At 39.6% G+C, this 72,089-nt stretch overlaps 2 protein-coding genes across 2 annotated transcripts; one reads left to right on the forward strand and one right to left on the reverse strand.

The window, feature by feature from the left end:
• Window positions 1-9,291: 9,291 nt before the first annotated feature.
• On the forward strand, window positions 9,292-22,494 carry hs3st3l (heparan sulfate (glucosamine) 3-O-sulfotransferase 3-like). The gene is made up of 3 exons (XM_053341994.1): window positions 9,292-9,764; window positions 21,024-21,253; window positions 21,994-22,494. Exons 1-3 carry the CDS (start codon window positions 9,292-9,294, stop codon window positions 22,380-22,382), a joined length of 1,092 nt encoding a protein of 363 aa, XP_053197969.1. The 3' UTR covers window positions 22,383-22,494.
• A 4,360-nt stretch (window positions 22,495-26,854) lies between these two features.
• On the reverse strand, window positions 26,855-44,420 carry gsg1l2b (gsg1-like 2b). The gene is made up of 5 exons (XM_053341995.1): window positions 44,120-44,420; window positions 42,971-43,018; window positions 39,003-39,155; window positions 28,877-28,988; window positions 26,855-27,155 (listed from the first exon to the last, which is right to left on the reverse strand). Exons 1-5 carry the CDS (start codon window positions 44,418-44,420, stop codon window positions 26,855-26,857), a joined length of 915 nt encoding a protein of 304 aa, XP_053197970.1.
• Between the last annotated feature and the right edge of the window lie 27,669 nt (window positions 44,421-72,089).

Genomic DNA, 72,089 nt, shown 5'->3' on the forward strand with positions numbered 1-72,089 from the left:
GAAAATGATCCGGATTTGAGCCAAATTTAGGGAACAATCAGAAATCCTGCTTTGCCCTGAAACTAAATTAATATTGTGAAATGAGTGGATTTTAAAGTTTCTGTGAGGAGAAAGACTTCCTCATCAGCACTTGTAGAACTCCTAGTGCCTAAATTTGATGAAAGCTAGGAAAATACATTAGGGATATAATCCTGCATGAGATTAGAGGTCAAAGGGGGCGCTAATCTAGCGGAAGGAGATGCAAGAGGGAAAATTTAATCCCCAGTTCAACCATGCATGATAATTTTTGGTTACACACAGCCCACTTACGTGATCTCACATGTAAATATGAGCTAATATATACAGTATGTTTTGTGTTGTGTTCTATCCTTTTGTTAGAAAAACACTGTCAGATGGGAAGCTAATGGGTCAGTTGAAACAAATGAACGAATGATAATGAGCACAAACAAAAGTCCTATTGTTTAATTCTGAGAAAATCCAAATGGTGTGATTTAAGATTTTGAGTCCAAAATGTTATATCACTTAATTTCTTCATTTAAAAAAAATGTAACCTTTATTTTACTTGGCAAGATAGTTTCTAACCCGAAACCTAACCCTAGCCTAGATTAATCAAACAGAGGTTTATATCTATAAGAAAGTAAATTTTCATTGTAATCAAATGAAGGCCTGCAGTCAGACAGATTGTATAATTACTCCATCATTTGTAACAAAGACTGCTGTGAGAAATACTGGCTGAGAGAACTAAATCAGCTGTGTGTGCTTGCTCTGCTACACCCAATGGGCCCAAAGGAGACAATGGACTTGCCTGGAGCTGTGCTGAAGAGAAAACATCAAAAGTGTTGCGACAGGACACGAAGGGCAAGCGCCAAGGAGTGCAAGCTGGGCTAACTGGTAACCCATACAACAACAATCATGCTGGCTAATGTTCACTTTTTGGACAGCAAAATGGATTAAATATAAGCCCCCCATCAGTGCTGGTCACTCAGTGACATGCAACATTGAACTGAAACATGCACTCTTTCTCTCCCTAGTGCTGCTAACTGTTCAGTCTTTTTTTGTTTATGTGATTTTTATGTTTTTGTCATTTTTGAAGGGACGTTTTAGATAGATATGTTCATCATTTCTGTTGTTGCACTGCTGTGGGCTGGTTTATTGTGTATGCAAACACAAGAAGATGACAATAAACTAAATCTTGAATTTTTCTTTATTGTAAACCGTAGAATGAGAAAACAGGACTTGCTCCTCTGATGCATCCAGGTGTGGAGAATGTCTATTAACCTTTAAATGAGCCTGTAAATTTCACAAACACAGACCCATGGGCATGCTTTCATGTGAGGTTATTATTTTTGTGACAGTGAGGTTTTATAAAAGGTGAAACTGGGTGGGATTATTCCCATATTGCTATACTCTCTCTCTGTCTTTAATCCCCTTGCAGAGAGTATCCCTGTACAGACCCCGGATAACAGATTTATCTGGGATAACGTCCATGTCGTTACATAGTCTCCCCTCCTCTCAGAGGCCAAGGGGAACAATAATCCTCTGCTCTTTACAACGGGGATGTTAAACAATGCTAGCAGATGTGTCTGGAAGCCTGCGGAAATGAGGGCAGGCTTTCCAGCAGGTAGTCTTAATCTCTTTTTTTCCTGATCTGTCTCACTCCTACGCACACACACTCATTCACACACACTTTGTCTTTCTCTGCGCTCACTGCCTCTGAGTGCCGGGACATTAACCTGTTGTCTCTAGCGGTTAGTTCCCGGTGGTGAGCCTCAGTGAGGTTGGTCGCTATCAGCTGTGTGTGCATTGGTTAGTGCTCATGCATGTGCATAGGATCGCCTTCATCTGAGTGTAATAATACGTTTTAATGGCAGAAAATCGTGCAGAAAAATATATCACACCGCTGATTCTTCTTGTAAAAGTCGGATCAATACTGAATGCGAGGTGTTCATGCTTCAGCTGACTTCAGACGGGTCAATACCAAAAATGCATCGAGACCCGGAGAGAGGCTCTTTGCAATTACAATTCATTATTATTCCATTAGGATCCATAGAGAAACAGTTCTGTCGATACAGCGAGTCATGCAGCACCTGCAGGCTCGTTCCTGCAAACTGTAAACATTGTCCGTCTTTTCGTGGAAAAGCCTTATCCTTTCAACGGTGTTAATCTTGTAATTTAAAGGGGTTAAAGGGTGTGGCTCATCTGATTAGCCCGTCTCTGCAGTGCTGCGGAGGGGTAGCCATACTGATAAGGGCGTTGGTACCATCAGCAGGGCATTAGGGCAGATTAGGGTCAACCTAGCAAGTCCATTAAACTCCCTCGCCTTATCTAGAGCTCCATAGCAAGCAGGACAAAGCACAACCAGGTGCCATTGATCAAGGCATTGGAAAGGTGAGGTAAACAAGTCAATCTAAAGGCCTTGGTATGCTACAAATGAAAGGTGATACAGTGTTAGCATCGTTCAGCCAGACTTTCAAGACAAATTGAAAAATACTACTGTAATAGCTTTGTCTTGGGTACATGATCTCGCTCCAAGAACCTGTGTCCTTTGCAAAGCGAGAAGTTGCGTGACCTCTGAACACTTGACCATGTGTATTATTATCCAATAAAGTCAGAAAAGTTGACGGGTGCAGCCTCCTCCGATTCTGCCATCGGAAAGAGGCTTCCAGATGCTGTAAGTTGATCCAACAAACACTTGGCTTGAAGCATAATGAGTCTTTCAGTTTGAAAGGAAAAACTGGGGTGAAAAAATATAGGTCCTGGGTGAGCTGTAAGGACTATAAAGACATTAACAGAAAACTTGACACCTGCTGAACTCTTCTGAGCTTCTGTCAAAGTTGGGGTACAAGTCAGCCAGGGTCCAACCTCCATAAATCCTGGTCTACTGGAATTATGTTCTAATTTATGTTGACTGGAATTCATATTGACCCCAGGAGGTCCCTTATTGGATAGTCAACACAGCCACTGTCAGTATTAGCTGCTGTTCCAAAAGTATTTTTTACTGCAGTAAATTCCAAATTGAATGTTTCTCAATGTTCTTTATCATAGAAAACATCTGCACAGGGTCTGAATTCATCTGAAGGTGTTTTCAGACTGAACACAAAGTGAATTTTTGAGCTGGTGGAACTCCATATGAAGCCAGTGCCGAAATGCAGTCAACATGAAAGGCAATTCTACCTGCAGGATGCAAATTATGCTTTTGAAAATGTATTACCTTGAGCAAAAGACTGAAGAGACAACAAGGAAAAAGGGAAAGAAACTGGCAGATATCAGAAAGAATTGGAGGTCCTGGTGAGTTCTGAAATCAGTCAGAGGTCTGTGCTGTCAACACAAAAATAATCGTCATACTGTACATGGTCAGCAGGTACATTTTAAGCTAGCTTACAACTGACAACTGTACATTGGGTACGTTGGTTGTTTGGGGTGAATTAACTGAAAAAATGTTTCATAATCAATCTGAAAACACCTTAACATTTATTCAGAGTTAAAAAAATATTTAAATTGCTACTTGTATTCATTTTCTACAAACTCTTCTCTTCTCAAATCTTTAGCTTCAGCTGGCTATTAGCAGCACACACAACACAGTTTTAATCCCCTACGCTAGAAGTGTTTGATGTTTCTCACTAAAAGACTCCTTGGGTTACAGTTCTAGAGTTACTGACTTCTTTCTTTGACTTTTTATGTCCACAGGCTTGTATCTTTGACTTTTGTTTAAACCAAAGAATTACATACTTACGGTTGCTGTTCTTTTATACTCACCAGAGTTTCAAGCCTTTTTACGAAGTGCTCAAACTGCCAGTGACTAATATTGTATGTAGAGCAAATGGACAACTGTACTATTATAATCCTACTTGACAACAAAATACTAACGTTTAAATTGATATCAGTTCCTTAGAAATATATGAATTACTCTCTCACTGCCTGACTGCCTTTGATTACAGGATGGCCTTTTTTCTTGATTTACACGTGTCTACTTTTGTAATTGGATGATTAAAGCCCAAATATTGGAAATGGGAATAATGAATAAGAACAGACATGGCTGTTGCCACAGGTACTTTTTGTAGAGATGGACAAAACCAATTGGCTGATGTCTGATGTTTCATAAAAAGGTGAAATTGGACTAATTACCACACTTGCAGCAGATATACTCTCTATATTTTGAGGGATAAAGTCATAATTCACTGTAGGTTGTAAAAACTCACAAATAAAACCTGGCCACAGCCTACAGACTCACTTAATTGAAATGGCTCAGTGGATCAGTAGACCATGACCTGTATTTTACAACTACATAATAACCTCACTGCAGCTACGACATGGAGGGGTCAAAGCAGCACCTTGCTCATTAAAGGCAAAACCATATACACATGAAAAGGCCTGAGGGCTCACACAAAGAGATTGCTCAATCAAACACACACACACACACACACACACACACAGACACGGACACGGACACACAAACACACTCATACACAAAACCCTCCCCAAAGCAGCATAAGTAGAGCTTATCCCTTCTTGGAGTGCTCTGATCTGATCTGGCACCAACCTCTCATCCCTGTTCACCCTATGGGTCAAACGCACACACACACTCAGTCTTCATCAGGGCACTGCGTGGTTTCTTGGCCAGAGTGTGGATCAATGACAGGTGGGGAAGGTGCTGGGGCAGCAGAAGGTGCAGCCCTCTGATCTGGGTGTGGCTCTGGCAAGACTCAGTGACCCTACAGGCCTCCGATCCAGGGACACAAGCAGGACATCAAGGCTCTTCAAGGGAACTACAGATAGTAATTAGGGCAGTGGTACATTACATATCCATTTCAGATCCAGTTAAGCAGAAAGTTAAGTGAAGTTGCACAAAAAAACCCTCACTATCTCTTTAACACCCTTTACTGTGTTAAATAACAACTGTTCAGTGTTATGGTATTAGTGCTAAATGTCATGGAAACCTATCAAAAAGCTGTTGAAATAGTTAACTAAAAAACAAAAAATGTCAACCTCATGGTGGCGCTAGAAGGAAAGTAAAGGGATCACCAAAGTTATAAGGATTCATTCACTGGGGAACACGTACATCTGAACGTGATTCAATTCCAATTCTTCTAATAGCTATTGAAATATTTGCATCTGGACCAAACTAAGGAGTGACAGACTGATGTTTTGCCACTAAAATGGCACAATCGCTAAAATTAAAACATATCGATGTAATTTATCAGAATAAAAGACATGAAACCATTTTAAAAAGTGGAATAAATAGAATATACAATTGTACTTTTTTCATGTATAGTCTTCTTTTTGTTTTATTTTGCTAACTTCTACTCTTGATTTTCACAGAAACACTTGGATCATTTTAAAGTAGCTCATTTCAAGCTGAACTGACATGTGGCACAAGTGGCCAAATTGGTTTTAAAGGGTCAGTTCACCCAAATCACAAAAAACTCACTTTTTTCCTTCTCTCTCTACTTGCATGGCTCGATGCCACATAGATTTAATGGGAAAAGATGTTTTTTCCTAATTTAGTCCAACTGACCCTTCAAGAGCACCACAAAAACCCATTTGGGCATGGCCCGTGGTGCTGAATGAAGTTAATACCGGGTCCTTATTTTGGAAATGGACGATGAGGTCAGTGGTCAGTGAGTGCGGTTCATTAGTTTGCGACTTTGATTGGCTCGCAGGTATAAGGCTCTCCACTGAGTGACTTATGGCTGTAATTTAGCCTTGATTACATACACCATTACTTTAACTCTAATTAGATTGTCACTCAGGGGAGGGATGAAGGATGTAAGGGAATCACATATGCAGGGTTGATGACAAATATGTTGATTTTATGAAATATCAGGAAAATCAGATGAAAATTGAAGACGCAGACTGGAAATGTGAAGGTAAAGACACCTAAATCCTGATCAGAAGTGACAGCAGTTGAATTACACAGTGACTCGTGCACACATTTGATAAATAAAACACTTCTCAAACCTCTTCATTTCATACACTGGGATGCAGAGAGCCGCATTAATCAGGCTGTTCCGTCCCTGCGTCGTATAATGAATCACTGCTCATGCTCCGGCCCTGACCCCGGGGTCACGCTTTTATAGACGACCACTTCATCACGGAACAATCTGCTGGGCGACCGCAGACAAAAGACATACAACCTCACCTGATGACCTTGCCTCATGATCCATGGAGGGAAGGGTGGAGAATAAAATAAACAGGGAATAAGAAATATGAGTTATGAATTTAGTGCCATTCCTAAAGGGTACATTTAGTTCTACCCTTCTTCATAAATGTTGGTCATGTCAAGGTGGAATAAAGGGATAGTTTAGGGTGACTTTGCTAAGTAAGTGTTATTGAATAATTGGGGGCAGATAATGATTTTCTTATTTCAGGGTCAGTTGAGCATTGGATAGCGTTTTTATTGCACTGATGGGTTTTTGGACATTTATCAGTGAGGGGAAATATGATTGTAGGCCAAAAAGTCTTGAAGCTCTTTCACTTAATGTTAATTTTACAAATATATCAGACTTTTGGAACATAATCAGTAACATCTTTCTCTTCTGTAAACTCTCTTAAACTAAATGAATTAAAAAATATATACAATATATGAGCTTTTTGCTGCTGCTACTGTAACTTCATGGAAGGACGCCAATAGAAAGGTCTGGCTCTTGAAGACTGCAGTGTATCCTGGGGACTTTTTGGGCAAAACATACTTTAATTGAGTTTTTTAAATGGTCCAACAATCATGTATTCTGTGTGTGTGTGTGTGTGTGTGTGTGTCTGCATGTGTGGGTAATTGCGATGTATTGCTGTCTTTGAGGGTTTATGGGTATGTATGCATAAATTGTGTGTATATAACTCAACACTCACTCAACACCTATATTACTCTTAATGTACATAATCTTACTATTACTATTATTTTATTGTATTTCTAACTACTATTGTTTTTAATGCTTTTGTACTTATTATTTATTATTCTCTTTTTTCAATTCTTTTTTTATTGATGCTTTTTTATTTTTACTGTCCACTTTGCGGCTGTAATAATGTAAATTTCCCCATCGTGAGACTAATAAAGGACTTATCTTAATTTGGTGGGAGGATAATATAATACCTTTAATGACATCTGTGGAAGTTAGCGGTCGAGCAATTTAAGCAGAAGTCAAAATGTGCTCTACTAAACAGTTGAAAAGGCTGTGATGATGATGATGATGATGATGATGATGTTGGTATATATGCCCGCATTAAACTGTTTATTTACAAAGGATGATAAAATCTGTTACTTTCGCATTTAAATCCTATAAATCCCACAAATGGAAAAAAAAGTAGAAACCACAAAAGAATAGACATGTCACTCAAAAATGAATCAAGTTAATGTGAGTATGAGCAGTTTGACTAATAAAATAAAGTGAAACAGAAACATTTGCCTAATCATCAGTATGTTGATGGATAGTGACTGGATTTGTAAAGGGATGATGGCATGTTCCACAACTTGACAGTAAATACTGTGAAATACATTAAATTGCAGTTATTCTCTGTTATTGGTTGTGAAGAATGAATAGTATACAGTATTTTACTATTATTATGACAGTATACAATATATGTTGTAATATACAGTAAGATACTGATATGAATCCACCGTAACTTTACAACAATTCATTACAGTGTAGTCTGATATCAGCTGGTCAATAAAGTGTTAATGAATATTTTTTAAAGGGACTGCTAGAAGTTCATTTATATCAGACTTTATCTTCCTTTTTATTTAGCCTGTAGAAGTAAAGTACAAAGTAATGGCATGAAACTGAATTTTCTCTGTCATTAAACTGAATTTATTATCTTAATATATCTGCAATGTTATATTTACAGTTATATTCCTAACACATGTGTTGATTGTATTATTTTCTGTCTCTGAGGTGGAAGACAGGACAGTCCAACAACAACAAAGTTTCATCATGTTGAAAATAGATGGTGAATCTTTTCAGTCTGTCACTGCAGGACAATGCAGAGGTTTTATGGCACGGGTCACATCTGCTGCGGGATAATGATGGGGGGTAAGCCAAATGGAACACGAAGTATGTGCGCACTAGTGTTTACCGAGTGTATGTGTGCGTGCGGGCACGTGCGCAGCGCTCGTGCACGTGTGGTTGGAAGGGGGAACTAATGAGTCTCCTATGAGCTATTATCCGTACCTTAGCTCCGCACTCTGCAATAATAAAAGCCAACATTGCAGAGCTCCCTAACCGGCCACTGCAACACAGCACACGCCTCTGCTAATGCAAGTGATAAAACATCCACTTAGGATGCACAAACCTCCACTTGAATGAAACAATAGTAAAAAAAAAAAAGAAGTAATTTGTTTCTCTTTTGTTTAAGAATGGGAAGTTGAACCTAAAACTTTAAGGCATCTCTTGGTTCACACAGACTGTCCTTTGGGGTCAGGAGCAGTGGACTATTGGCAGCTGTACTATATAGTCTAATACTGTCTGACTGTTAAGCCAATTATGTGATCAGTCCTAACGTGCTGAGTGATAAACCTCAGTTCCAAATGGTGCCAATGACCCGCACTTGTTAACTGATGAATCTATTTCTGGATCCATTGATGAGGGGAATCTGTTTGGCTCCATCAGTTTGTTTGTGTGGCTGCTTCTATATTCTCAGATAAACTATTATATAGCAGAAAGTTGGATAAAATACAAAACACCATCAATCAGTCATATTAGATGAGAGAGATAATGGCACATATGAGGTATGGGACATTATCAGCCCCCTGGATCCATCTCATCCCAGGTTCCTATAATAAATAATACTGGAATTAAACGCCTCAGGCCATGACCCTCTAATCAAAGGTATCTAGAGAGAGAGAGATGGAGAGATGGAGGGAGGGGGTGGTTGTAGAGAGAGAGAGGGGGGGGGGGAGAATCCCCGTGAGATGAGCCGTGGTGGAGCGACCAGAGTAATCCCGCGGAGTGTAAAGTGAGGAACATCCACGCAGCCCAGCTCGGATATTAGAGCTGTATTCTTCTCCTCACGGTGCTGGGCGGCTGAGTAAGTGGACACATTTCCTGGATGTCACGCAAAACAGGCAGGTTCCACTGATTTAGTAAAGGATTGACGGGTTGGCTGCTTTTTCTGGGGAGGGGGGGCGAGTCGACTCAACGCGCAACGGACGCGCACCATGAAGGAAGAGGAAAGCAGCGGAGCGCACTGAGAGAGACTCTCCAAGAGTTGAGCGGTGTGTGTGAACAGCGTTGGAGTATGACGGCATGTGAGCTGAACTTGAAGTAGAATGGCCCCTTATCTCACATGGAGATCTGAGGGATGGCAGTTTTTCACCACCACCACCATCATCATCACCATCACCCGAGCTCGGACCTGCGGCGGCTCTTCCACCGGCTCACCATCGCGTCCTCTCTGAGCATCCTCTGCTTCTCCCTGGTCTATCTCCTCACTGGATGCTGCGAGTCGGAGCTGACAGAGAACTCGGAGATCAAGCCGGCCACCCGTGAGTTCCTGGTGTCAGGATGGTCGTCCGAGAGGAACGGTTCCAGCGTCTCCAAAGACGGTGTTACCGGGGATGGCGAAGGCGCTTTCGCCGGTTCTCTGGAGGCGAACAGCTCGGGGAAAGAATGGACAGCCACCCGGAGGTTACCCCAGGCTCTCATCATAGGGGTTAAAAAAGGAGGCACCAGGGCTCTGTTGGAGTTTCTGCGGCTCCACCCGGACATCCGCGCCCTGGGGTCGGAGCCGCACTTCTTTGACCGGCATTACGCACGGGGATTGGACTGGTACAGGTACGCACACATTACGCAGGGAATCCATCTCAGCAAAGTTGTTTCCAACTACTATTGAGTGTTCAAAATCTATACAGTAACTGCACTTTATTCCACACTTTAACTTTATATATTTTACTTTTATTTAGAAAAAAAATCGCACTCAATTTGCAGATGTTTTTACCAAAAGTGAGTAAAACTTAAATGAAGGACTTTCACTTGAGTGTGCTTGTTTGTGCAGGTGAAGAAAGGTTTCATTGTAAACTAAGTTGGGGAGCCAATTAGGAGCCTCCAGCTTCCACTGTAAGAATTGAATGTCTTTGTATTGTTTGCATACCCAAACATATCCACAGCTATTCCACCGAGGTTTAGGTGACAAAGAGATTCTGCCATCTGGCTATGCCAATCTGTGCATGTGTGCGCCTGCCTTGTGTTTGTGCATGTGTGCATATGTGTGTGTCTGTGTGTGTGTGTGTGTGTGTGTGTGTGTGTGTGTGTACAGTAGGGAGAGAGAGAGAGGCCTCGCAGGATGAGTCCTCTCAGAGCTGCAGAGTAATCATCTCTGGAGCCGGAGCCAGATGTTACTGTTGTCATGTGGCTCTGTTCTCAGCCTGTTCCATGAAAACTTGGAAATACTCAGAACACACACACATGAATGAGATTCAAGGGACCAGAGTCATGTCACTCAAAAATTAGTTGAGCTTCTTTTGGTATGGCAAAATATTTTCTCCACTGATGGAATAGTTTTCAGTGGACTCAGGATTTCAGATGACAGGGCTGCATGCTGCTCTTTAAAACTGTGCTTACTGTAAGTGCACCTATAGACCTACCAACATGCTCCAAATATGACAGATTAAAAATGCATCCAAATCTGGACTGTGTGGTGAGACGTTAACCAGCTTACAGTATATTACTGGGGCTCAGTAGTGGCATTGGCTCAGTGCTTGGAGCCTCTTCGCCACATCAGCACACATTTAACCTATAACAGAGATAAAGTGAAGGGATGATTCTCTGCTTCCTGCATGGAGGTTATGTTGACGTGACCATGCACAGAAGCACAGTGTCAGTGCTGTGGGATGTAAATGGAGCTGTAAAACTCTGAAAATCTAGATGTAGCGTGTGTGTGTGTGTGTGTGTGTGTGTGTGTGCATGTGTGTGTGCTTGTGTTCGGCACACCAGGTGATGTAAATGTGACATCACATTGTCACGTCTTCCCCTTGGACCAGATGGGGCCCGCTGCATGTCGAGCCACTTGACATCACTGTCGCCTCTGTCAATTGACCTATGACACCGGGTCACTTTACGCTGGGAGTTAATGATGTGTTCACACCACTTCATAACACACAGCAGCACCCACCCAGAATACACACACACAAAGTAAATGTCTCTTTTTTTGGTTTCCACAAAAAAATACCAACAAATTCTGAATTCTTACTTGTTTTTTAAAGGATGATTCTACTTTATTACAACTTGGGTCTTTTTTATTTTTACATGTCCATCCTTTCTACCAGTTATAATTAATTACTCTCTTTAAAGTTATTGTTGAGATCTGAAAACGGCAAAATCAACAAAGTCAGATGGAGCAAAACATCAGTGATCAACCAGATTAACGTGAGGACACCAAAAATGTTGACGATAATGTCTCATTGGACAGTACGAAAAGTAGAAAAGGTCCAAATTGAATGGCTGTGTGAAGCTATATCACATTATCTTGTACAACACACTTACTGTAAGTGTTGACGTGAATTTTTTTTTACAGTGGGCAGAATTCTGTCGTGTTTTGTTGCATTTGCGGTATTTCTTTTGCAAAATTGTATCTATTGAATCTAAGGGAACATTTCGTGACAGAAATCATAGTCATATCAGAGTAATAAAGAGTAATATCTAGACCTGGTCTATGTTAAAAGTGCTCTGGGAGAACTTCTGTTGGGATTTGGTGCTATATGAATAAAATTGAATCCTTACATGTGTTTAAAAATCTTAGAAGTTACGTTAGCATGAATGTTCACGTGGTCATATTATGGAGGTAGGCTGATTTGTTTTATGTAATGAGCATCTCTTAAACCATTACTCTTGTCTACTGTGAGCAAAGGAGGATTGTAGCAGACAATAACGTTATAATTGCCGATAACGTATTCATTTTGCCCGTTTTTAATGTAGTAAAGTGAATAATGTCATAACATGCCAATAACGTAATAACATTTCTGAATAATAACCGAGTAATACATTTTTACCAATAATGAGAGATGTGTGTAGGGGGTTTTCCTTGCGTGGTCAGGTCTTTAAGCAAATACTTGAAACAGTAAGAGTACAATACTAAGTGCTGTGGAGGCGTGAAACTTCATATCCAATAAATAAAACTTAAACAGAGTGATATTAGTATATTATTATGATATCGACTCCAGTTTTTACATTTGTAAAGGATTTTTTTTAACCTAGCCAATAATGTAATAACCAGCCAATAACGTAATAAGTTTTTACATTATTCACAAAAAGTTATTATGTTATTGGTTCCGAAATTTTATTACGCTCTTGGCAAATTATTGTATTATCAGCTTTATTACATTTAAAATGGGCAAAATGATTACGTTATTGGTTGTTATTATGTTATTGGATACTACTGGGATGTATTGGGATGGTATTGTAGAGAGACAAAGTTCAAAGGGGGAGGAGGTGATGATGGATGGATGGGTTCCTCATGACAGTCACCTCACTGGTTTCTTGTTACCATGAGTATGATCAGTTCCTAACCTTAACCAAGTGTTTATGACTGCCACCATGATGTTGAAGGCAGTAGTAATTTAAAGCCAAACCACAACTTGAACCAAGTATTTAAACATTACACACTAGAGAACATGGACACATATGTATGGTATTCTGTTGTTACATTTCCAGGACTTGCTGAAACTGTGATGAATGTTGCAGCACAGTTTGGGTCACCTTCGTTTTTTCTCCCAGAGGAGTTTAGCTCTTAACTTGGAGGTTTGTTTAATCCCTCCTGTTGTCCTTGGGTCAATTTTGACTTGGGGCGGTCAAAATTGAGATATTGTTTAATTTAAATTACCCCTATTGACCTTAATTTCCAAAAAACCTGTGTTAATAAGTTGGAATTAACTTGTCTAAAAAGGTCTAACAGAATTGGGTGATAATTTATACCTTATGCTTTATTAACAGCCAAACCAGACCAGGTCCATTTTGATCCTGGAGGATAAAAGTTGCATGGTCGACAGCAATACAACACTGACCTCCTTTTAGCGATGTCACTGTGTTTATGTCAGTTTAATGTCATTACAGTTAAAATGATGGCCAAACCCTCAAAGATAAGACTCAAGTTGTAATAAAGGAGAATGATCCTTTCAGGCATATCACAAAAGCAAATGGAAGGTCAGCTGTAGTGCTTTCTGTGTCAATGTTATATTCCCGTATAGATGCTTTTTTCCTCTCAGACTCTATCATGGGGAATCAAATGGATGATAAGATACACTGCATCTTCCTGAGAATCACTCCTCCTCTCTCTGAGAGTGAAATAACATTTCACTTCACGCACGCAATAGAGATCAGAGCCCCTGACAAAGATCCACTAATGGCGTTTGGAGCGGAGATTGGATCTGGAAGAGCGTTGCGATGAGCCCAGAGATGGACTGGAAGTTTCCTCCTTACTGTGTTGTTTGAGATCGATAGCTCTATCTCCTCGCTCTGACCTTGGATTGACTCCAGCATTAGAGCGGTTAGCGTTGGTCAGCTCGGCTTCTGTTACAATTAGCAGGAAGCTTTATCCTACAACGGTATAATCCCCCCTCATAGGAACACAGGGGTCAAGTTACATGCAGCTTTTCTGTCTCTGTAGCTCTGAAGGAATCTATTGAAATTGCTCAGGTGAAAAATTCACATCTCACTTGTGATGCTTTCTCGCTGAAAGCTGGAAAGAAAGGTGAATGGTGAAAGAGGGGGGGGTAGGGGGCAAAACGGTGGGAGAAGAGATAAGGCTCGGGTGAGCTGGAGGTTAAAGGGTGAACATTGTTACCGCAACCTCGCACATCCCTGCTGACCTTTGCTTTCAACTGTCATTGAACTGTCATTTGGACTGTCATCAGAGCTGGGCTCAGGTAAGACCAGCTTCTTCAGGTTGCGTCACAGTCTGGAGACTGCTCTGTCCTCCAGACATTGAGACTGGTTGTATTTTGTTCTTGAGATACGGCAAGATTTATCGATATATTATTGACCCTGAGTTACCGTCAGAGCTTAAACCGCAGAGGTTGCATTCTGAGTTTATTGCTCACATTTCTGTGAAGAAGCATTTTTCTGAAAAAAGAAAAAAACAAAGCAGACAACTTTTTTTTTCACAATGTCTCCAACTCTTTAAACAAGTCCTCAGCCAAATGTAAAATCTAATTTAAGACGTTCTTAACTAATCCAGGAACATTCCAGTGTTGAGTTGGGTCTGGATGTATACATACACTCACCGGTCACTTCATTAGGTACACCCGTCCAATCCAATTCAATCCAATACAACAGCTCTACTATACATACTACATTTATACAATTTATACATTTTCAGTTTTTGTTAACATTGTCAAAAATAATTTTAAATTAATTATACCGTATATTTTTGAAGTCGTATTAAGAGGTGGTGGCGTACTGAGGTGTATTACATTGTCTGGTGTTCCTAATATTTTGCCCCTCTCATATGTTAATGGAGTGGACAAAATATTAGGAACACCATTCAATATAATTGCAACCTAGTACACCACCATCATCCACTATGACCTCAGTAATAAACATGAAGCATAGTTGTCACCTACTTGACAATTTCAACAAAAACTTAAAATGTATACATTTCATGAATGTAGAATTTAAAGCAGAGTTGTTGTATTGGATTAAATTACATAGCACGTGTACATAATAAAGAGGCCAGTGACTGTATATGTGACACAAATGTAGCAATTAAGCATATACAGGAAGTGTCGCCAGCAGTGAGGTTATACAAGAGCTGGTATCATCAGCAGAGTCAAGTGTACAGGTTTATAGTACTGAACAATCTCACAGCTACGATTAGCCAGGAAGGTTACGCTTTGTCTCATAGTACAGAGCGAGTTTATTGAGCATGTTGCTAATGAACAAACGGTATGTTCGTTAGCAATATGCTCAAAGGATTTGAGCTAATCCTTAGTGCTCATTATGCCTTCTTCTGCTTTGTTCTCTCTCACCCTGGTTTCATTTAGCACTTCCTTAATTTCATGAGAATGTTTATTGTTCAGTCAAAAATGTTTGATTTCCATTCGTATCTTCTTATAGTCGATAATCATTTCACCTTCCTCTACATCGCAAAGTTAACGTTAGCCAAGGGGCAGATGTTAGCTGGAGAAGTCTTGCGTAGTTCTTTAATTTGTTGTGATTCGTTGAGGTTATGATTTTCTTTCAACTCAGTTCAACTCTTTGTTTTTCTTTAATAAGAATTGTCAAGTGTAGTTGCCAGAGGAAGTTGCCACATTCAGAGGTGTTGGTGGATGTCTCCAAGCTCTAAATGTGTTTGGAAGTTTGTTGGTTTTATGAAATAGTAACTTTTACAAAGGAATGACAAATGTTTCCTGTATTTCCTCTCTGAGTCACCGGGCTTCTCAGGACATCCACTGACAAGAGGGGAGGGCCGAAATTACTCCGTCTTTTCAGAGTCAGCTGCTCCGATGGCACTGACTCATTTGCAATTCATATTGGACTCGTTAAGGGAGGCTTTTCAATTCATACCCATACATTGGCGCCTTTGTCCTGCCATGACACAGCACATGGTGCTACTTGTGTTTTTGTGTTTGTACAATGGAATATAATTGCCATGCAAATCACAGAAGAATGGCTGCCAAAACATTTGATGTTCAGCAGGATTTAGTGGGCGGGAATTAGTGGCAAAACACGAAAGGCGGATTTTGTGATGAATCAGATTTGTTGATCTGCAGGAGGGGAAAGTGATTGGTATCAAATATTTTATTTTTTAGTACATTTTTGTACTGCAAACCATCATGTTGATGAGTGAAGTAATTAAAGCTATAAGACCAGATTTAATTTGGCTGCTATACTGTGGTTGTGTTTGTTGTGTGAGTCATTGGGGTTCAGGTGTGGTCTGTCCTGTCTCTGTACTGTACTGGAGGTGATCACCATAAGGCCCAGACGGGTGGGGCGATCTGGCTCTCATTAAGGTTCTCCCCTGGGACTTGGAAAGCAAAGATGGGGGGGGTCCGGGGCCCCTCTATGATAGTTGATGGATGTCTCCTAGAAGTGGACAGGGCACAGCGACAATGGACCGACCCCTTAATGGTCCCCCATACAGAGGAAATGGATGAGCGGTCCCCCAATAACACACTCATGCATGCATGCAGACATACAAATACACACTCAAATCTTGTATTTGACTCGTAAATAAGCAGTCAGGTGTGAATAATGAACACAGCCAATACTCTGTTCTTTGATTGGTCATTGTTTCCTCCTTGGACCAAACATCAAAGTTAAACAGAGCAGATTTTACATATTTGATCTAGCACACCCCCCATTTGCCAAATCCTTTCCTGCATATTTCCCGCTGTACATCTGACGAACATTGCAATTGCTTCACATTTGTTAACACACACACACACACACACACACACACTAACAAACACACACACACACACTACATGACACAGCATGGTACTGATGGGGCTCCAGAGGGTCCTGGCTCCCCCAGTCTCCACCTGCCACTCTTGGTCCCAGCTGAGGCTCAGTGTTGCATTACTATTCTCAGTCTGTCCCCTTACATTTACACCAACACCTCCTTGTTTCATACGCCCTATCATCCCAATACACACTCAGCCTACTGTTCCTGGTCTGACACCATCCACGCCTGCCTACGGTTTGTTATCCTAAGCCCCCACAGGATCAATAGCCAGTGGCCTTGGCTGGTCCGGGCTAATTCACCAGGGAGGCCGGTTGAAATATTGGGAAATGGACGACAAAAGAGAGGTTCCTCAAAGGCAAACAGAGGCTTATGATAAGCTGCTGGATAATCCCTGTGTTCATCATACTGGATGTTTGATCTCACACTCAGTAGTAAATGAGCAGTGTAAGGATGTTGCTAAAACAGGGTTTTTAAACTGCCAATTAATTCAGGTTTTTTTTTGTTGTGTTTTTTTTTTGTTGGAGGGATTTCCTCTGTAACACATGGTGTCACCAGACGGTTCTATTCACCTGCCAGTGATGAGCTCTAACGCTTTGTGAGGTTAATACTCCTCCCTCACCCACACCAACTAGTAAGAGTTACTTTTGCAGGAGTAAGAAGAAGATCCCTCACCGACTTCCCACTCACATAAACACAGCCAATTGTGTTTGTTGATCTTCTTGCCAGACTTTGTAACCCACCAGAGGGGAAGTTTGCAACTTTACCCTGCATGTGCATTCCTAGCAAGGAGATTTGGGAACATGGTTGTGTCAACAAAGTATGGGGTTGTGAGACTGTGGTCCATTTCTGACCTCCACCAACAGCCAACATTGGTTTATTAACCATTAAGGTGATGGTTCCCAGAATCATTTCTTTACCTCAACCAAATAATTTAAGTGGCCCAGACTTAATCCAACCTTAAACACAGAGGTTGTATATTACCTCATTGGTGATTTTTCTTCTCAGGGACTTGCATTTAAACACAGACAGTTATAAATTAATTGAACAGCACAATACAGTGACAACAGTATTTAAACAGCACAAAAAGTCTGCCCATGGAGCGCCCTGGTGGTGGAGTGGTTAGAGCGCATGCCACATAATTGCAGCATCCATGCTTGTACATATATAGGTCACCAAAGTAGTGCCACGCCAGATGAAGATGCATTGAGTTGTATCAAAAGTTGATCCAACTTAAATTTCCCTTATGTTGGCAATCCAATGGTGATCCTATTGAAATGAATACGGACAATGCATTTTTCCACTTAGCCGTGTTTTCTGTCCTGACAGTGTCTCAGAATGAAAAGACAGGAGGTTTCATTTTTTCATTAAATATTTAAACAAAAGGTCTAGATGGCAGGAAATGTGTATGACTCAGCCGTCTCGGAATCTTAATTGACATTGACTAATATACTAATATTTATATTAACTGTATATATATATATATTACTTTTCTTTTATTGATATTTTAAAGACAACAACTAATAAGCGTTGCTCCTTTTTTCCATGCATGCATTCATTCATCATATTATCTTTTAAAGCCTTATAGATTTTTTTATTTCTTGCGCTTGTATATTCATACAGTATATCCTCTCCAATTAAACTAAAAGGGTTCATCCATTTCTTAATTAATTTGTCATGTGTCATTTTTATCTAAATTATTTTATATTCTTTGTGGTTAGCATTTATTCAGTGACAAAAATGAAAAAGTTACAGATGTCAGCTAAGGATGAGAAAGTTTTCTATGCCAAAAGTAGAACAAAGCCATATTGAGTTATTAGAAAAAGCTAACAGCTATTTTGTCTGTCAATTAGTGTGTCTGTGCAAAGCTCATAGCAGAAGCATATTTATAATACATCTTCTCTTTTGATGGTGCTCTTAGGGGCAGTAATTAGCTCTTTGTGCTTAGGTAATGGTATGGGACTCTTGGCTCTAAGGCTATTCACAGACAGATTGCTAATGGAGGCGCGTTTGTATCCACTCCCATCATTCCTTCATCAGTCACCCAGCCCTTTCATTTAAAACACTCTAGCAAATGCACAAACACACACCAACACACACACACATGCACACACACGCACACACACACAAACACACACACACACACACACACACACACACACACACACACACACACACACAGTTGGATCAATCTGTAAAAGGTCTGGTAAAAATCCACCACACCCACCCTTTATGTCTTCAGAGAGTGAGGGAGAGAGAGTGTCTGTGTGTGTGTGTGTAATTTTGGATTTTAAAAAATGTGTCTTTGTATATGAATGTGTGTGTGTGTTAGACTGTGAGAAATGAGTCCTCTGGGAGGCCAGAAGCTTGATAGCGAATGCTTGACTAACGACTGAATAATGAGTGTGTGTTTGTGTTTTGTAGTGTGTGTGTGTGTGTATGTGCTCATGTACCTTCTGCAAATGTGTGTGTGTGTGTGTGTGTGTTTAACAGACTGCACGGCTCCTCCTGTTCAGGGTATTGGAGTTAAAAGGGAAGTCTTCAGGCTAAGTGGTGATAAGCGCTGCCTCATACCGATCAAATCAAATGAAATCACTGTGTGTGTATGTGTGTGTTTGTCAGATTCATAAAAGTGGGGCCGTTTTGGGGGATGTATTGACAGGAGGTCGTGTTGCAGGTGCATCTGAAACCTTAGCCGATACCAGAGGACAGGCAGAGCATCCTGTCTTCGCTGTATCAGCCCTGTGTCCCCTCAGGTCTCTTTCTGTTCGTCCTTTGATTCACATCTCATTTACTGTATAACTGCCTGGGAACATTTTTATTGACTCTCTTAATTTTTTAATGCATCCCTAAAATAGCAAAATACATGAAAAACAACCTCATAGTGAGATAGAGACAATACATTTAAATGAAAAAACAAAACATTATTAAATGTTGAAACCTCATTTAAGATAGTGGTTAGCAACAGTGAACAACTTAAAGCTACACATAAATAATTCTATATTAACAACGTATCAAATGGCTACTGTATGTATAATATGAAAGGTGTTGTTTGTAGCATAGCGTAACTTGCTGTTTTGTTCAGTCTCACAGCTCTCATCTCATGTTTACAGTGAAAAAGCTCTGATAAACCTGCTTGCATCACACAACAGACATTCACAATGATGACTAGCTAGTGAACGTAGTGAAGCATTTAGTTGCTAAAGAGTCAGATATTCCCCTCAGGAGTTGGTGGTGTCCAACACGTAATCTCAAAATGAATTTTAATGTTACTTCTGTTCTGTTATGTGTGCTAGATGCGTAATTTGGGAATTTTTTGATAACTTTTGTCGTAATATGCCAAAAAAAGATGTGGATAAAAAAAGCATTTGCAGCTTTTGTTTGACAAATACAATATAATGGAAATGGTACTACATAGTATGATGGTGAAATACTTGCAGTTAACATCTTAGACAAGAAGTTTTAGGGATTAAAATCTGATTAATAAACCTTTATCACTTGAAACCTCAAAAAGACAGTGGTTTTGCCTGTTTAAACATCCCAGTAAGCACATGAAAGCGATTGGTTTCAAGCAAACTAGAAAGTTGCATGTTATGCTATCCAAACATGTGAACATCAGGTCTGCATTCATTTTTGTTACATCATTGATTTGAGATAATGCAATGCAGGTTTCAAATGCAAATGAGTCTCTGTGTTAACTGTCATTAATGTAGTGATAATGTCCCTTTGCCAAAAAGGACACTTGATATTCATCACATTCTGTGATGGATTTCAATGTTTGAAGTGCCTGCTTATTGATTAGGCTACAAATCAATGGTAGCCAATGGGTGTTTGTAGACAAAAAAGATCTGTAAAGTATGTCTTCAAAACTGCTTATTAATTATTCGTAGTTTAATAGTCAAAACACACTAGTATGGCTCTTGAGGCTTTATTTAAACAAGAAGAGTTGCTGAATCAGGGCTGTGTATGACCATGTCACTGAGGCTGTTTGTCTGGTCAGTCAGGTGTGTGGCAGGTGTGTTGGCAGATGTCCCTAAGTCCCCAGCCGGTCCTGTGGGGCCTCTGGAGACATTTATCTCTAAATGAGTCCCATCTGCTAGGCTTCTGGTATAGAGGTGAGCAGAGCGAGACACATTCAAGGAAAGACTGCTGTGTTTATGTAGCCTGGTGTCACCTACCTTTGTGTCTTGAGATCTACTGTATGTACACCTCTCAATCTGTCAGAATATGATGTGTGTCAGAGTGATTTATGTGGGTTATTGAATTTGTGGTGTTGGTATGTGATTTGATCACCGAATACAATGCAATACCGTAGAAAAATCAGCCTAACTGCACTTCTTTTGATCACTAATTGTAGCACTATTAAGACCTTTATTTAATGTCTATAGGAGCACTGGGAGTATCAAAAAGTATACCCACAACCTTTACAAAAATTAAGAAAAGCCAGCTGAAGTGTTCTGAAGGACCAGCCAGAATTGTAGGACCAAATAGAAAGAAAGGACACACCTTAATTAATGATATATGCCAAACAAAGTGTTACCTGATGAAAGACAGATCAAATGGTATTGTTTTGCTCCTATATTGGTATTTTGACAGTATTTGGTCTTACAACTGTCATATTTTTCTTGTACTTCCAGAAGTATGATGCCCAAAGCCCTGGACGGCCAGATTGTAATGGAGAAGACGCCTCGCTACTTTGTTACTGTGGAAACGCCAGCACGAGTCCACGCCATGTCGCAAGATGTGAAGCTAATTGTAGTTGTCCGTGACCCCGTGACCCGAGCCATATCTGACTACACACAGATCATCTCTAAGACCCCTGACATCCCTCCTTTTGAGACCCTTGCCTTTAAGAACCGCACCACAGGTACAATACTGGAGTTTTTTCAAGTAGTCTTTGCTAGCCTTTGTTGTAGCTTTGCCTTTCCTTCACCTTCTTTAATGTTGTCTTTAGAGTAATTTATTAATCACAATTCTTGCAATCTCCATGTGCTATTTCCATATCAACTATAGCCCAACTTGTTGACCAACAGGTAATTTTTGAGGAGGCGCATATCAGCTACAGAGCCTACTTGGCATTTGCATAGGCTATCTATACCGTAACTCCCTTAAGAACTATAAATAGCTCCACATTCAGAGTTTCAGGCAAGCAGTATGAGGCAACTCCTCATCATGAGACAAAAACAGAAGGAGAAGTAGAAGGGATAGAGACATACTTATTCCAGGTCAGGGTCAAAGGAACCTTCTTCATGCACCCTTCAGCAGAGCAAGACATAGTTATGGTCTACTGAAAGCCTACAGTATTTGTAGTTGAGTGCCAACCTCACAGGTTCTTTATGACAGCAGATAATACAAATACCATCTCCCCTTTCTCTCTTATCTGAGTGCTTGAAGAATGTTTCTATTCCTTTCTAACCAATTTCTTCATCTTCAAGAGCGCCTCAAGGCTCCCTGGACTTTAGTGTATGTGAAATCAACTGCACCCTTGGCCTCTGCATTCTCTTTGAGTTCTCATGATTGTTTGTCCCTGCTTTAGCAAGGCAGGGCAAGTTTAAAATGGAAATACCTATGATGATTTTGAATACTGTATCTCATTTTTGTCTCCAGGTCAGATCGACTCTCTGTGGAGCCCGCTGTGGATCGGCCTCTATGCCCAGCACCTGGAGCGCTGGCTAGCCTGGTTCCCTAGGAATCAGATCCATCTGGTCAGTGGTGAGAGGCTCATCTCCGACCCAGCTGGAGAACTGGGGAAAGTCCAGGACTTTCTAGGCCTTCAGAGAATTGTTACGGACAAACACTTCTATTTCAACAAAACAAAAGGCTTCCCCTGCCTGAAGAAGCCAGAGGGCAGCAGTAAACCGCATTGCCTGGGAAAGACAAAAGGGAGGACGCACGCTTCCATCGACCCGGAGGTGATGCAGAAACTGAGGGATTTCTACAAGCCGCATAACCAGCGCTTCTATCAGATGGTGGGCCAGGACTTTGGATGGCAGTGACCGTTCTGATTTAATGAAACCAGTGGCTTTTGTTAGCATTATATTGCTTTGGGTAGAAGCCCGTGCAATTCTGCCAACTGACTGAGACAGATATGAAAACTCAAAGTACAAAAGATCCAGAGAGCAGAGCCAATTACCTGCCTCTGACCAGCAGAAGGGTATCTCAGAGACAGAATAAAAACCCAGTGTCAATACATTCACCTCTATCAATCAATCATCTTGTTCAAGTGAAAAACAACTGCGTCATTTTATATATCATAGATGTTCAGTAAAAAAGGTTCAGTTTGTGGAACATAACAAGGGTGTCGCCTCTCACCTCTCTTGTTTGGTAGGCAGCTTATTCCTACCAAAGGTGGTTAAATAAAGCATTTGTATGCAAAGTTAGTAATGAAACTGTGGTTGCTATAGGTTCCGGCTGTATTAGTTGAGTGGTGAAATACACATTGTAGCTTTTAGTGTCTCCAGTCTGCAGATTAATCCTGACGCTCTAGTTGGTAGGCAATAGTGACACAATGAACCCAAAACAGACACATTTCAACATTCCTGAATTTCCATAACTTTCTTTTTTACTACCTGTTTGTTCTTCAGTCTCACTGGTTAAGAATTTAAGGGCAATCAGTGCATACATGTTGAGTATCGTCCTCCAAGCATTGTTCTCGAAAAAGGGGGAATGAATCTTTTATGTGGCGAGCAGCAGAGGGGTGAGTGAGAGAATCTTTATATGAGCTCAGATTTGACTGAGTGGTTTTGTATTCTTGAATAATGAATGTGGATAAATGGATGTAGGAGAACTGGTGTGGATCACTTGCCTCTTTGCCTTTTGGCACATTTCCGTGCTAGGCTTATGTTGGTATCTGACTGCAAAACCACCCTACTGTACCTTGAGTAAAGTAAAGGGACCACTGGAGGACAACCAAAACAAGACCGGGTCAAATCAATGTGAGAGGATCGACCTATTGTATAAATGGCCATTTCTTTGGATGTGATATATGAAGCTTTCAGGCTTTGTTACTGTGAGAAGGCCTGCTAACAGGGTTGTCTGTTTTCAGTTTGCATGTATTTGCACTAGTTTGAAAGCATAACAAAAATAAAACTATTTTAAGCAAAGAACTCGCAATTCATTTTGTGGCGCTAATTTTTCTCACATCTTTTTTTTGTCATTGTTTTCCTCAAACTGCTGTTGTTATAAGGTCTCATCAAGCTTGTTAGGGCTGGATTTATGTTGAATGTGAGTGCATTAGTGCAATTGCTTTGCAAATGTAAATCTGTTTACATCAGAGACGCAAAGGCTACAAACTGTTGCTTAAAAGCCTTCTTTTTGATGAGATGCAAAGGTTCTGGGAGTCCCTGCTGTAATGTGAATGGAATTGATTTAATGACATCTCTGAGTTTAGTTGTTCTGTTGGATTGTATGGATGGTTCTAAATTTAAGATGGTAATTAAATTACAATAACATATTCTGATATTTGCAATGCTGTGTGTCCCTATGTGTTAATGCATATGACTGAGTAAATAATGTGTTTTAAAGAGAAAATACATTCAAGTAATACCACATCGCCATCTTGTGGACAATGAAGGAAGCCTTTCTGAATGAAAACTCCATCTACAAACATGGTAAAAACAAGCTGCTTCTTTATTATGACGTGCCCGCCTCATTTACCTTTAAATAATGTATTCTCATAAAAATTTATATATTTTTGTTAATGTCAATATATCAGGTTGCAAATAATTCTCCACAGAAATATAACTAAAGAACACTACACAAAAAATGCCACTGAAAATAAGTTTGACACACGCGAAAAGACACAACAATTCATGCTTCAGTATTTACTTCAACCCAGGGTGATGAAATAGAAATAGAATTTAAAACAGAACCATAATAAATCTGAACTTTGTCTACATTACATTTCACTTTGAATTGAACAAATGAATCAAGTACACAAATATATAATATACATTTTCAAATGCACTTAAATAACAACAATCCTGGTCAGTGTTTCTCAATCAGTACAATTCTGAATGAACTCAACAGCCAGATACATAAGAAAAGTACTCAATTTATCAAGTAAATATTACATAGAGAGCTTTAAAAGAGGCGCGCTGCTCTCGCTGATGAGTTTTGGCAGTTTGCACAGACAGCTACATGGTTCCTCTAAAGCAGTATTAGTCAGAGAAACGGCATTGACCCCATTAAAATGTTGTGAGCACAGAGCATGCTGTTTGATCAGAGGCATGCTGCTGTAAGTAAAGGCACTCAGCATGGCCTGTAGTCTTCCTCCACCCATGTAGTCCTCTTATCCATAATACTTTACACTTGTATTCTTCTATGGGTGGAGAAACAATCCTCAGGCCCTCTGTTACCCTCTGTTGCTACAATCCCTCATCTTGGTCCACTGACAGCAATTCTGCTACTTCCATGGTGAGACACAAGTACCCTGTGAATACTTCAACTGAATTGTACAGTAGGGAATAACACATGATAAGGTGTGTCTTAGGGCATTTTCATATCTCTCTTGTTTTCTCTGGTCCAAATCAGTGGGTGAGTTGGTAAACTTGTTGCATTCTGCCTTTGGTTTGGTTTCTTTTCACACTTAATTAAAATAAAACTAACCAAAATGACACGTGAAAGCCATGTGAAAAGAATCTTTTTGTTGATCGGTCAAATGTGTCTGGAGAAGGAGCGAGGCTGTAAACAAAAGAAGAGGTCCTAGCTGCCAAAATATGTACTTTGTTGCTGGTCCAGGTGAGACTTTGATTCATTTTCTGGCTAGCTGCTAGCAAATGTTGATGTCACTCATTCCAACTCAAACTTCAACTCAAAGAGTATGCCTTGTAGTTGGGTCAGATCGAGGTCTAATCCCATTACCAATATAAATGAACCGCTCCAGAATTTATTTGTGACCAGATGGAGGCTACTTCTTTTGGGCACAAACAAATTCTTTGTCTCAGATCTGCCCAAATGAATCGTATCGAAGGGGGAAATGAATCAGGACAAGATCCAACCAGATTATGAAACACAGATCTGAAAACAACTTTAACTACTTAATACTATTTGGTTCATTTGGGTGGGAGGCAGTGTACCGTCACTCCTGTATACAGTATGAGTATGAGAATAAGCAGGTGGAGCAACTTGCTCTCCTTTTGGGCTGTCCAGCAATGTGTATCTACATCTGAGTGAGTCATGGACACACAGCTTTAGCAACTTTGTACATTTTCCTCAGTGAATAAAATCCAACAGTCAACAAGCCAAAAGGCTTGAGAGTCATTAGAGTGTGCTAGTTTTGGATGGAGAAGAGTTGGCTTAGGCATACTGTCAATCAGAAGGCTTGGATCAGGCCACTGTCCTCTCCACAGAGATTTATTTTCCTACTGAGCTGGCTGGGTTGTGATAGTGAGCTCTCGTGTCCTGTCCTTAGCTTTAAACTCCCTTTAACTCACAGGATTTAAGCAGTCACCCTTCTGAGCAGTATTGCTTGGGTAGAGGTATCTGTTTACACCTACTAACACAACTGTAGAGTCGATGTGATGGACTCAGTGGTCATAAGACTGCATGGTTCAGCACGTCCTTAAAGGAGCTACATGTAGCATTTTAGCATCAATATATCATTACCACATCAATTCTGAGACATTAGTACTGTCACTGTAAACAAACAAGACCATTACTGAATCATATTTTTATGTAAATGCTACAAAAATACTTGCTTGCAATGAAAGTATGCCCCAAACTGCAATTCCCTGATGATGACATGTGACTTAATATTTGCTAATGGGCTGTGAGGAAACAATGTCATTCAGCAAAAAAGCTGAAAACCAACTTTATGGCTATTTTGGCAGTAATTGCCTTGAATTTGTGTCTTTTTCATCACTCAACCCATCAACAAGACAATGCCAATTTTTAACAGAGGTATGTCTTAGCAATCTATCTCCATATGCCGTGTTCCTAAACTAGGTAGCTGAAATGAGAAAAAACTAAAATATCAAGAGTTTCACAGACCTTCGGAAATCGTTTAGAGGACAACATAGATAGTGACATATATTGCATGCATTTAATTTAATTTAATTAATCAAATGTACCCACTGTACACTACCTGCCCCGCAACAAATGGCTGTCAGAAAAAGTTAGCGATTAGCTGGTGACCGTAAGAGCACATTTAGGAAGCTAAACAAACAATTATATTTCTCAGGAAAACAGAGCTAGATGGAGAGTGAATATTGAACTTATATTCTTTCAGATGTACAAAATCATGACTTGTGCTGATTATGTTCTGTGTCTGCTGGTTGTTGTAAGAATTAGAATTAGTTGTGGCCCGTGAAAACCAACACCCCCCCCCCCCAAAAAAAAAGAAGATTAATGCAGTTTTAACAATCACCAGAGCGCTCAACCATGGTCTGATTTTGTTTACAGTAATCACTGTATCACAATGAAAATGATAATGGCATGCTGATGTTTCAAAATGCTACATTTTGTTCCTCTAGCAGTATTCCTCTCCCTGGGGGTCCGGCAAGTCATTTAGGTCCAGGAAGATGGAGGTGTTGGACAATTTGCGGCCGTTGGACGACAGATCCAGAAGCTCCTCGGCAGTGCTCGGCACAGAGCTGATGTACATGTCCCACACCTGCTCTGGAGAGTCCAGCTCCAGCAGTTTCTGCTTGATCTTCAGGTTCTTCTCAATGTTCCTGCGCTTGTGCTTGAACTCAAGGATGGTTTTGGTGTAGCGGTTGATAGTGGTGACTGAAGACGCCATGCAGGCTGTGAAGGAGCTCCATGCCAAACTAAAGGAAAGATACGTAAATAATTGAGTGTAATGAAAGACTGGGTAATCTAATTAACTGTTTCTTGAACCATGCGCCACAGAGCAAGAAAAACAACAAAAAATGAAAACAAATGTGAAAATTATTTATGATCTTGACACAACAAGCCTGTATTCTTGATGTCACAAAATAAAGAAAAACTGTTTGTCTCATTATTTCATCATCCTGACCTAAAACATTATTCAATCTCAACAAAACAAGCCATCAAAGCCATTTTTCATGACTATTAATTATTGTCTAACAAAGAACAAAACTTATTATGCTTAGTGAGAGACAAGGCAAAACCCAAAAATATAATTGCGAGATTGTTTTTGACGACCTTCCTAATTACACTGATGATCGACTTAAATAAAAACACCATAAACAATTAGTATAATTTTGGTCTGGGGCTGTTTTTCATTGTTTAGTCTGGGTCCAGGTAGCTCCACAGGGAAATTTAATGCTCATCAAAACAACAATGAGCACATTTTTAGTCATATTGGTGTTCTGGTTTTGACTCTTAACCTGGTTGTGGTTATATTCACGATATAACATTTATGCGAGAATTTGGTTATTTCGTCACCCTGTACACATTGTGTGCACTCTCCTGGGTTCTGATTGTCTGCATCATTGCAGGTGTACCACAAAATCTTACACTGACATGCCACAGTCTCCTGGTTTACATCAAAGCACTCCAGCTAACGTGTTGGTTTCTCAAAACTGGGGAATATGGTGTTAATATATACAGGATATAACCAAGATACTCCAAAAAGCGGATCATACCGGAACCCTATTAATACTTTAAATGTAAATGTGTCAAAGATATGGCATCAGAACAGATTTCTGTATATGCCTGAACAGCACTTCACATAATGTATGGTTGTCTGGGCCATTCTACATTCCTGAACTGATGAGGTGAATGTTTTACTTTGAGTGATTTATTCATTTTTCTATTCTCAGAAACAGTGTTTAATATTAGTTCCTTTTCTATATAGATAGGAGGTGTATTCATATTTTGTACAAACCAAAATTATGAAACACATGTGGAATCAACCAAGGCGGGAAACCACAGAAAGGTGAGTAAAACAATACACAGGTGAAACACATGAGGAATCAACCAAGGTGGGAAACCACAGGAAGCAAAGACAACAGAAATACAAGGAGAAAACATTAAAAAAACAGAACAGGAAAAAAAAAAAACAAGTTCAGGCAGGATGTGACAGAGTAGGTTTAAAGGTCTACCTGAAAAGTAAAGGCTTGGTTTGTTATGCAATTTAGGTGAGACTAAAGAAGGAATCAGTTTAATGTTTTATTACTTTTGTAATGATTTAATGGCTACACTTTTTACTATAATGTCCTTCTTGGATGACTTATTCTGATTGGATGATCATAAAACACAGCTATTTTAGAGGATTCCCCCCCCCCCTCTTTTATTACCTTTTTTTGAACCTCAAGGGAGATAATGTTCTTTGTTTGCATTGTGATATGTTCAAATATAAGTGTGTAATGTACAGTATGTATTTATTTCTGTACATCTATCATTTTATACACACATAACTGTCGAAATCCAGATAGCATTCATGGGGTGTGAAGTAAATCTTGATAATCATATTCTCCACCCAGAGTTGTTGAAAGTAACAAGAAGTTATAAAATTATCTCATTAACGTGGAGTGAAAATCATTTTCAAAGACTCCCAACTCACATGTATGACCAGCTGTAGTCCCATGTCTGAGGTTTCCAGTCCTCCGGACCCAGACTAACAGTCAGTTGGAAGGCTGTGGTGAACATCATGTGTGCCACCATCCCCAACAGACCTGCAGCACAGAGAGGGAGCAAGAGATGACATGGATGTCCTCCTCTGAGGTAGGAGAACTACTGCAATTCTCTACAATCACCACTTGGTGGCAATATTACACAATATGAAGCTGATGAGTTGCTGTAACCGTATGATTTGTAAGCCTGCACGAATGAGCAAACCAATCAACAAATTAAGAATTCAGTGTCATATAGAGTGTCATATAGATAAATTCCTCCTATATACAAACCAAAAACAAAGAATAATAATAGAATAATATTAGAATAATACTGATTTTTAGGCTTATGTTTAGTCATACTGATGCTGATTCCTTTTTTGGTTGCCTTTAGGTCTGATTACACCATCTGACCATGATCTGATGTCTCTATCAAAGCACACACAGAATGCTGTCTGACTTTATGGAGAGAATAAAAACATGTCTAGATTGGGTGAAAACCTGAAATCTAAGACTGGACAATAAAACGTATTATAGCAGAAACTCAAACAGTGTCAGAACTATGTGAAGCCAAATGACCACAGGGTGTTGTACTGTATCTCTGCATGTTTTTGTTTGTGAGATAAAGAGAAAGAGAGATTCAAACAGAGACCTGTATACAGGTCCTTGTCCTATTGGTAACAGAAGTGACAGTGCAGAATAGCTAATTTAACAGGGCTTGCAACTGCTTTTCTCTGTGCATTTATACTTCCACTCTTCTTACTATCTTTTTCCCTAATACTCTTCCCTTCTTCTCTTCTAGCTCTCATCAGCTTTTCTCTGCTCATGTTCTTTTTGTTTTTTCCCTTTGTGTCTCAGTTTTTTTCCTTCTTATTTATGTGCCAGATTTTGTTAAATGAAGCGCAGGCTGTCCTCACACACTGGACTTCTCAATGCCTATAAAATAGAGCAGAAATAAAAAAAAAAATAAAAAAACCTCCAGCATGTGTAGCCAACCAATCCGATTACCACATAAGCCTCCCAAATCCCTGGACTGAACAAGCGCGCACCAGATTCAGCACCAAACACCTAAATTCCCATCTCATCCCTATCAATGTTCATGTATATTCCTAAAGATATCTCCCACTCACAGTATTATCATAATGCTATGCAGATCAGAGACAGCTTTGTGTCAGGATGAGTCAAACAAATCTGAGATCCAAGTCTTGGCACGTTCTGTCCTGTGGAAATTATGTGTGTTCTGCTTACTCAAGGTCAGGTTATTTCATCTGAAGTCAATAAATGTCAGCCCAGGTTGTTTATTTTTAGCGCTAAAGCACTTAACAAGGACATGCAGCATCATGGATGTGACACCTCTGATTACAGAGGGAAAGCAAGTAAATGATCCAGATTCAGTGTAATCAGTAATAGAGGCCTTACCCTTCAACTGCCACTAGGGGGCAACGTGTTTAACAAAGAAAGAATGAATAAATAGAGAAATAAGAGGAAGAGGAATGTTTTTTATGTTTCATCTTAATTAAGACAACAAAACCCCTCTGTTACATAAATTATTGTCGGAGTTGGAGTGTTATTCAAATAAGAAAAAGAATCACTGAATTAGTCACAGCTGTTAAACATATGCAACCAGTGACAAAGGGTTGCATGTAGAGATGGCGAGAACAGTGATCTTGGCGGTTCATTGCATGTGACACTGTGACAATCTGTGTCAGACTGTACAGAATAAATTCATTTCAGTGTGTGCTGTGAATGCTTGGTGAATTATCTCGCTACAATGCAGACAGAATAAACTGACTGTATGCAAGTCCGCATGCTGGTGTACAAGTGGTTAAGATACGTACCATATAGCTAAAATATATCATCGCCCCTTTGTTTCTTTGTACTGTCACACTATAAAATAAAGGACAAAGTTGAATCTTAAATATAATCATCATAATCAGCTCACATCAAACATGTGCGCTACTTAATTTTTTTTTTTTAATAAAAGGCATAAATGTATTAAGGGAATTATTGTAATACGCCCAAAGCCATAGTGGACTTTTTTTTTTACAGGTATATTAATACATCATTTTATGCTGTATTCTGATTGGCTGGTTTGTAGATGAAGGTAGAAGCAACAGACACAAAAAAAAGTTTGGGTCACCAAAGCTATAAATAAGCTGTAGGTGACAGTTATCGCAGTGTAATCTAGAACCAACATGTTGGATTGGCTAAAGATTACATCACATTTCTCTTGTGACTGTCAACTTTCATCTCTGACAACCCAAAATCAAACACTGTATGGGCACCTTAACAATATTCTATATTTCTGTTTCTATGAATGAACTGATCCTACTAACTGCTAGTGTAGCCAAATCCTGATATTCCTTTGTATCATAGAGCTCTATATTGTTGTCCAAAAACTGTTCAAACACAATGAGCCACAGCATTACACTGGATAACATCCTTTATTACCATACACACTGTAATTTATAGACACTGTTAGCTGTTGTTAATCTGCAGCTGTGGTTAATCTTTTTTTTTTTTTTAATTGAAGCTATATATTCATAATCTGTTTTTAAAGATGTAAATCTTCAGCAGGAAACAATAGGCTTGGGGCTGAGTGCCACAGACTGAGTAGGGATCTAAGTATTGAGAGATGACTTACATTACATTATATTACTTACTCTACATTGTAAATGGTTGGTTGCAAAACAGCAGTCTGTTTCTTTTGCATACTTGCAGCATAATCACTTTAACCAAACACACTGCTGTTTTTGCTAAGATGGTAAAGTTAATCACCCACAGTTCATTCCCAACAACCACATACTCATTTTTCTCTCATGTACTCTCGCACTATGGCTTCATACCCTCTATAATAAAAGGTTAATCTGCTCCTTTCTATTGTCCTTCTGGACCTCATTACCATAACTTCAATCTATTCATCCCATTAAAAACAAACAACTTTTAAATGCCTTCCTTAATTCATTACATTACATTTTACAAGCAGAGTACAAACTTTGTGATAAGCTTGGAAAGTTGTTAAAAAAGCCAGCATGCTGGGACTGATGCTACGAAAAAGTGTCAAAATCAATTATCTTTTCAAAAGAGTATAAACTCAATATGAACTTTACAAGGTTCACCTCCCATTTTACACAAACAGCACACTTCTCCAGACAGCAAGTCACTCATAAATAAAACATTGCACATGCAGACGGGGTTGAGAGGTTCAGCTACTCTTCGACTGAAAGTTAGAACGGGCAAAACGCCAGGGTACGGTCATGAAAACATAACTCAGTGAAGCTTGAGTTTGAGAGGCTTCAGCAGTGGGAGAGCATGATGGGTTCAACTCCTGTCAGCAAAAATGAAAAGATGAGGACATCACGAATGGATGAATGAAAGATGGACAACAATGTCTCCCTGTTGTGATATTGATACAGAATATGTAAAGTCTATGAAGTGTTGTTTTTTTTACTGTCTGATGTCAAATGCACCTAAGCCCAAATGTTTCCCAGCAATCTAATGTCCCATCTGTTTGGGAAGAGGAGTCAGTGCTGATCGCTGATGTGATTTTGTATTAAGTTGGGCTGCATTAGTATACCTGCTCATCAGGATCTAACCTTATACTCATTCCCACCTATGGCACAGACATTGGGTGCAATTTGGGAGTCAGGACCTTGCCCAAGGACACTTCGACATATGGACTAGAGGAGCCAGGGATCGAACCACTGATCGAACCACCGATCTTCCAATTAGTGGATGACCCGCTCTACCTCCTGAGCCACAGTCATCCCTGTAAGACCCTGTAAGATTTCCAGGAAGTTTTTGGAAAGGCAGCAGAGACAAGTGGGAGCTAGTCATCAATCTTTGTTTGGGTAGAGATGAAATAAGGTGCATATTGGACTTCACTAAGTCGACAGAAACATGATTCAAGATTGAATTCTGATGTCTGCTTTTTGATGTGTCGATGTTCGCCATCATAACTTTTTAAGGTGATATTATGTCAATGTGATATATTGAATACAGTCTGGTGCCAAGTCAATGAAGCAATGAGTCTAATGGATATTTGATGTAGGGATAAGTTTGTTTTTTGTAAGGAACTACAAGGTATCGCAGTTAAAGTTTACAAGGACAATGAGAAGATTTTTTTCCAACCAATCACAAGCAAACTATAGGTTAAAAGACTAAGTTTGTTTTCACTGTTTTTGATACTGAACAAAACTGTACATTATTTGGAATACCTTGGATCCACTTAATGTGGGTTTGATGCCCGCCTCATTGTTTGCTGCTGCCACCTAACCTATGTAATATGCATTACATATTGTGAATATCAACAAAGCACGTTGACATCAAATCCATCCCTATGGGCATTCATTAGACTTTAACTACATGACTGAAAGCCATGACACTATCAGTGAATCTGCACAGAGAACAAATTCTAAATGGCTCATTCCTGATTACCTCTGAATCAGCTGCTAAATGACACATGGTAAATGGCCTGCGCTTATATGGAACATTTGTGCAGAACAAATAACCCAGGCACACAAACCCATTCCCTATTGGTTGCAGAGCTGCTATGCAAGGCATTGACCTGCTCATCTGGAGCAGTGTTGTGCTCAAGGACATTTCAACATTGAGCAGTAAATTAATATGAATTACTGATGGTAAATAGACTTTTGTTAATGTTTTAGATATAAATAATCACAAACCATTATAATAATTTATATAAGTATGTACTATTTTGGGTTTTTAAAGCAATTTCCAGTATTTGGTCATTTTACTCAGTATTTTCCTAAAACAACTGTAGTTTTTATCAAATGGCAACAGTTATTGGGGACTATTTTCAGCTGTGGATGAATACACATTTAGTACATTTATTTTCCGGTGGTAGGAAGGTGAATGTAGAATTGACACAAAATAGTTTACAGTATATGTGAGGGAACATGCCAGCCAATGTAGTGGTAAGGGTTAGGTTTAGAAAAATATATTATCCCTCAGGATGTTGTGTACTGCACTATCCTGTTTAGAGTCACCATGCAGTTTCCTGACATTAAAGTAAAAATAAAAATATGTTTCCCAGTTATTTGTAGGAACAGATGAACATCAAATGACACTAATGAGACACCAAGCAAGTGACATAAAGTTTGAGGGATATTCATCGAGTGAGGGTATTGCCTCTTCATTTGCTTCACATGCCAACGAGATCAAAGAGGACTTACCAGACTCTGTACTTTGTCTAAAATCAAAGCATTAGTCAGACTAAGAGAATCCTATCTCACACTCCAGGCCCATCAATATGCAGCTTTCGTCCTAAATATCCCATGTTCCTGAGGAGAGTTTCTTCAGACCTTTGTCAGTGAAGTCAGACGTGTTGGATACAAGATTATCCAAACTTTGTTACTGATCAGGGGCATACTTTTTAATCTCAAGCAGACAGTGTACTGCCACTGTCAGCTGTAATGACCAAAATATTCTGCTTACTCTCAGTGAGACACTTGGGTTTGGGAAATAATGAGATCAGTCGTGGTAGTATGGGTGAGTGGCTGACATGCAGAGTAGCATTCAAATTTGGCTTCAGTTTGCTCCTTGCCTTTGATTTTGTGAGTCACAATGGCTGACTCACATAAATAGGTGGTGGTGAAAGGCAACGGAAATTTGATTGCCTGTTTTCACAGGGAAGGATATTGAGTGGCAGCCAGTATCCAGAATGAAGCAAGGTCTACTTGTGTGAGCTGAAACTTCAGGCTGCTGTCTTCTGATAGTTCCATCAGTTCATTTCCAAGAGACAGAGCTATGTCTTCTAGAGCATGACCCACAGAGATGAAGTGCTGCTCTTCCACGAATGTGTGCCCTTCTTTTCTCACCTAAAAAAGGCGATTGAGAGCCACCTTCACTATGGTACAAGAGCTGCAAATGATCTGCATCAAGTCTTTCACACAGAACAGCAAAAAACCTTGAGTTGAGTGTATTTTTCTGAATATAGTTAAGTTTTTACAGCTATGTTTATGACTTCATTCAGTTCTGGTGACATCTACTTTGTTGTAGACTTTCCCCATGTAAGAAACAGTACAGTTTGACAGCACAAAGATGAATTCCAGTTATTGACGCAGGACCGTCTGTGTAAACACCTGTACAGTGTTTCTAATCAAAACCTTTTTCAGTGAATTAATGATCAAGACAGCACATTACATTATCTACTATTGTTGTTGTGGGCAGATCACAAACAGTGAAGATTACAGTCCCTGGACTACCTTACAAAAACTAACAAAAAAGCGGCACTCCTAATGTTAGTCGACACATCCAGCAGTATGGCAAAGAATGGGTATGCCTGTACTATTTTCACAAGTTGGCATTCAGTGTCATCACTCTTGCCAACTTCTGCTCACAGTGACAGTGGAGAATGATACTGACTGAATTTTGGTTGTAGCACACCGACAGTAGTCAAGAGTTGTTGTGATGACTTTCTGTTGTGCCAGAAACACGTTCCTTTTCCTTAGGAAATATTCTATTGGCCTGTTTAACCCTTGTATTGTCTTCGTTTTTACTACGCACCTTTTGTCCTCCCGGGTCAAATTGACCCGGTCTTGTTCAACTGTTTATAAAGCATGATGATAAATTTTTTTGTTTCACTTTTTCAGTGAACTTGTTTCCAACACATTAAAGGTTGAATATGTAGAATATTTATTAAAAGCTTTTTTTTTTTTTTTTAAATAATGCACCCACGGGGCTTTTTGAGGGGTACAGAATGAAAGTATTGCTTTTCCTTAAAAAAAAAAAAATGTAGTCTGAATTAATATTATAACATTTTTTTGACGGGTTCGACAATGACGTTCTGAGAGGTTCTGTGTACATTGTACCAGCCAGTTACTGGACGGAATTGCGGGTTGCCAAGTTGTATGTTGTTCCTGCGCAGCTACTGTAGGCTGGCACTGGGTGAAATGGAGTTGTAAACAAACTGAGCCGTGTTGGACTTACTAAAACCTGCGTTTTTTGCTCTCAAATACAACTTTTCATCACAAAACTTCGAAGGTAAGACAGAATATCTGTTAGTCGCTGTAAATAAGTGGTTGTTTATCTTTGTATTCTTTGGCTGCTGGTTCACTGAGCTTTTAGCGCAATAACAGTGGTACTGTTGAACTCGGCAGGGTCTTAGCTTTCATATGAGATGCTATTTGTTTGTGTACCATGAAGTATCAAAACGGTAGCAATGGAAATGTGGAGAGTGGGTTGACTTTCTGACGCTATTCGGATTTTGATATTTGATCATTAATATGCTTGGTGTTTGAGTTGTGTTTGGTGTGTGTAAAAATGACGTGCTTGTAGCGGAGTTTCTCCTGTTTAATTTGATGTGCAGTATGACTGTATTGCTACATAATTAGGGGATCATCCCTATGTTCCCCGGGTCCTATGTTCCCCGCTTTGTATGTGACCGGGGAACATAGGCATGATCCCGTCTACAGTTAACCAGTTAGCTGAGTTATTCGCCGAGTTAGCAGATGAGTTAGCCGCCGAGTTAGCAGCTGTATTAGCAGCCGAGTTAGCCGCCGAGCTAGCAACCGAGTTAGCCGCGATCGGGGAACATAGGACCCGGGGAACATAGGTACGCTCGCCAGGTTTAACTGCTATTCCCACTGGCGTTACAATGTAATGTACCTCGGTGGTTTCAAGTCAGTTACAGCGAGGGAATGTTCGCTTCCTGTTTTCAAAATAAAAGCACCAACTCTATCGTTATGGTTTTCTTAATAATAAAAGGCAATGAGTGTTTTATTTTGTGAAAATTACCGGAAGTGCGTTACTCGCTACGGCTAACTTGAGTGGCTCCGAATTCGCAGGAACAAAACTTTAAGCAGATGTTATTTGGACAAATTAGCGTCACATTGTGGACCTAAAGGGCTACTTTACTTTCTTCCTAAAAAGGTTAGACATGTGGATAAAGTGGTATATTTACAGAGTTAGAGCTAAAATAAAATCCGGCACCAGACCTGGCAACCCGACTGCCTGAATTACTTTTTGGTTGTTGCGACTACGATCTCGAGACATTAGATGGCGTTGTTCTGCTCATTCTACATATTCTACCTTTAACATATATTTTATACTTATTTTTGTAATATATGATACATGAATATATACCCCATTTACATAAAATTAATTAAAAAAGCAGAAATTCTGAATTATTTTCACTATGGTTTTGATCAGAGGAACACAAGTTGATGGAATACCACAGATTGGTATGTCAAAGTTTAGTCAGGATATTGTTTTTAAACCATTTAATTTTTTTTATGGCAGCAAATAGTCACACCTGTTGTCCTCCCGAGTCAATTTGACCCGGTCTCGTTGGACTGTTTAAGTATAAAATGACCACACAATTCTGTGTTACACCTTTTAGTCAACTTGTTTCCAACACATAACCACAGATTTTAAACTTATTTTACACCTCTTATTCTTTTTATTATGCTTAATTTATGAGCAGAAAACCTCATTTACACGAAATTATACCATGCTTTTGAATAAAATAAGCAGAAATTATTACTTATTTTTGGATAACCACTGACACTCCAAAGGGGTCAAAATGAGGCCAAGAGCCTGTGATATAGTGTAGGTCATCTTCATCATGCTGTCTCAGAGTGAAATGTGAAATGCCCCAAGGATGCTATATACTCTGTCTTTTGTTTATTGTTATCTTGTCCCCAATGGGGGAAAGGCATATCAAAGGTGTAGCTTGTGTTTTGGCCATAGATTGTAAGGTTTTGGCCCAATGTAAAAGCCCAGTGCTTTGAAGTGTGTTTGAGTGTGTGTAGCCCCATGTAGGTAGATCAGAATTGTGATGAAATCAGGTTTACACAAATGTAGCTTTGAAATAGTGTGCATGTCTATGTGTGTGTGTGTGTGTGTGTGCGTGTAGCCCCATGTAGGTAGATCAGAAGTTGTGATGAAATCAGGTTTACACATATGTAGCTTTGGAGTTAGCATAAAATGGCAAAAACACTTGTTTATACCTGATGATTGGTGTGCTGTGATTGGAATGGTGATATTCAAATAAAACTTTTTTTTTTAAATATTATTTGGGCAGTACTACTACCTCCGCAGCCCACTAGATGGCACACTGAGGATTGAGAGTGGCTGGTCTAGGACACAGTTAAGTTAGTTAACATTTCAACTTGAAAAGTGTCATCAGTTTCAATGGACAGTTCCAATTTCATTGCTATAACCATAAGGCTCTGTAAATGATTCGTCTATCCAGCTTGGTTTTTGTGTCTGTTGAGGCTTCAGTTTCATGGATTAAAGTCGGCAAATACACTGAGATGTCTTCACTCTCTTTCCAGCCTCTTACTGAATCCAGGCCCTCAAGAGTTCAAGCTATTCTAAAGTCAAAGGCATCTCCACTCGTACCTACAAGGTGTTTCTGACAAAACAGATACAACACATGCTGTACGTTACAAATGTTAAACATCTATGAACACTTTCAAAGTGTGGACCCAGGGTGTACAGGCAGTACATTTCTTCAGCCTCTGGCTCTTTTAGACATTTTCTCAATCTGACCTGTCAAATGACTAAAATGCTGAAAGTCATTGCTACAGAGCAAGAGTATCTTTCACTGCTGATTCACTGCCCAGAGTGTGGTGGTCGGGCTCATTTTCACAGAGTGGATTAGAGAGAAGGTCATTGTTAATTCCTCCGCCGAGAGAGGGAAGCAGACTGCAAACTGGCTGGAAATCTTCTCGGGGGCTGAGTGGCTGCAACTGGCCTGAATAAGTTGTTGGACAAGTGCCAGCATGGAAACAAAGAAGGACTAAAGAATAAATCAGTATTGTTGATATTTTTGACTTACTTGTTCAAAATTGAAATTGAAATTTTATATAGTTTCTTGCATTTAAATTTTGCAATTGATTTGATTTGTCTATAGTAATCCTACTGGAATAGATTTTAACATTTGTTGGTGTACAGGCCAGTTGGTAGCACACCACAGAAGCTGACACCATCTTGAAGCATGGAGCAGATGTTTCGATATAAGGTTGATCAGCTGCAACCATCCACTCCAAATAATTTGATTAGATGTAACTGATTTACAATTTGTTGTCAAGAGTTCATGAGGCAACTCACCTGAGAGCACAGTGAATATGGCAGCGAAGGCATTGAGCTTGAGGCCGTCGATGACATTGCCAAAATGACACACCTCTATCGACATGAGGATGCCTCCGGTGGACAGCAGGAGGATATACAGGCACTCTGCAACGATGCACAGCCAAAGCACTCCTGTGCAAAAGCAAAGAGGAAGAGAAAAATAGATATTCGTGTTATGGGGGTGGGGGTAGATATGGTTGAGTGAATGATGGAGGGGTGTTGAGGTATACGGAAAGAGATGAGAAATGGGGGGAGGGGGGTTGGGAATTGAGAAAGAGGAAGGGTAAGCAAGGGCAAAGGAAGAGGACAGGGAGGAGAGAAGAAGAAGGAGGAATGGGAGGAGAATGAGTCAGGAAAGGTGGACCAGTGACCCTGTCACCCATATCATTAACCTTCACAGTCACAGAAAGGATATATAGTCTACCAAGAGACATGCAACATCCTGAGCTCAGGTCAGTGTGCGTGGTAGAATGAAATACCAACGGATTTAAACTGTAAATTTAAGCTGTGGTGTAATTGCATATAACACCCAAGGGCAGGTAGTAGTTGTGTGGTTAATTAATCACACGATGGACTAAAGTAATATGCCTGTTACCCAAAATATCCCTGTATGAGTGATGAATAGAGTTACATCCTTATATCCTTTTAACCTGCTCTAAATTGAATTCCACACTGAAGTAAAAGACTTCTCCAATTAAATTTATAGTAGGAGGGCAGAGAGGATTAAGGAAAATGTTATTAAAAGACTAAAAGTGGCTGCAATTAAATGCATTTAATCAGAGCTTTCGTTTTGCTTTGATATATCTGATATTTTAATCAAATGAAGCCAGCATGTGGCATGGCGGCATCAGCAGATGGAATCGCAGCAAAAGAGACAGAAGCTCTCAAGTGGATGTATGTAAAGTTAATGGGCTGTGTGATAACAGAGCTCCATCATGTCTAAATGGACTGGCATCTAAGCTGCTGTTTCAATAAAGAGTAAGTAAAGATCTCTTTGTTTCAGGGTCAGATGCTGGTCTTTTTTTAAGGAGAGGCAAACATAGAGCAGACTGGCGCCAGACCTCTGAATCATTGCCCACATCACTCCTGTTTTTCTGGCATTGTGTTCAATTCATGGCTGTTTCCAAAGTTAGAAAAACAGACAGGACAAGCAAGGATGACACTGATCATAACAAGTCTTGAAGTTCACTTTGACATTTTGGGAAATATTTGCTCTCATGCTGAGAGATAGAGTAAATGAGAAGAATACCACTTTCATGTATAAAAGGTAAATTACAGGTGACACGTCCATGTCCAACAAGAGGCAATTAGCTTAGCTTATCCAAAAGACTGGAGGCATAGGCATAGGGCTGGTTGTCAGTACTTGATACCTTTTATATCGACCAAAATAAATGGATACCAAGTAGTATCGAAACATCTCTGGCTAAATTATACCTGCAATCGATCCTTTTTGTACCCAGAGCTAGAAAATATGACTATTTGTATGGTCCCTCTCACAGCCAATCAATGCAAGCATTCTTTGATTTAATGCAACACGTGATTGGCCCACTGTCACAGCAGCTACAACCCATCTGTGGTGGTGAAGTCATGATGAATTTGAGTAAGCGCGCTTATCAGTTCAGCAGCCAAGATGCCACCCAAACACTCTAAAGTGTTACACCTGTTACACCAGATAAAAGCAAGTGCACAAAATGTGGAATGGGTATAGAATGATATACTCAATGGGCAGTATCACTTCAAGGGTACAAGGATTGGTACTGGTATCGTCATTTTAAAAAAAATGATACCCAAGCCTAAGAAACAGTTAGCCTCACTCAGCTTGCAGGTGTGTAGTTAAAAAACACACCTGCAAGCTAACATATCATATCTAATTTGTTTAATCTGTACAAAAACAGAAATTAAAAAAAAATGTTTTAGCTTTACAGGATGACATGTTGTATCTTTTTTTTTTTTGATGAACAACAAACTTGTGCTCACGATTGTATCTATACTGTTTTAGCCAATGGGCAAATGGAGAGTTAGGGCACATAACTCCTCCTAAAAATAGAAATGGTCATTTTTACATTTCTATTTTTGTACAGACTAAATGAATGTGATAAATGCTCCGGCTCTGAGGAGAGTGGTATTGATCCTCTCACCTCACTAGCAGCATGAAAGAGAATAAATGTATTCAGGGGTTGAAAAGAGGGCTGAAACAATGATCTGGCTTCTTCAATTAAGTAAATAAATCAGGCAGAGTTTCAGGCAGTTTCATTTTTGGGTGCTGACTGACATCGTAAGCAGTGCTGGCCATGGAGATAGCTGAGACACTCTCCTACAAGGCCTCCTCCCCTAGACTGTCTGCGCTCATCAGTGCAGACGGGAGTGTGTGTGTGTGTGTCTGTGTGTGTGTGTGTGTGTGTGTGATTTTAGCTTTGCCACACTTGTCCAGCTGCTAGTATGGGCGCATAGAGCGCCCTCAAATCTCAAATTGGGAATGAGTACTTCCAAATTATAAAGTGTTATTAACCTTAATGTATGATCAGGATAACATTTAATGTTAGCAGAAATAATGCCATTCATTTTTTTAATCAGACGGTTGGTTATGCACACGATGTGTTGAAGTTATCTGATTAATCAAATGCAGCCCAGCCCAGAGCCACAGCAGGTGGCAGGTGTTTAAAAAGAAGGTGAGCTGTCCACAAAGAAAACAAGACCACCAGAGCTTACCTTACAGTATAAATCAATTTAGGAGTTATTTTGAGATGAGTCTTTTTTCCCTGCTGCAGCATGACACCGGATCTTAGGTTTCTCCCACCTGCCAGATCCCACTTTAACCCAAAATGTCAAACTTCACCTTTAAGACCTGTTATTTTTCTGAGTCGACAAACACCACACTGTTTAGTCAATCTCAAAATGAAAAGCCTCTAACAGCCAATACCAAACCTTCCATGTCAATAGAAAATGACGATAGCAGGATGGAGACGTTGCTCGCTCTTGACTAACAAGGGCAAAACAAGCTTACTCACAGCAAACAGACTGAATAATGATGTGAAAACAAAAAGGCAGTTCAACCAGATTATCAGGCTAAATACTGAAGATGCACTGAGAGGCAGGTTTCAGCTCAGAGTGAGGTGGGAAGGCTGAGTGGACTGATTAGAAGGGATGAGACTGTGTGGAAGTGATTGATTTGCTAGAAAAACACTTTCCTTATTACAACAGTGCAAAAGATTAGTTAAACCACACCTCTGTGGCGTCACTCCTCTTAGAAGCATTGATTTTGCTAAAATACTACGATCAAGATGATTCAGCCTTGTTGTTGAGAAAAAAGGAGGATTTATCTGTGTGAGGCAGGGATGCTTTAAGATAATACCCCAGTGTGCCATGATACACATCATTTCATTTGAAGTATACAACAGTTCATGTTTCCTGATGGTGACTTTAAATTCAGTGTGGGCTCTTATGCTGAACAGCAGAATACATGTGGCCATTGGTGGCCAATTATGACCTACCAACTATCTGATTGGTATAGGGAATCAATTGGGAAGAAGCCTTCGCAATCGCTTCATCACAACTACAAAGGAATTTCTTTCTTTTTTTCTCCAAAATGTCCACTTCAGCCAAAAAAATGGACACTGCAGAGCTAAGCAGCTTACTTAGATCAATCAAAAAAACAGCTCGAATGATGAGAAAGATTTCACACAGTAAGACGACTCCAAATCTGAAAAAAAGAGGGTTTGTGTTTCTCAGCTCTTAAACCTATGAAAGCAGTGATGTAAACTTTTTTCATAGGCTTTTAGGATGTCTTGCTGCTTTCCTGCTGTATTTTACATCATCTTTACATGTCATCTCTGCACATATGTATCACCTGTCAGAAAGCATGGCCTGTCCACATGATGCTGAATCAGTGGCTGACAAACAAGTATAGTTATATTTGTTTCATGCAACAGTATGTAACGTGTGCTTACCTCTTTCATTGGAAGGCGCAACATAAAGGAAACTTCTGCAGTTTTCACCTGTGGAAGATTGCAAATTACACACATCATTAACACTCATTATAGCGCCACTGCAACATGCTGATAAGTGAGACGGGGGCTTCATCTGTACGCCATCAATTTCCCAGGTTTCACTTTGTGCAATTCAGACAAAGCTGTGATTTTTTTTTTTTTATCACTGTTTGATCCAATCTGTGAAGGGATTTCCTTTGTGGTTGTGCACTAACAAGCTCCATCACCTCCCCCAGCATGTCAAAGTGTCTGATCTGCTCTGTAGCTGTGTCTGTGTGCATGTGTGCATGTGTGTGGGATTTCACTGTCTACTAAACAAATACTCGTATGATGCTCTGGAGGCGGACGCAAGACAGCCACGTATTCCTAGATCCACGGCTGAAGGACCGTGCAGCTCTCTCAGCTGGCTTATCTGGAACTGGCCCATGAATCAGTTGAATAGCTTTAGCAGGCAGCAGTATAAGTGCTTGACTGTAGGTAAGAGAATAAAACACATCAACTGTGAATTTGATATATACTGAGCCTTTAATCTGGCTTTTTCCATCTTTTTCTGACACACTAAAAAGCTGTGAATACTGGATAGAAAATTTATGAGATATATTATTGTTTGATCTATTTTTAAGTAAAAATGTGAATCAAGCTCCAGTTTCAACCTAGAATATTTTATTCTGTTTGGTTTTTAGACTTTTGGTCAGACAAAAAAAGCAATTAGAATATTTTCTGGGCAATTAATCCAATTAACAATAATCAACAGATGAATAAATAATGAAAATAGTCCTTTTTTGCAGCACTATAAAGAAAAAAAAAATCCTTATTCACTAAAACCTTGCTTTAATATGCTTCAGATGATCAGAAAAGGCAGTTCATATTCAGATGTGTTTACAGGTGTTAACATTTGAGTTGATATTATAACTGAAATTTAAGACACATTTCTGGGGTTACTCAGTTACTATATGCTGTGTTTAGAGCAGGTTTAAATGCACTGATTGAAAATGCTCTTAAAAGCAACATTTCATTCATTCCTGTCTATTCACTCTATTCTCTCCGTGCGCACTCCCCGCGCTCCGCTCCCAGCATCATCCCGGTGCGTCTCCTTTCCCCCAAACTTACCGGTCATGTTGATGTTCTGCTCGCAGGAGAACCAGATGCCGGTGTGAAACTTCCTCATCACGTACTTATCCTCTCCAGTCTCCCAGATGTACTGCACCAGCCGCGTGTCGTTAATGTTGGAGCTGTTGAACCTGATGCAGAAGGACTGCCTGGTGGTTCCCGGGCCGGTACAGAACGGCTTCACCACTTTCCGCGTCCCCTCACACCAGTAGCTGGTGGTGAGAGCCGACACGGCCAGGAACAAGGCGAGGAAGTTCAACGTGAGAGCCAGCGACGCTCTCCGCCGCCGGTCTATCCCCATAACGGAGACCGGAGAAAGTGAAAGCGCGTAACTTAATCCCTCGCCTTGTATGACACCGGATTCTGGCGACTTCTCCTCTTCAAATCCTCATAATCCGGTTATTCCCTTTAATATATCCGCGGCTAATTATCGTGGCGCGCCTGGCCCCTACCGTGCGCTCTCACATCTGCTCCTCCAGCGCAGATGACTCTCTCATTTTGTAGGCTGCCCCCCATACCCACCCCTTACACACACACACACACACACAGACACTCACACACACACACACACACACACACACACACAGAGCATCATGTCACTGAGTACAGCAGTATGTGGTTCACCATTGGTCCTTGATGGAATTTCTCTCTCTAAAAATTATCACATGTATAAAAAAACATTAAATGAAAAACATCACAATGCTTTTCCAACCACTTGTTTTCTTCACATATTTCAGTTAATTTCTTGCCTTTGTATCCAGACACGAGGCAGGATGATGCATCTCACGCGCGTCAGGGCGACTGATTTTTGACTTTTATTAAAAACCATGCTGACACAAGCTGCGCTAGAAACAGGTGGCATCCCACTTGCATTTTTTTAAACAAAGCTTGTTTAACACTCAGTGAACAATATTTTGTCATATGACATAATGATTCTGCTGTGTAAAGTATTCAACCACATTTAAGCTTTTTAAAGGGCCACTCAAGCAATTTTGTAAAGCACTTCTATATGGTTGGAGGACTCATTAGAGATGGATTTTAAAGCAGCAGAAGCTGATTTCTCAACACATTTTAAGCTCCAAAGCACTTCCTATAGGTCTACATTTCCCATAATGTCACCAATGGACTTTTTTTTTGTTACCCTCCTTGCCTTATCAATAGGGCTGGGTATTACCTTTATGGTATCTACCGAAATAAATCAACACCAACTAGTATCTAAACGTCTCCCATCAGATGATACCTGCAATCGATGCTTTTCGCAACCAGAGCTAGAAAATATGACTGTTGGTATGGACTTGCTCACAGCCAATCAACACAAGCGTTTCTTGATTTAATGCAACATGTGATTGGCCCACTGCCACAGCAGCTACAATCCATCTGAGGTGGTGAAGTTGCAGTTTAAAATGCATTTGTGTAAAAATCATTTAGATGTGGAGGAGTGGTGGCATTGTATACAATCAATTTAATGTTTCTATTTACATGATGGGTATCGAAGTACTCAGTTGGTATCAGTATCACATTAAGGATACTTGGATTGGTACTGGTGTTGTAATTTTTTAAATGATACCCAGCCCTACTCATCAATACCCACATTTTTCATGCTCTCAATTTGGCACTTACATCTACTGTCATGAAGTGGTTTGAGAAACTGATCCATTGTCACCTCTAGCCTCCCAATAACATTGGACACACATCAGTTTGCCTACAGCGATAACAGGTCGACAGAAGACGCCATTAATACGACTCTCCACACTGCTCTGACCCACCTAGAGCAGCAGGGGAGCTACACAAGACTGCTCTTTATAGACTTCAGCTCTGCATTTAACGCTATCCACCTCCACAGGCTGGTGACCAAACTGGCTGAACTGGGTCTATCACAATCCATCTGCCTCTGGATTGAAGACTTCCTGTTGGATCGCTCAGCTTCATCACCGGCTCCCCACAGGGCTGTGTGCTGAGCCCCCTACTCTACAGCCTCTACCCTCACAACTGCACCCCCGCCCTCTCCAGCAACAACACTAGTTTGCTGACGACACAACAGTGGTGGGGCTCATGATGAGTCTGCATATACCGGGATGAGGTGGAGTGGCTTTCTGTGTGGTGTAAGGACAACAACCTGATCCTCAACACCACCAAGACCAAGGAACGTATCATCAACTATAGAAGGAAAAAAAACAGACATTCAGTCTTTACACATCAGCGGTCTCTGTGTGGAGAGGGTCTCAGACTTCTGATTTCTGGGCATTGAGATAGACGACGCCCTCAGACAGACATGACAGGACAGTTAAAACAAGCAGACAAACAGTTTTTATTATATTAACTGCTCTAAATGCTCCAAAAAACTGATGCTGTAATAACTGCAACAGCAATTGTGAGTGTATTATTTAGGGGAATTGTGCAATATTGATGGCAGTGTGTGGAATGTTTTGTGTATATGTATTATGTATTTTAGTTTAGTACTTAGGTTTAGTACTACTTATTTTGTTCTTTTTCAAGCACCTTCTTTCTCTTTTTACTTATGATACCATAATGATTGCTTTCAATTTTGTTGTACACGTATAATGACTATAAAGACTACTCTATTCTAACACAGGCTTTCTGTTACACATCTTTAATATCAGTTCAAACTGAGAGTAAACATCCTGATGAAATCACTGATCCATCATCAGGGATATTTGCTCAGATTGGACAAAGCTCCTTCAGACAAACCCTAAAACAAAACTCATACAGCTACTTTATTTCCACAAATAACTCATCTGTATTATAACAGATGTCTGCTCTTGTGACTCTAGATTCACAAACCTTTGTCTGCCTGTTTGTACAACTGTTCTGTTCCTATATCGCAATGAAGAAAAACACTAACAAAAACAACAGAGTTCCTCCAGTGGAATGGAGGACATGATAGAGTAATACTCCTTATGGAAACTGGACTTAAGGTGTAAAATCTGACCTTTATGTTTAACAACAAAATGTATCTAATAAAATATCAGATAAAGCACAAGGTGACTGCGATTATGACACACCCAAATCATCACTGGTGCAAGCAGTTATAAGAAGATATTAAATGCACTATATTATTTCTATAGGTGCTGTTCTGTTTAAACTGAATTTATTGGAATAGTTAAAATCAAATCAATTACACAATTGATTGTGAAAAGTAAAACAGAGGAGAGGAGAAGGCCTACACCTTGCTTATCATCATTTTGGCTATTATTCTAATTCATATAAAACAGTATTCACAATGTCAAAGGGGCTATAAAGGTTATGACATAAGAAAAATAACAATGACACCCATCATATTAAAATCTGACCTCTATTAGTGACATGTTTGAGAAATGGAAGAGTCAGATGATTAGCTCTGTTAAATATTTGCAACATATCAGAAATTGTAGAAATGGTACGAATCTGAATTTCAAAGCAGGTAGCTGCTCACAGACCCCAGACCCACAGGGGGCCTTAAGGGCTCCAGGTCAATTAGTTTGTAGTCATTTTAATGAATTGCAAATGTGTTTATTAATACTGCATGCACCACTAATTTGCAATATAAACTGAATTGTCAGGGGCCTGGAGGCAGCAGTTGTACTATGACTAAAGTTGAAGTCCCTTTCTGTAGAGGGGCACTGATGTAAAATGTATGTTATTATTAATAAATAAAATTGTACTTAATCAAGACAACACAAACAAGTCACTAATGAACTCATGTATAATAATCAGAAAATGGGTGTTAAAGGAACCTGGGGCTACCTGGGAGCATGATGTCATGCATTTTGGGATTTTGGGATTACGAATAACAATCGAAGAATGAAAAATGATCTATACAGAGCAGCTGCAAAAAAAAAAAATCCTGCATAAATACATAATTCATTTTTTTGGGCCCTAACATCTGGGTCCTCTGGCAGATCCCTCCTTGAAAGGACAGAAAAAATAACTGCTGACAGCTAAAGTTTATCACCCCACAAACAGACAGATACCACCGCCATATAATTGCCACCAGGGGAATAGCTCTGCTGGAGCTGGGTCAGTGTGGGCAGGACTGCTTTCAATCAGGAGACGAGACACTGAGGGAAATCTATGAAGGTGGCCGCTTAAACTGTTGGAAGGTGTGAAACCTTGCTGGCGGTATTTCCAGTCTGTCCCGACTCACGAATATCTGACAGATTTTATGAGTGTGTATATGTGGTGTCAGTCAGTCATTTCCTCTAGCTTACATGCTGTAGATATGAATAACACTGAGAGAAATTGTGTGTTGTTATGTGTTTATGTATGTGTGTGTGTGTGTGTGTGTGTGTGTGTGGTAGAGTGACATGTGAAATATGTGTTAAAGGAGGCTGTCGAGGAACTGCAAACGTTTGTCCCATGAGATTAAAAGTCATCATTCTTTCCCCATTGCTCCCCCACCCCAACACCCCTTTTCTGACCTATACACACACACCTACACACACACACACACACACACACACATACACACAGCAGCAGTTTCATGCTCCTGTACCCACAGAAGTGATACAATACAGCCTTTCAATTTCAACCCCCTTCACACTCTTCCTGGAGTCGAACTATAATCATCGTAATTAATATCAGTGATGTATGCACTGCCTCTGCTTCCCGTCACACCCAACATATTCTCACTATGTGTGTGTGAGAGAGAGAGAGTGTGTGTAGCACTCCCATAGGGCACAAGAGATAATCAATAGTGGGTTGCATAGATCTGACACACACACTGTTTGATCCAGCATCCCCAGGCCTGTTATCCTGATTCGAGGCAGGCTCTCTGTCACCTTCAGGTTGATCTATATGGTAGCTGTAGAAAGGGGGGTTGAGGAGAGAGGGGGGGTGACTCATTTTGACTGGAATATCTCGCCGAGGGCCGGTGCCACCGATGCTGCTCGACTCATTTTCTCGAAAAACTCCAAAGACGAGCGGTGTGATATATCCTCGCCACATGTGATGACCTTGCGGGGGCCCGATAAAAGATCTCAGGTGTCTCGTCTCGTGTGCCGGCTGTTCTTTTTTATGAATATGTGAGAATGTGTGAGCAACACAAAGGCACAGAGATAAATACTGGAGTGTTGGGTTTGCATAGTGAGCTCAGGTGATGGACTGTTGGGAGTAATGGGGTGCTGCTCCTGTGTGAGGGTCAAACACACTCCTTGTCTTTTAATATTTGATTTATTTGTGTACATTTGAATTTGTGTGTATGAACAAGGAAGCAGCCAGGGTGCTGTGTTATTTCCCTGTGACACCCTGCTTTACATGAAACACATTTATATTTCAAACTGTGTCCCATTTCAGAGGCTGGCTCCTCTAAGATCCACATTTCTTGGCCAAATACCCTAAATCATAACGGACTGACGGCCGACTCTACAAACTTTTTAGCAAAAAACATGAGAAAAGTTCCACAATTTTCTGACACTAGAACTTTGCTCACTTTGAGGAACAGCAGGGAGTTGAAGGCTTAAAGAACAGATTCACAATTTTTCAAGTGTGTCTTAAAAAAGTCAACTGTCCATATGACCTCTCTGAAAGATGTTTTCCCAGCTGTAATCATTCTTCCTGTTAAAACTGGCTATTAAAAGATCTCCTTCAGTTGAGCTTTCAGTGGAAGTGAGGGGTCCAATTCCAACATCCACACACTCATTTAAAGTAGATGTGAAGCTTATATGAGGCTTTAACAGTCTGAGTCAGTCATATCAAGTGGATATCTGACACATTTACAGTCTTTTTAGAATCATATTTCTTTGTGTTTCCCTGTTGAGCTGTGGTAGGAGTATAGTTCTTCTTCTTTGCCACTAAAAACACTGTAACATTGAAACATATCTACTTGATTTGTCTCATTTAGATGTCTGAAGCTTCACATTAGCTTCAGATCAACTAAATACTAAATATATTTTTGCACAGATGGAGGACTGTGGATTTTATCCTCCATCACTTACATTGTAAAAGGTATCTTCTAATGGGCAGTGTGAATAGCAGGAATGATAACAGCAAGAAAAAAAACTGTTTCGATGTTTATTTGGTCACTGGAGTATTGTTTTACGTCACACATGAATAATTATGAATCTGTCCTTTAACTGTGTAAAAGGGTAAAATCAGACAAGAACAGATGTTTCCTTTTGTTCCCGCTTGACATTGGACAACAAAACCAGCATCTCCTCTGTAGCACTCATATCATATATGCCATAAATCACAGCCTGCATGCTGGTCAGATGTTTAATGAAGCATTCAGGTGATCCTCCTCAACTCGTTAAGTTGGGAAAAAGCACACGCACGTCAAATTTGTGTTCAGGTGGTCATCAGTCATTTGTGTGTACTATATTACTATATGCTTCAACTACAAACTAGACTAATAGAAAAGCCACTACACCATGGAAATAATAGAGGTAGGTATAAACTCCACTGTTCATTCCTCTGAGCAGCCTGCATGTGTTGTTACTCAGATAAATAGAAGTCATACAGATATATTTACCTACATACTGTACACTATTAATCACATCTGGTTCAAAGCGATTGCATCAGCATTCAGAATGAGATGCTATTACTGTGGTGTGGTTCAGACCAATGGCTTTCCTGTGTTAAAACATGCAATAATATACTTTTTTTTTCATTGAGAGCAGAAAGGTTAGTTGATTAATCAATTGGTCATCTCTCAGAAAATTAATCAGCAGCTATTTTGATAATCAGATTCGTCTTTAAAAGCAATTTTGAAAGCAAAAATGCCAAAATATTTCTGAGTTCAGCTTTTTTAAGTAATAGTAAACTGAGCATCTTTGGGTTTTGGACTGCTGGTTAAATAAAACATCATTTAAATAAGTCACATTTGGCAAATAATTCGAATCTAATTTAAACTATTCACATGATACGAATTTGCACCAGAAACATTTTTGAACAGTTCATTTAGCTACTTTTATTTTAAAGTACAAAACTATGGCCATAAGTTAACAGCTTAGACACCTACTGTACCTGCATCAGAGTTATTGCATCATAACTGTTTATGCAGTTTTATGTCTTTCAGTTTTAAGCAGGCACCAACAAACTGTACATCACTGTTTAGCTGACTATGGCACTTCCTTCACTTGTGGGAATAGCTCCAATGCTTAAGCTCATGATTAAATCAGCGATAGTGATGATCCAGTATACTAACTTCTGCATAAGGAGCTAGTATTCAAGATTTATTCATTCCTGTTCAGATCACCTCTGTCATAACAATCTTGGCAATGTGTGAGTCATTTTCTGGTGGTGTACTTGAAACTTTTTGATTTTATGATTTGACCAATGGCTCCTAAATGTTATTTGTGGTCTGAGTCATTAGGTCCTCTACTTCATAGGCTCTGTCCTTAAGACCAAGAGTGGTTTTACTGGATTTACAGTTTATGTATGGTGGAAATTATAAAGGTTAATGTATGATTTTATTAGTTCAATGAGACATAAAGGCAGAAATTAAAACAGAAAAGTTTGCATTATAGCAGTGCCCTTAAAAATGGCACTGGTTTGAAAAATGGTCCCTCCCCTTATGCTACGTAGCCTAAATGGTGACCGTTGAGATTTCTTGGGTTAATTTAGTAGTTTGTAATGATTTTTTACTGCGAATGATAACGAAAATGCTAATAGCTTACTAACTAGCTAATCGTCGTTTCCATATTTGTGACATATTTTACACATATAGACTTTGAAACTGAAGTGTAGGGTGTAATATTGCAGGTATTTTATCAATATGACTATCAACAGATCATTTTCACTGTCTATTTTTGCTGAGAAATCAAATCCACAAGTCACTGTGATGTATATATTTGAATGAAAATCTAGTTCCTATGCATAGATTCAATTGGGTTTCCAACCTGCAAGTTGCTCTTTAAAAAGCGAATAATGTAAGTAATTATATAACGAGAACAGTGACATTTTATTCTTGATTAATTGCAGTTTTACAGACCAATTTTATTATAGTGCCCTCGTGTCTAATTTTAACACATATAATAATCGAACGAGAGAGATTTACATAATGAAGATAATAACAGTGAAAGTAATAATTTTTTATAGTCGGGGGCATGGCAGTATTCTGGACACATTTTTCTTCAATTATCTAACAGGCTCATTTAAATAAAAAAGCAGTTTATGTGAGTAAAATACCTTTAGGTTCATTTGGCTGATTGAAATTTAGATTCATTATCTGTGTATTTGCATGCTGCGATGTGATTTGCAAGTCAGATTTGAGCTGTAACTATAAAGAAGTCTGTTGTGTTGCTTTTGTTTGATTAAAACTGCGTGACAGGCCTCCACAGGCAGTGAAATATTCCTCAGAGTGTGTATGTAAGCAAAGAAATGTACAGGTGAGTCACTTCCTCTCCATCCTGCCTTCCTCTCGCCTTCCTCTCTGACTCTGTTGATTCATGTCTCTGCTGAATGAGTCTGAGCTGTAACTAACAAACACACTGTGACAGATGCTGGCAGCAGATCCACTCCCCTCCCTCCTCAAGCATTCATTTACATAATTACTCTCTCACCACCGAGAGTGGCCATATACTCATGTTAAATATATATACACGCACAAACCACACATAAACACTCAAAACACAATAAAATACCAAGTATATATGAAGACAGTTTGTACTGTCACGTGGTTTATACTAAAGCAGCACAATCTGTAGCTGTGGTGTTTTTGCATTTCTGACAGTACAAGATTACTGTGCCCTTCTAAATGCCCCCCTCCACTGTACCTGGCAGATGGCTCATCATAGCGGCCGGCAACTGTAACTATGTGTAACCATAAGTATTTGTGAGGTAAAACTTGCCGTGGGCAATCCACGCTAGAGGGTGACAGGGGAGTGGATTTTTAGTTCTGTCCCATCCCGCTCCCACAAAAACACTCCTGTCCCATCCCAATGCCGTGATGGATTTAAAAAAAGGTTTAAACTGTCATTACCCAATGTGAGTCGCTACCCGATTTGAATCGCATATTTTTGTAAAAGCCCTTAAAGGAAGTACTTATGATTCTCACGAATCGCAATTGAGCCAGGTGAATAATGTGTTTTTTTCCAAGCGGAGTTGCCATACATAACTGTTCAATATGGCAGACCCGACTGCACATGTGCGACTCACACATCTGGTAGTGACAGGAATCACCAAAAATACAGATAATAGAACTGCACATTGCATTATAACTCCATTATAAATAAAATTGCAATTGCAATATACATGATGAAGAATGTACTGATTCCTTCCCACTCCTGTTGATTTTTCCCCCCATCTCGTCTCAATCACGCGATAAACAGTGAAATTAACGTCAGTACCACGGCATTCCCGAAAAATTTTCATCCGCCAAGAGAACTGCCAAAAAGGCTGAGTTTAGGGCCAACAAGCCCTCAAGGAGCGGTCACACCACAACATGACATTTTGGTCTGTGTGAAACAGGTGAGTCCAGAAACTTTGCAATGTAGTGACTATTCCCAGGCTTGCTGGTTAACTGCTGTAGCTGGTCAGCTAATACTGGCTAGCCTAGCTCACTCACAACTACTCCTTGTCTCTACTTTCTCTTAGTTGTTCTGTTTACTTCCACCTAGTGTTCAGTGTTGCCAACTCCTCAGTAAGGAAAGTAGCTATTGGCTGTCCTAAAAGTCGCTAGAAGTCGCTAAATGACGTCATCGTCTAATTTGCATAATTATCATGTGCATGTTATTGTAATGGACGATGTAGGAGAGAGGAATAACGTCTTGGGAGAGACAAAAAGTGAGTTAAAAAACCCTAAATATGTTAAAAACTACAATTGAGCTTTCTTATTTTGATTCTTGGTTTGTTTGTTTTTTAAAATGTAAATACATTTTGATATTTATTATTAAATGTTAGAATATCAAATTGAATCAAAAGACTGTTATGCAGGGTGGATGCGGAGGGGTTTGGGGTGTGGGTCTCCTCTCTGCTCTGACTGCAGCTGTGTGAGGCTACTGTGAACCTGACCGCCTGTGAGTGCTTTGGGACAGGGGAGGGGCTCAGGGCAGCACCCACTACTCGTTGAGGACAGTAACGATACGTGCTTTCACTTCAAAGTCTCCAATAGGCTAACACCAGAAAAAGTCGCTAGATTTGTCGCTAGTCGCTTTTGAGGAAAAAAGTCGCTATGAGGGTTTGGAAAGTCGCCAGATTTAGCGAGAAAGTCGCCAAGTTGGCAACACTGCTAGTGTTTTCTTAACTGTTGTAAAAAGTAACATTTTCTGAGTCAACAAGCTTGCTAACGGTCAGTTAGCGTACTTAGCTTGGTCAGCGACCGTTATTTTGGCTCAACTGCCACCACATGTAAGCTAACACATTTGACTGGAAGAGCATTAATGGGAGTCCGTTATCTCCAATTTATGGTTATGACTTTTTTTATTCATTCTTATATTTTTCAACAACAAAAAAAAGACAGTTAAAGCTCCTGTGTGTAAGTATTACTTTTGTATGTTCACACCCTGGGATACTGGAGAATGAACTGACAGAACAGGACTGTCTCATTCTTCTAAAAAACACAAACTCGTGCTATTTAAAAGACTGTGCACATAAAGGCTTTAAAAAAAAGAGCACTTCCTTCGTTCCAGTTAATTTTCCATAAAAGAGTATGTGGGACAAAGAGGCATATGCTTCATTTCATGCATGAACTGCAATTTGTCACGGAAGTATGTTATAAAGGTTGAAATGCATTACTCTATGAGCACAAAATGCATCATTGCTTGCAGAGTGTCGGTTTTAATGCTGTGGAATATGTATTGCCCACACAAAATGAAGACCATAAAGGAATAATTATCACAAGGTGGAAAAACTCAAGTATAATTAGATTTACAATTTAATGAGGATATCAATTTCTAACACATGGGGCAATAGCCATGAAAGCCATCACTTGAGTGAAATTCCAGTTAAAGTTTGTAATATTTAGTTAGTACTGTATGTATAAAATATATTCATTCTGTTATTTGTGACTTTTGTTTTAATTTGCTTTCTTCTTACTCATAACAGTGGTGTTCATCATAATAAATCTATTGAGAAAGTCCACTTTTGTGTTCTGTGCTTTCCACTTTGACCTATATGTTCCATCAACTGCTGCCTCAATTATCAGGAGTATCTAATGGAGATCTAATATTGGAGTACTAAATTGGATTACATGGTTTGATATTAATTAAGGAAGACTGTTTTAAGACCAGATGATTTCATATTAAATATCCTCAGCCATATATTCTTGGACCTTTTTCATAACAGAGATAGTGGCATTGAGTCAGTGGCAATTCGAAATGGTATGAAGCCCATTGACCACAGACAACTCTGAACTACTCCAACATGTTCCACATCCAACCACATCACAAGGTACTTTGCTAGCCTTACACTATCCAAAATAAATCAATATAATGTTGTGTTGTCAAAGACACTTTATTATGTTTGTGTTGAGAAATGTTGGATATCATTAAAAGAAAACATTAACACAATGAGTTAACAAATCTGGGTCCAACCAGTCCATTGACTGTACTTATAACATTTAAATGAAGAAATAAAAACTTCAAATGTGGACTCATATAGTGGTTATAATGAAAAAGAAAAAAAACGATATAGCTTCTGTGCTCCTGACCCCCCACTGTCAGAAAATATAAAACGTTGTGCAGACAAGAAATATACTATTTTGCTTGATGTGTGAGAGAGAAACATCACACTTTAAACCACTGAACTGTGTCTCACAGATATTGAATTTTAATGAAAGAACGAGTAACGGTAGAGGCTGGCGTAGAAAGAAAAGGGTTAGGATAAAGGAGGGTTGAAAGAAGGGGTTATGTTAAAAGTAAGGGTAAGAATAGAAATGGGGGTGGGAAGGAAGGCGATAGTGTGAAGGTAGAGGGTAAAAGTAGAGTTGGAGATAAGAATACTGCTGTCATTTCTTTTAACTCCAGTTTCAGAAGGTCTACTTTTGCTCCTTCTACATCATGAGCTCATGAAAAGAGAAAGACAGCATGTTTTGGTTTCACTTCTAAAGCTCTCAAGTCATCTGAAATAAGTTGTTAGGGTTAGGGTTAATGAAAAAGATTACCCTAGGCAGTGTACTTGAAGCTGGGCTTTTTCCTCTGTAACACTTTGGGTCTCCTCGTTCTTTTTTGCCTCCTCTTGGATCCAAGTCTTTTCTTTGGCCAGCAGCGTCCTTTCAACTCTCTTGTTCTTCTCCCTCTGCTCTGCCCTCCTCTCCCAATTCACACTGAGGGAAGGGAGCTCCTTTCTGGACCTTTCCAATGTCTCTAAGGTCCCTCTTAACGATGTCTTTCTTTCTCTTACCTCATCCAAGTCTGTTCTCTCTTTGAGAACTCTTTTTGGCAGCTCTCTTCTTTTTACTGCCATCCTTTCTACTACTCTCTTCTAAACTCTCTTCTATATGTGAGAGCTTTTTCCAGTATTTCCCCTTTTTCTCTGACAGCTGCCTTTGGAACTATTTCTCGAACGGGTCAGATGTTAATTTGCCCTGTTTTAGAGCTGACTGTGTCTTGGTCAGCAGAACCAAGGTGTTAATGTGAGCGATGGTATGAGTTCATCTTGTTTTGGGACCCTGCCGATCTCCTGGTCCTTTTCACTGAGGAGCACGTCAAACTTGCTGACAGCTGGTTTTATCTGCCAAGGCTCTCATTCTGAGCATCGAGGCTGTTGATGAGAGATGATCAGCTCGTCTCTCTTTCTCTCATCTCTTCTTCTGCCTCCTCACGCTCTTTCTTAACCTCCATAGGATGATCCTGGTTGTACCTCTCCTTCAGAGCAGAGAAATTGTTGTTTGTTTCCTTTGCCGTGTTGAGGTCGCTCAGTGAGGGACAGCTTCCTAGCACCCTGTTTTCATCCAGGAGCTGCTGTCGCTCACTCTTCCAGGACTCTCGCCTTAAGGTCCATGATCGTAGCAACTATTATCAACTTTTCCTCCATTTCTCTCATCTGACCCTCCATCGGTCTCCTCATGTCCTCCATCACCTTGTTGTAGACCTGTACAACATGGACAAAGACAAACATGATGACATTTTCATACCACAGTGTACATCATTTCATGTTATACTAGAACCATTCAATAAATCTTTGTATTCATTGTTTATGCATTCATATGAATCTGACATATTTATCCAGCCATGTGTGACTGCATAAAAGAAATGACGCAAGCTCAGAGAAACCCCACAGAGGATGTTGATCTTTAGCTTCACCCACAGAAAGTGAACAGGCTTTTTTCCTGCAGTTTGTAGCTTCATATATGCATCATACCATACACTCTTAGAAACAGAAGAGCCTCTATGAACCTTTTGGGGTTCCTCCCCATTGCCACTGTGAAGGAACCTGTTCAGCTCAAAAAGGCTCTCCTACAGCGGTTCTTTGAGGAACCACCTTGTGAGATTTCGGGTTCAATTTTGAACTCATTCCATTTTTTTTCTTAATGTTTTATAAAGACATATTTATTGACATTTCACTGTGGAATTGTGACATAATAAAGAACTATCTTTTGTCAATTTAATGACAGCAGTGAGTAAAAAGATAATACAATAACAGTAAAAATAAAGACAATATATGAACACACACAAGAGGTTTGGTCATTCAGGTAAAGTTCTGAAGCATTTGTAGCAAATGTTATTATTAATAATCATTTGTAAATCCCATGAGCATTGAACACTTGTATAGGCCTCTGGCATCAGGAATTTATGTATATTGCATATTTATAAAATTGCAGATTATTTTATACCGAGATTGTTTATTATATTTAGTATTAGTAGTTTTATTTATTTTTATCACTTTCATCATTATGCAGCTAGCGTTATGTCAGTTTTTAAATCTCTCCCTAAGGGGATCAATAAAATACCTTATACAGTATAGTAAGTGATAATACATACAATTCATGTTATAACATTTAATATATAAATATAAATGATTTGTATAATCAGAAAGAAACAAGATAGTGTTTCTCACTAGCTCCAGTAAGGCAAGGTAAGAACCTTTCTTCTTTTCAGTTATGTTAATATGAAATATTCTGAGGTCATACACATCTTGCAGTCTGCATTAGTGTATCCAAACAATACTAGATCTAAAGACCAGTTTGATAATCCTGTTGTCAATGTGGCATTGATGCGCGCACACACACACACACACACACACACACACAAACAGTAGACCCCTCTGCTCACTGAAGAGGACTCATCACATCCACCTCTCTACAATGCGACTCGTGGGTTGACCACAGCTGCCGAGGCCGTCCTCTTATCATCACTTTCCCTCCAGACCCTCATTATCTCATCTCCTCCATGTTTCCCACCACTGATGATGTCTGCTCACTCTGGCTGATTATGAGCGCCTAGTAATGACTCACCGCTCTAATGTGTCTCATTTGGTGAAATGGACAATCGTTTTCAAGGTTGAGGAAGTGCATTTTCAGGGAAGGCTTGTTTGTGTGTGTCTATGTATCAGCGTGTGTGTGAGTGTGTTCCTATGCTCCATAAATGTCAACATGAGTGTACGAGTTATAACAGGGAGCATCCCTAGCTGCATGTCACTCTCTCACTCTGTCATTGCTGAATGTCAGACCTTCTCTTCCTAATAAACTAATCTCACCTGAGGTAGAAACTCATCCTCCCTTAAATGTGATTTACGGCTGACAATAATGTCCAAAGTGCATCACTGACTCGTTACCTCCCCGGCTAATGGAGACGCTTGCTGCAGTCTTCCTCTGAGCCAGTTTGTGGGAGTCATTACTTCTTTTGCCCCAGCTCAGGCTCTTCGAGCTCCAGTTCAACACAAATCATTAATCAATCCTAAACATGCTGTATTCACTGCTTTGGAGGGCTGGGGAACGGGTGAAGAAATCAACACCCATTTGTTGAGTTTATTGACTTTAGAAATCACACCTATAATTGTTTCTTAGGGGCAAACTAATATCCAGAAGCCACAATTTAAATATTTACAGGAAGAATGTGGGGGGAAAAGCAAGCATAGGCAGAAATGGTATTTTGGGTTAGAAGAAGACAAAACATACAGACAAAAAAGGAGCAACCAGTTTAGTTTACAGCATTCTGCATCACAAGGTAATAAGAGCAAAACACTGCCTATCCAGCATGCTCAACCAACAGAGCATCAATCTCTACAGACAAAAACTGTCTTTTATAGCCTACCCAGCTTAAAATACAGTATATTTGCACCAGCGAGACCAGCCGTTCATCAGCTCTACAGCTCATGGCACTGTTAATTAACTATTGTATTGCACAAAGTAGCAACTAAGCAACCGAGATGGCAGAGAGGGTCTTAACTGGCGTAAGTCACATATAGAACATATCCCTTATGCATTCTTTATAGTCAAGCCGAAGTTCAATTTATTATTTGTCCCAAGAGGAGCAATTTGTGCTGCAGCGAGCATAAAAACACATAAACATACAACATCTGACATAAATACAGGACAGGGTGGCCTGCACACATGCGGATGCTCAATCATTATATTCTACAGCCATTGTTGCTTCAGTACAGTGGTCAGCTCACTAATAACCGAATCTGCATTTTACGGAAAACCGCATCATCACACTTTATTCCAGCAAGGAAAACTATCCATAGCACTTTAATGAGAAGCACCTTGGTTTTACATTCTTGACTGTGCAAGGAAATACCTACAAATTTGACTTTGAAGATGGTTCATGAATAGTACATGAATTGGCAGGTGAACCCACATCAGGTTGACCAGAAGGGTATAAGCGGCTGGGCTGAGAAGTCTAGTGGAGTCAGATGATGGAAGCGGTGGCGTTTCTTCACACACACACACACACACACACTCACACACAATAAATCAAGCAAAACTTTATTTCCTAATACATTTTATTTAATATTGCAAAATGTATTGTGTTCAAATTTGGCAGGGTGGGTCAATGCTGCCAAGCCCAATTACTGGCTTCATGCCTGGCAAAAAGGAAAAGTAATTATAAATTATGTTAATATTCTACTCGTTTGTTTTGCCAAAAATGTCATTAATTGTGTTTCTATGAAATGACTAGAAAGCATAATTTCTGCATATATTAAATTTTTTCAGGTGAAGGAGGTGCTATGTCCTGCAACTACAAAGCACACTCTGACCGTCAAGATGATATTTTGTGTCTTTTTTCAGAAACATAAGTGACATTAAGATAAATCAATCATTCCCTCAGTTTTATCAGTTTTTTTGCAATAGAATATTTTCCAATAAAATGCTGCTGACTGGGCATTAACCTCAGTTCCTGGATCAGCGTCATCCTTCTGAATTTGACATTTTCAATAACTCTGCCAGCATAAATAAAACAGTTCAGTGAGTGGGAAGAGCTGGGAAGCATTAGAAATGACGTTAGCTACTAATGCTAACATAAAGTGCTAACGTAGTGTTTTCTGTTTCTATCTGTAATTTTAAAGCACATCACCTTGGTAAATGAGCAGTGATGTTTGTGTTGTTCACCTGGATATTTTAAGATACTGTGAAGAGAAAGAGATAGTTACTTAAAAAAGTATGTTTTCTTTTCTTTTCTTTTTAACAAATTTCATGCATCAACAAATCTGATATTGCAGGTGTAGCTGAATCTGGTTTTCTGGTACACATTGATACATCGTTATGACTAGAAGAACAACATATCAAGATAATGGAATACAAAAACTACATTTTTTCAGTTTATTTTCTGTAATAAACTCATTGCTCACAATTTATGTTCTTTATTATCACATAATTTAAGTTTAGCCTTAACCCTTTCCCCTAGAAATTATGTGTATATACTTGTAATTTGCAACAGCAAATATGTTATGGAGGAAATCTAATGCCAAGCATCTTTTGGAAATAATAATATTTAGGCACTCCCAGCACTTTATTAAGGTTAGAGAAAATCATGCCCTGGGCAAAATACAAAAAGCCCCCAGTCTTTTAAAGCACTACACTTTACTGTATTAACATTAACCAAAACCGTGACCTTTCCCTAATCTAAACATGCTTTCTAACTACATGTGGGATAAAGGATGAATATTCCCAGGTTCTGGTGTTACAAAAAGTAACCCATAAAAAAAATGTGCATGTTAACAAAACCCTGGAACCAATTACATTTCTCAACACTTTAATTGCTACTAGCAGATATTTTGCTGGAATTCATATGAAATATGTGGTCAATGATCATTTTGCAGACGTGTCCTGTATCAGAATTCAGCGACTTGGCAGTGTACCAAAAACATTTTTTCATTATGTTGATAAAAATATGATTTGGGTAGCATTATGTGTTGCTCGGAAGCAGTTTTGGGGTCTAGTCTTCCAGAACACCAGCGGTGTTCTACTAAAGATCAATATGTAATAAAATAAGGCATATCATATGTTCTGACCTCCATAACATTTTCAGTTAAATGTCAACAGCAGTCTAACAAATTAGTCCATTATAAACCTATACATGACTCAGCTCGTTGAATCCTCTGTGTAATATAGATCAAAATCCAGCATCTGTCACAGTCTGGATACATGTTCCCACCTCTACCTCTCAGGTTCCTCAGTTGCCACTCTCCACCAGTCCACCAGATGCCCTCAGACTTTTCTCCTTGCCTTCCAGATTCTGCCACTCCCATCTGCTCTGCAATCACTGCAATCACCTCAATCCCCTCACCTGAGCTTTCCCACCTATTTCCCCACCTGCACGTCATTCCCTCATCAGCCACTTACTTCATATATTGTTGTAGTTATCATGTTGGTTATTTTCTATATGCCAGAAGTGCCCTAACTTTTCCATAAAGGGCCATCAGGCTGCAGGTTTTCATTCCAACCAACCAGGCTTGACTCAGTTAATCAACTGATCTCATTCTTCAGACAGTTAATCGGTCAAATTGTGTGCTCTTATTTGGTCGGAACAAAAACCTGCAGGTACACGGCCCTTCATGGAATAGTTTGGACATGCCTGCTATATTCTGTTACCTGGATCTGCTTGCCCCCCTGTCTCAACTGCAACTCTGTGGATTTAATATAACTGCTGTTTGAACCATTTTGGACTTGCCACCCATGCCTGTGGGCTCTTGTATCTTATCTCATGACAACATACTCACCAAACTCTATAGTCTGCATTTAGGTCATTCCCCTGCTAGATAATATACAACACAGACAAATGCAAGACTGACAACAGCATAACTCCTCATTATATATATATTTAAAAAAAAACATAATTCAGGAGTTGCAAATTATTAATACATAAACTGAATTTCTAAGAGACAGGGTTTTAAATAAATCAGCATTAGTTTGGAGGAAAGAATACATCTTTCATTTTAAGAAGTGCAACTTACAATAAGTGAGATACATAAAAGTGTTGTGTGGAATTCCAGACACCCCAAAAGTGCAAGGCGGCTCAGTGGCCTACTTTTCAACAAGCTGATTTTGTGGAGAAAGAATCTATTCCCCCTCCTTTCACTCTTCTCTTGTTTTTTGGAAGGTTAAAGGGGGTCTCAGGTGGCGGGGCACACTCGCCAATTACACAGCAGATAGGAGTGTAACAGGGAAGCAAGGACAGTTATAGGCCTTGAAGGAAAAACCAAAGCCAGGCTGTTACAGAGTAGCGAGGCCAAAGCCAGATGGAACAGATAAGGATTATGCCTCTGAGACCCTGTTTTTACCAGAAATATACATCAGCAAAATATCAGCAACTTACAACTGAAGGGGATATGGACAGGATGTAAATGGTGATCCGCAGTTTCAGCAGATGGATTTCTTACGAGATTGGAACACCTGGTTGGCTGCTTAATGGAAATGGCAGTCAAGTTATTGAAAGTCAAATGTCAGACAGTGTAATAAATGATTGTGTCACCGGCTATTAGAGCGCCACAGCTTTGGTTGTTAATTTAGATCAAGGGTGTTCTTACTTTTTGACATGACAGGTTAATAGCACAAAATATGATATAGGTAATTTGCTTCAGGCCAAAAATACTAAAAATGTAAAGGCTTGGTTCACACAAATGACAAAAAAATCCAATGTTCTTTCTTGTCTTTCGTTGCATCCAGTCATGCAGATAGTTAGACATTGATCGCAATACCAGTTGTTAAAAACACATTTCACTGTATTTTGTGCATACAAACAGTGTAACAACATGTCCACAGATAGAAGTTGGACAGTGTTGTGTGTACGGCTGACTTAATGAGACACAAATAAGACAAAACTGCTAATAACCAGGATATTAATACAACTTTCACAATGTTGATGGGGCTACCAGCTTGGATTTTGAGGTCATGGCTGGTTCGTCCAACCTTCCGAGTTGCAAATCTGACTTATGGTGGCATTCCACTTCAAACTGGGAACTCGGACAGTTCCAGGATACAATAAACTGCCACTTAACTCCAACACTTCTACTAATGGTGTAATATGGTAAATTGTCTACATTTATATAGCACCTTTTCAGTTTTCCGACCCCTCAAAACACTTAACAGTACGTGTCAACATTCATCCATTCACATACACATTAGGAACCTTTGACATACAGACTGGAGTAGCAAACCACCAATCTTCTCTTATTAGTGGATGACCCACTCTACCTACTACTCTACCACCCCCAATATCACTGGAGTAGGTAAGTCAGGTTCTGCCTAAATAAGGAAATGTTTAACTTGTGTTGAGGGCCTGTGTAGGACTGCAAGGGGATTATAACAGCAGATGGGATAAACATGATGGCTGCAGTATGTTCTGTAGTGTTTCTCAGTGTTATATAGCTCCTTTCATAGATGGATCATGTTACCCTTTTATATGCTTCATACTTCACAGCTTTAGTCGCCTTCATGTTACAGATGAGATATAAGCCAATATGGCAGCTGTGGAGGGTCAATAAGCTTTTAGTTACGGTTCACTTAGACCTTGGCACCGGCCAGAGATGTATGACCAAGTAACATGGGGACGCTGTATCAATCTTACTGCTGGTTGGTGCTCGGCTAATTCAATTAAATGGAGCCTGCTGCATTTCCCCTTTGGGGAGTATGAAGTGGATGAAAATAATGAATGCTTTAACTCAATTGGAATTGCAAATAGTGGTATTTCTGTTTGAAAGCAGGGCACTTGCCTTCATTGTGTGATTGTTTTGGGTGGAAATTCAGCAGGATTCAATTAGCCTCCAAGGACATTAGAGCAGGGCTGATGAATATCTAGCTTCATGTTGCTAGGTAATCAACTAATAATGTTTTACTGAGTATTTTGAGTGATTTAATGATGGGTAAAAGATTATTTTCTCAGACAATCAAATATATCTAAAAGAAAATCAAATCAGTCAAAAGACCTAAAAACTAATGAATGCATACATTTGTGTAAGAATTCTCAGCAGATATTAAAACCCCTCTTCTAAGAAGTTTTAAGACAAAGGGACAGCAGGTCATTATTAAACTGACCATCAGAATCGTCCAAGGTGGATTTCCTATTGTCACATTAAAGAAATAGTTACATATTTGGGGGCTACGTGCTTCTTCGCTTTCTTGCCAAGAGTTAGATGAGAAGACTGATAGGTAAGGTTAGAGTGGAGTCAGAAGGAAATTCGCTTAGCTCAGCATAAAGACTGAAAGCAGGGGAAAACCGCTAGATTGGCTCTGTCCAAAGTTCAGGGAAGTACACTTATCAATTCGTAAAATGTTAGCTATCAAGTTGTACTTTATCTGTTTCATTTTCACACAGTTGAGAGACTACACAGTGTTGCATGGTGTAATTACTTCTTGGTGAACAACAGTCAGGTGTAGGTCTAGTATTTGTCATGGTGTTGTTACCAGGTATGGTATGGTACCTGTACAAAGATCTAAAACCAAAACCACTGTTTACTGACTGTATCTGACAAACTGAAAGAGACACTGCACATAAGCACTCAGTGGATGGATAAACTGTTTTTAATGAACAACATTGCACAACTTCAACAGAAATTGTTGGTCAAACAATCTTTCCAACAAGTATTGGAGATATTTTTTGGTAATGTTTCCTCCCATGCCGTAATGCTTTACACACACACAAGACTGATATTGAGCCTCTTATCTCATTCTTACAAATAAATCAACTAGGAGTATTCTATTTACCAAAATTTCCCCTACTTTAATCCCCACAATTCTCCCAACATACAAACAAAAATGAAAATAAACTACAATAAAGTTTGTTCCAAATGGGTTGGTGGTGTTTGCTGAAAGAGTACAAATCAGGAGGCATGCTCATTTGAAAGTCACAGAGAAAGGTCATAAGGTCAAAATCAATTGGTCTCCTTGGGGAATGTGAGTATGTGCACAGAAAAGTTCATGCCAATCTAGCCATCAGTTCACTCGACCCCTGGCTCTTTCTCAGAGATAACCAGGATGCCATCCTACCTCTACTGTGCCTTTATAGATAGAAACAGACATAAAGAAAGAAAGCTGATTTCTTTTTCCCTCCACGGGTCATCAGTTTTCTACTTTTGCATCCTTCTCTGCTTTACGTTTTCCCAGAGGAGTGAGTGGAGAGATACTCCACAATGCTTTCATGTTTATGTGTTGGCTATTCATGTGGCAGACCTATCACTGCCTCTCTGTGCTAGCAGCAGAAGCTGTGTGGCAGTCAACACTTTACTTGCTCCCAGAAGTGAAAAGCAGCCGTCAGCACATTAAGTCACGGAAGCCCTGAAGTATAAGAAGTTCCTGCTTTAATACTGCTGCTCCTATGGAAGCAATTCAGCACAGTTACTGTCGAGGTGATCGCTTCAGTATGTTTACTGTCAATAAAATGATTGTGCAGCATAGTCAGCTGTTGCTATATTTTACCGTGCCACCAAGGACGGTTAAAACATGAGCATATTGTGAAGATGCTGTGAAAGTCCTGATGCCAAACTGCCTTTGATTTAAGCATTACACTAACATCATTTAGGTCATTACTATCTGAAATTCCAAGGAAGGGTTGGGTTTCATACTCTGATAGATAGTTCAGCAACCCAACCCAGGGCTTTTTTTTGGTTATTTATTTACAGTATTTCCAAAAGCATAGAAGACATTAGGCAACTGTTTTCACATGCTGAGTAGTACTAATCATGACATGTAGACTAATCTTGATATATAAAATCATTATAATGCCCCTTTGTAGGAGTCTTTGAATATCATTTGATTGAAAGCATCAGTGCTTGTCTGCTTCTCTCCACCTCCAGACTAAAGCTCAATAAATCTCCTCCTGAATATGTCTTACATTGTGTCTCTTCCTAATTACATCCAGATTTCCAGACACAGTCAAACAAGGACAGTGAAGAAGTATGTCTCAGTCCTCTGCCACATTCCTCACAAAGACACTGTGTCTCATCTGGAAATAAACAAAGTGGCTGCAGACGGCTTTCAGGCAAGATAATACGGCAGGTTGTAAGTCACCCTGAATTACAAAGGTGGGTGAGATATTGTGTTGCAGAGGACAACAGAGAAGTCAGATTGATAAGACAGACTGATAGTGTAGGTTGTGAAAGGGAAATGACTGGGCTGTGTAAATAGAAGAAGAGGTTGGATTTTAAGTAAAAGGAATGGTCAGTCATCTGGACTCTTAAGTGAGACAAGTGAGCAAATGATGGCAACTGAAGGAGACACTTGAGTGATGAAGCGATAGATTCGTAGACTGCAGGAGGAGATAAGTGAAGACACTAACAGTGAGCTGTGAAAGGAGGGGACACCTTGTTGAATTGTGACAGGGCAACTCATCAGCAGCTAAGCTTCTTTTAAGCTGTGGAAATATCACCATAATGAAGATGGCACTGATTTGTCTCAGAGGACACGCTGATATGAACATGTTGCAATCAGAAAAGTGCATGAAGGATGAAAGATTTTAACTATGGCTCAGGAGAAATAAGGCAATTTTGATTGGAGCTGGCATGAAAAAGTGTTTTTGACACTGATAAGACATTGTGCCAATAAGCCAAGATGCAATAGCTGTCTAGTAACCAAGCTAAATAGAGGGACCTCACTGTGGAATAAGACCATTCAGGCAGCCAGGAAAGCAGACATTCACTTAAATGAATGTGATGCAGAAAATGACATGATTTACTTTCTGGCTTTCTTTTCAGTTTTTCTTTAAAACCTATTCATTTATTTATTGTCAGCCTTTAAGGCTCTATTACTACTATATTAAAAAGTGTTCCAGTTGTACCCGGCTCTAAAACCTTTTATAGAAACAGCAGACCAGAGGAAAAAACGGTTAAATGTGAAAGCTGCTGTGTGTAAAATATATTTAGCATCTTTAAAATGGTTTTGACAGTTAACATTTTTTGTTTTCCTATCAGAACATTCATCTCAGGAAAGCACAATCTTTGATGCTGCCACCAGGGGGTGCCACGTAAGTATTATATATATTATTATTATAATATTATAATTTCAAGCGAATCAGCTTTAAACAGCTTTAAACTAAATGTTCATATGCAGCACTGTTGGATGCTTCTGTGTTCACTTGCTATGAAAATTAAGTAGTGTTCAGATTTGCCTAAAACATTTGAGGTGATATAGAACAGAAATGTAAACACTTATGGTGTAGGATGTACAGAGGATATAAAATATAAAGGCATCTCATATTGTTATGAACTTTCACTTTGGATAAATTCCTCCTCATTTTTCAGATCTTTAAAGAATTTGTTACCAATCTTTCCAGTAAATGGTTTCCAGATCTTAGGACAATAGTCAATTTTTGCTCTTACTGGAAGGTTTTTCTAAACATAACTGTTCTAAAAAATAGTTGTTGTTTCCTGACACCTCTACTTCCTCCGCATGATGGTTCTAAAGTAAAACCGAGAGCTTGACAACACAAGATTGCCTCTGTCATTTTTTGGAGTAACTGGATATATTGCCTGAATAATGTATTATATTGTTGACAGATGACAGAAATAAATGTGACATGATTATGAATCTCTGAAATGATGGGAGATAGCAAGGACACAGCAGCATCTTCATTGGTTGTACTGGTATTTTTCTGAGGTATTTAATTACCAAGTATAAATTGTTGTCAGGAGCACAATGTTACAGAAGCTAAGAATAGCTGTGCTGGCTATTATTTTTCCAATGTCATTAACTTGAGATCACAAGTTAATGAATTTGTTATTTAGAGAAAACACGCTTTATCTTGAGATAAGGAAATTCCGTTATCATGAGAAAACAAAAGGTCTTTTCCCTTTTATTACTTACAATTTTTATCAGAAATCAGAAGTGTCATGCCAGCACTCACAAATGGCATCTTGACAACTGCAGCACATTATTTAAGCTGAAAATGTCATATCAACGAGTACCCATTCATGATCAACACATTAGACGGTACTTCAATCAAGGTCTACTACAGGCTGGAATTGTATTATGTCTCTCTGTTAGCAATAACATTCAAATCAGTCCTTGTCATTGAAAGAGAAGACTAGTTTGGCTGCAACTTTGAGTGCAACAGATAAAGGGACAAGGTTGTCTTCATGGTTACCGAATGATGCACGAAAGGTGAACTCTTTCATTTACAAGGTTCAGTCATATCTTGACCTCGAGGATGTACAGCAATTGAGAGGCACAAGACTTTAGAGAAGATCTTATCCTGTCTCGGGGCCCAATTATATGTGGCATATGGATTCCTATGATAAGCTGACCCATTTTGGCATTGGACTAAACAGGTGCATAGATGGATTTGTATGTCATATAATCTGAATGCAAGCAACTCTTTGAGGTTACAAATAGTAACCTCAAAGTCATTGCAGCTTACTTCATAAACACAGTCACTGAAGTTGGGTGGTGTCCAAAGATACTCAGATCAGATAATGTTCATGTTAACAGCCTGTACCACTTCCTCTGAGAGGATGACAGTGATGCTGTCCATGGGCCTTGTGTGTTACAAGAACAAAGTACAACAAACCAAAGGATCAAAAGCTGGTGGGGATCTACAGGAGACAAAACATGGACTACTGGAGGGACATGTTCCAGGAGTTCCAGGCACCTGAGAACTTCAGTGGGGATTTTATACAAGGATCTCATTCAATTGTGCTTTCATAAACCTATTCAACACAGTCCTCCACATCTTCAGATTTGTTACTATACTATAATGTAACAAATACTGATTAAAAGACACTACCCCTTCTATCAATTTAAATGTTGCAAATGATTGTCCTATTTTGTAGCTCATTACCAGGCGCCCAAATGATTGTGGTGGGAAAATTGTCTTGAAACACGTTTGTATACTCTCCCAAAGCTCTGTGTTCACTTACAATCATATTCACTAGAGTTCCAGCATTAGGCTGCACAGATTATGTTGGGCCTGCCACTTTTGTTCCTTAATGGTGTGATGATGCAGTCTAGTCCAATTCAATAAAATATGGGGAATTTTATCTTTGTGGAGTAGGCCATTTGTGATCAGCAAAACTATCCAACAATATAAACACATTTTTCATTATGATTAATATCAATGTACAGGTATTTTTACTTAAAGTTATTTATTTATTTACCCAGAGCTAACTTTAGTCTTGGGTACCATACTTGGGTTATGCTTACATGTTTCTACCGCCATCTGAGGAGAGCCTTGTTCGAAATGCACAGCTATTTGGTTTGTGGATCTCTCTGTTCCACTCTTGTCTTTATTATTATTTCTTATTCTCACATGTTGACACTGTATATACAGTATTTAACCCACAGCAATGATTTTATCTTGGTTAGGCTGAAGTGGAGCTGTCCCAGCCTTTGTGGTGCTGATTAAGCTACTGTTCACATGCAGTAGCTTGTTTTCCTTACCCTTAACATCCAACTACTTATCCTGGGAGTCCTGGGCTGGATTATCAGCATCAAGTGAGGGCCTGTGGGCACTAGCCAATTTGCTGAGCTAGGGGCACCAACATGAAAAAAAGTGCAAAATGTAAAAAGAAAGCATTTTTTGTGATCATAAATGGCAGATAAAAGATGTATAAAACACTTGATTTAGCTTTTATTAGGCCTGAAATGATTCCGCAAGTAACTCATTTACTAAAAAGATTGCAATTCTTTGCATCCAAGTTTCGCTGACTGACTGATCAGTGATACTGTACCATGAATACCTAGTGTGGTTGGAGAGAAACAAATGGACTCTTTACCAGGTGTCTTGAACTCTGAGACTGTGGGGCAAATTCATTGTCTGTTTAGTCAATGGATGAGTTACACTCGCATACAAAGACACACTCACACCAATATTGATTTGCTTGTCTTTTTCAGAACACCTTCATAAACCACACTCTACTCCTCAACACAGAACACAATTCTGATCTAAATTCTGCAAAGCTGCTGTAGTTACATGCCAGCTCCAAAGAATAAGTACAGGTGTGAGCCAAAGGCCACCTTGTGAACTCAGGCACGTATGTGAATGTGACCTTAAGGGTCTTAGACAGGAATAAGTCAGACCCTGTACAGTACCTGAGGGACAAGTCATGTTTCTTGCCTGGGTTTCAGATCATCCAGAATCTTGTTAAGTCCTTCTCCACTCATGGATTCTCCAAGAGACCTAAGAATTGACTTCCAATATTTTATGATGAATGCTAGTTCTTGCATCATTTGTGGGCTATTTCCTTAACCAGTTTTGACAGATTTTCATCAGTTGAGAGCACGGTGCAGTTGTGACTGCTGAGTATGCTGAAGATTCTTCTATATCAGCCCCTTTGAAGTTATTAAGTGCCTCAGTTAGCACATCCTTCTCAGTTGGACTGATGTAGTTGAAGAAAGCCTCCATTAGATTGCTATCTGAACAGTAGAGTGATATAGCCTCTGTGAGTAATGGAGGGGCAAGTGGGGAAGAGGGGAAGCTGTGTATTGCTGTGATCCAAAGGCCAAGATACGAGCAACAGCCGCCCACTCTCTCTCTTGGAAGGTGTGGTGCAAACTGGGGATCTTGTAAATTCTTTGTTGTATAAAACATATTCCAGAAATCAGTGAGACAGTCTTTGATGATCCCACTCCCAACTCAGCCTCAAGCTTTTCATGTTCAAGCCTATGCCTCAATGAACTATTAGTATCCAGTATGTTCTTATCTGTAAATGCTTCAACCATAACCCAGTGTACTTTGTAAATCGCAATGATTTGTTTTTCAACTTTGATCTCTGGATTTCCATGGCGGTGGTGGTAGAAGCCTGGTCGGAATCCACTATGGGAATAAGATGTTTTCATCTTAGCTACCACTGCTGCCTCTGTTTGATTTTCCAAGACTTTGTTGGCCCTGCTTGATACTTGGCTGTTACTGGTCACTGACTCACTGCTCACTGGGGTAAATCTGGATTCACTGTAGTGAAGTGGCTAATCAGCATTGAGTAGAAGAGGTGAATTAATCAGTGTGTCAGTGAGATCATCAAAGGGTATGCTTGTGTCATATCCAAGTAAGACAACATCACCGTAGGACAGATTTATTGATTGAGGCAGAGCTGAAGTTTGAAGAGCAGGAGTAGCTCAGGGTGTTGAGGTAGTTGAGGAACTGTCACAGGTGGAAGACCATCTGAGGTCTTTTGACATGACTAGATGAGACCAGCGATGAGCTGTATGAATGTAAACTGGAGGACGAGGACACATATGTGGCTGACCAAGGTGTGTTGAACGTGTCAGGTGAAAGGGGCTAATCTGTTGCGTGACTAAACTCAGAATCACAAAAGTATATTCTAAGGATTAGTGTGATTAGTGATTAGTTTGCTTGTAGAAACTTCCAATTGTGACACTGGCATCAGAACCCATTAGACAAATCCAAACTCAAAGTCCTCTAATTTGCCTTTCTTTGATCTTGCGTGAGAGGAAAATGTTGGATACCCTTGAATTTTTTCTTATATTTATGTCTCTTGTTCCACTTCCTGTAGGATTTCTTACTTTATTCTACAAACGGTTTTAGTAGTTCATCCAGCCAAGTTAAATGTTTCTTGTCTTCTCTCTAGCATTCTTATATCCAAGTCCAAGCCTAGATTGGATGGAAGTTTCATCTTCTGTTTTAGGCGATTTATTAACTTGTTTTTTCTTTGCTCTATATCTTCCATTACATTTGAGGATAAATCCCTCCAGTTTTTGGCAAAGATG

Source organism: Scomber japonicus, chromosome 20, assembly GCF_027409825.1.
Source record: "Scomber japonicus isolate fScoJap1 chromosome 20, fScoJap1.pri, whole genome shotgun sequence".
Taxonomy (NCBI): domain Eukaryota; kingdom Metazoa; phylum Chordata; class Actinopteri; order Scombriformes; family Scombridae; genus Scomber; species Scomber japonicus.

Excerpts from the sequence above, each read along its gene's own strand:
- hs3st3l (XM_053341994.1), top strand. The coding sequence starts at position 9,292 with ATGGCAGTTTTTCACCACCACCACCATCATCATCACCATCACCCGAGC. Across the intron at positions 9,765-21,023 it reads CGGGGATTGGACTGGTACAG|AAGTATGATGCCCAAAGCCC; the intron begins GTACGCACACAT and ends TTGTACTTCCAG. Across the intron at positions 21,254-21,993 it reads CTTTAAGAACCGCACCACAG|GTCAGATCGACTCTCTGTGG; the intron begins GTACAATACTGG and ends TTTTGTCTCCAG.
- gsg1l2b (XM_053341995.1), bottom strand. The coding sequence starts at position 44,420 with ATGGGGATAGACCGGCGGCGGAGAGCGTCGCTGGCTCTCACGTTGAAC. Across the intron at positions 39,156-42,970 it reads TGCGCCTTCCAATGAAAGAG|GAGTGCTTTGGCTGTGCATC; the intron begins GTAAGCACACGT and ends GCTTTTGCACAG. Across the intron at positions 27,156-28,876 it reads GACTACAGCTGGTCATACAT|TTTGGCATGGAGCTCCTTCA; the intron begins GTGAGTTGGGAG and ends TCTTTCCTTTAG.